The following is a 72,089-nucleotide window of genomic DNA, read 5'->3' on the forward strand; positions in this document are numbered from 1 at the left end:
TTTGTGTACAGATATAAAAACATTATAAGTAGAGTTGAGCGGACACCTGGATGTCCGTGTTCGGCGGGTTCGGCCAAACTTGAAAAAAAAGTCCGGGTCCGTGTCCCCGGACTTTTTTCGAACTTTACCCGGACACCGAACCCCATTGAAGTCAATGGGGACCCGAACTTTCAGGCACTAAAATGGCTCTAAAAAACAAATGGAAAGGGCTAGAGTGCTGCAAATGGCAGCAAAATGTAGTTAAGGGCATGGCAAGTGCTCTTAAAAAAAAAAAATTCCCCTTTACATTTGTAATTTTTAAATAGCAGATTAGAACAGCACTCTGTAGAAAAATATAGCTGAACGCTGCACACAACAGACTGATAAAATATATTTTTTTCTCCCTCATCCTCCTCCTCAGTGGGCTCAAGTGAGGGCAAAAAGATTGTTCACTGCACCACCCCCCACACAGCAAAATCGATGTAGATCGCTAACGGACGATTGTTCTGTCCTGTGTCTCCTAATCTCTCCCTGCCTACTCTCTCCAGCCTGTCCCTAAAATGCTCAAATATCTTTCCCTGCCTACACTCCGACCTGTCCCTGCATTCTTTTCAGCACAATGTTTGTGTACAGATATAAAAACATTATAAGTACTCCCCCCCCCTTTTTTTTATAAGTGATCACATACCTTTTGTTCTCAGCTGCATAAGGAGCTTAGAGAGCTGGGGGAGGAGAAACAGCGGTACATTGAACTTCCCAGTGAATGACTATGCTGGGGGGGGGGGTGTCAGCACAAGTCTGATCAGTGGAGGACAAGCAGACTATGCTCCCAGTACAGGCAGAAAACTGACCACGTTGAGATGGATTTGCTCTCATGCTTAGCATGGTCAGTAGAGCAGGGAGACTGGAAGGAACACCAGGTATTTCACACAAAAGAAGCATTACAATGAAGATGGAATACTTTTTAATACAAGTATCAGGCACATATCACAAATAGGAAAATGTTTTGGTAGCATAATCATATAAGGGAACCTGTGACTGTAATTTTCCTAAATTTAGAGTGCTAGAAAACAAAACAAAAGAGGTGCAAGAATCAGCAGATAGACAGATGAATTGGAATTAGTGCCGGTTCACACTGGTGCACTGCTGGAACCCTGCGAACCCACTGCGGGTTCCGGCATTGCACCCTAATCGCAGGCAGTTTACACTGCTGGGAGTGTCAATACAAAGTTAATGACACACCCAGATTAGTTCGCATATCGCAGTGCAAACTGTCAATTCAGACAGGAATCGGATCGCATAGGTGTGAACACCCATGTGACCCGATTCTGGTGTGAACTAAAAAAGGGTCCTGCACGATTTTGGCCTGAATGCGATGCGAATTCAGCCATACAATCCGTATCTGTACAGACATCGCATGTGATTTGCAGAGCAGTGCATTGCAAATCACATGCAATGTCTGACATCTCTATAGTGTGAACCGGCACTTAACATATGCAGCTCACCGGGTGGCGGGTGGTGGAAAAAACTCCATCTTGTGTCCTGGCTGACAGGCTTAACGTGGTTGTAAACCACTTTATCCTCTAAACCTTCTATAGCGTGTACTCACCCCAATCCAAAGCACCTAGTGTGATTTCTAGCTTTTGCTCCTCCCTTGGTTATCTGCATGAGTCACATTTATTCCAAAGGCCCCGCCCCCCCCCTTAGTACACAGAAGGTGTTTGAGAACCTCAGCTGTGCATGTTTCTCTCTGGAGCACAATCGAAGCATGGATCGGACTTCAGGCAAGAGAGATTAAGCGCCGGTTCACATTGTCCCGCGACGCTACTTCGGGTGGCGACCTCCGAGCGGCCGCCACGGACTTCATAACATTGAAGTCTATAGCGGTCGCCTCCTGGTCGCCCCAAAGAAGCCCCGGACCCTTTTTCTAGGTCGGAGCGACTTATTTCGCTCCTATTAGAACGGGTCCGCATCTTCCCTATGGGAGGCGACCTGCGGCGACCTGTGAGGCGACCAGGTCGCCTCACAGGTCGCCCTAGTGTGAACCGAGCCTTAAACACAAGTCTAAATCTACTCTTACAGAAAAAATGAAAAGGTGAACTAACACTTACCTCTCCCCACCCCCAAGTCCCTGTTGTACTTACCCCCGTAAGTAATGAGCTGCCAGTGCCCATGTAGCCAGTGTAGCAGTCCAGGGATCTGAAATCCCCATTCTTCTCCCTGTAGGGTTCCCGGTACAGATTAAAGTGACGCTCTGTGCCATCGCTGACCAATTACAATCTCTCTGAAACATTTTTTATAAAAAACTTTAACTTACACTTTAACCACTTGCCGACCAGCCGCTGTATATCAGATATACGGCGGCAGGTTCCCACGAATTGACGCAGGAGCAATCGTGGGCCAGCAGGGAAGCTGATCTGCGAGGCCAGCGGCCATGATTGCTGCCCGGGCACCTACGACCCCATCCCCGTGGAAACAGAACGGCGGTCTGCCATTGTAAACACGGCAGACCGTTGTCCTGTCAGCAATCAACACAGGGCTCCGGTGTTCCTACTATTCAGGAATCCCCCTCACAGTTATAAAACACCCCCTAGGGATACATTTAACCCTTTGATCGCTCCTGGGTTAACCCCTTCCCTGCCAGTGTCATTATTACAGTAACAGTGTATATTTTTAGCATTGATTACTGTAGTAATGTCACTGGTCCCCCCAAAAGTGTCAAAAATGTCAGTTAGGGGTCTGATATGTTCGCCGCAATGTCGCAGTCCCGCTAAAAATCACAGATCGCCGCCATTACTACTAAAAAAAACAAAAATGAAATAAAAATTACATAAAACTTTCCCCTAGTTTGTAGACACGATTACTTTTGCACAAACCAATCAATATACACCTATTAGGATTATTTTTTTACCAAATATATGTAGCAGAATACAAATTGGCCTAAAATGAGGAAAAAAATGTGATTTATCATTTTTTTTTATTGGGAATGCTGTATAGCAGAAAGTAAAAAGTATTGTTTTATTTATTTTTTTCAGAATTGTCGCTTTTTTTGTGTTAATAGCAGTGGTGTATTTTGATTTTGTGCTGCCCTAGGCAAGACTAAAATTGGGCGCCGCCCTCCTATGTAAATTTTACCCACCGCTTCCTGTTTAATGGATGTGACTCCCTCTAAAATTGAAGGACTACAAGTCCCAGCATAAACCCCTGAGATTTCACAAGAGTGGGGGTGAGAGGGGGGTAAAAGAGAGAGGGAATTAAAGAGAGGGGTGAGAGAGGGGGTGGGAGAGGGAGGGGGTGAGAGAGAGAGATAGGGGGTTGGGAGAGAGGGGGGTGAGAGAGAGAGAGGGGGGTGAGTGGGGGGGGTTGCGAGAGAGGGAGGGGGTGGGTGAAGGAGGGCTGGAAGAGAGAGAAGGGGTGGGAGATCCCGTAGCCCTGCCTACAGTCCCTCCTGTGCCCTCTTGTCTGTGGGTAGGTGTGTGGTATGCACCTACCTCTTGCCCGTCCTCATCTTCTGGGCCCTCGGTCAGCCTGTCTTCCTGTTGATGTCACAGCTGGGAGCGGAGAGAAGGGAGGAGAAGAATTGCAGGCTCTGGGAGGCGCCAAAGATGATGTGCCCGCTGCTTCACAGGTCAGGGTGGCAGTGGAGGTCTTCTCCTTCCTGGGCTCTCGGTTCTAGCCAGCTTCCGGGGCCACCTTCTCGCTGTGTGTGGACGCTCAGTAGCAGCAGCTGCTATCGGCACCGCATTGGCAGGTTTAGCTCCACTGCCCTGCACCCTGCTGCCACTGGACCGGTGGGACTCTCTATGACAAGGGACTCACCTTGGCAGCTGCTTTGGGCCTCACGAACACTAAGCGCAAGTTAAATCCTCCTCCGCTTTAAATTATGGGCAGGGCCAGGGAGTCGAGGCTGCGACATCACTGGTTGCTAGACACAAGGCAGCTCTAGTAACCAGTCGCCAGCAGAGTCTCAGGTGGAGGCAGGGGCGGCTTTTTTGCCATTCCCCTGCAAAATGCCGTCCTAGGCCTGGGCCTTGTCGGCCTAAGCCAGGATACAGCACTGGTTTATAGCGCAAAAAATAAAAATCACAGAGATGACCAAATACCACCAAAGAAAAGCTCTATTTGTGGGAAAAAAAGGACATCAATTTTATTTGGGTACAGCGTCGCACAACCGCGCAATTGTCAGTTAAAATTACGCAGTGCCGTATCGCAAAAAATGGCCTTGTCATTAAGGGGGGTAAATCCTTCCAGTCCAGAAGTGGTTAAATAGCAGAAATCCACAGTGATAACACATCCCATGGTATTGGAGTGTGACTCAATACCCCACATTGTATCTAGAATCACTATTACACCAAAAACATCATTGTGTTCCTACCAAAAGTCTAAAATCACTAAAATCGCACATACTGTAGAAGCCTGTGTGATTATATATGCCCACCTACAGGCCACCTTATATTATCCACATAGTAATGATACATATTACCCCAACATTCAATACAGTCTATATCTTGTATAGGACAGCCCAATATGCAAGGCCTGAATGTTCTCTTATTCCAGCCACGTTTCTCCAATTGTGAGCACAAAATGAACCTGTTACTGTAGAAATCTGCGATTCCTCATTAGTTCTTATAAAATGCAGGCTCTGGGGCTGTCACTCTGGATTCGCTAACTAGTGAGCCAATAACCTGGAACAAATATGCAGAAGAGGATTTTAGTCTTCACTGGCTACATGTTTTTTGCAAGCCAGGGGGGTGATTTACTAAAGCCATAGAGGCCATTCAGTTGGCGCTTTTCCTCTAAATATAAAGTAGGATAATTTTTTGGAAGTTCTGTTGCATTAAAGTAATAAATTTGTATGCCCTTGTGAGGCAAAGACTGCTGCTGATCATGTTATAAATTAAAGCGGTTGTAAACCACTGCACTTTTTTTTTTAACTTATCTGCAAGGCCAAGGAATAATGTGCTAGTATGCATCACATACTAGCACATTATCTTAAACTTACCTGAAGACGAACAGTTCCAGTGATGCGATGCCATCGCCCACCTATACCCGGTCTTCCTTCCAGGTTCGGGGCTCCCACACAGTGGCGTATTTAGGTTTTGTGCTGCCCTAGGCCTGACTAAACTTGTGCACCCCATAATTTAAATATGACCTACCCCTTCCTGTAAAGGCCACACCCCTTCCTGTTTATGACCCGCCCGGTCATCTGCAAACCACAGACCACAACCACAGTGTATCAGCGCAGCCTCATTAGTTCCCATAAGTTCAGCCTCATCAGTGCCCATCAGTGCAGCATATCAGTGCCCATCAGTGCAGCATATCAGTGCTGCCTTATCAGTGCAGCCTCATTAGTGCCCATCAGTGCAGTTTATCAGTACCCACCATTGCCGCCTCATCAGTGGCCATTAGAGCAGCATATTAGTGCCCATCAGTACAGCCTATTATTGCCCATCAGTGCAGCATATGAGTGCCCATCAGTGCCTGGGGGCAGAGGAGAGTAGGCGGAGCATTTGGCTGCAGTGCCACACTTATTAGCATTGTCGGCCGTCGGGCCAGTTGTATTAAGTGTGGTCGGCGGCCTGCGGTCTGTCAAAATGTCCTGACCGGCCGGTATTATCATACTGGTAGGTAGCAGCGGGATCGCTTTATGGGGGTACCAGACTGATTTGCCTCCCGGCCCAATTCACCACATAAGGCTGGCACTATACAAAAAGGGTAGTGCAAGCCTGCGGGGACCCTTTTCATGCCGGGAGGAGGCTGTTTTTTTTTTCGTGCAGGGTGCAGCTTTTTGCTGCCCCCCCCCCCCCCTGTAGTGCTGCCCTAGGCCTGGGTCTTGTTGGCCTAGGCCAAGATACAGCACTGCTCCCACATCTGGTGCTTAATCAATGCTTCCCAGTAGAGGGTGCAGGCATGCTCACCACCCCGGCTGTGCTGTGATTTGTTACAGCACAATCCCAGCCAATGATTGCTCACCGGGACCCTCTGATACGCTCGGTCAATCACGGAAGGGAGCCAGTGTTAGTTAGGGGTTTATTTTCTAAAGCTAGAGATTAGTCACACTTCTGCATAGAAATCAATCACCTTCCAGGTTTTATTGCCAAAGCTTAAAAGTCCCATTTAAAAAAAATAAATAAATTAACAAACATGTTATATTTACTGGCTCTGTGCAGTTGGTTTTGCACAGAGTGGCCCGGATCCTCCTCTTCTCGGGTCCCTCTTTGGCTCTCCTGGCTCCTCCCTCCTGTTGAGTGCCCCCACAGCAAGCAGCTTGCTATGGGGGCACTTGAGCCGAGTCACAGCTCCCTGTGTTCATTCAGAAACGGACCGGCTACCCGGACCCCCCCCCCCTCTCTCTCTCCTGATTGGCTGAAAGATTTCAAATGATATGAGCAGGAGCCAATCGCGCCACACTGCTGTCTCAGCCAACGAGACACTCCATCAACATCGCTGGATAAAGACGGGCTGAGGTATGTATTTTTTTTAACCTAATGCATAGAAAGCATTAAGTTAAAAAAAAACTTCTGCCTTTACAATCCCTTTAATTGAACAAGCTGAGGTTAGAAGCTGATTGGTTTCTATGCAGAAATGTGACTTGTTTTGCACTCTCTATCATTAATAAATAAACTCCTTAGTGTCAGATTTTCCACCGCACTATTACATTCCCACTATAAGTCGCTGATTACCGCCATTACTAGTATAAAGAAATAAAAATAAATAAAAATTCCAGTATCTATACCAGACGCTATAACTTTCACACAAACCAAATTATATACACCTATTGGAATTTTTTTTTTTACCAAAGACATGTAGCAGAATACATTTTGGCCTAATTTCATGAAGAAACTTTATTTTTTACATTTTTATTGGATATGTTTTATAGCAGAAAATAAAAATTATAATGTTTTTTCAAAATTTTACATTTATTTTGTTTATATCGCAAAAAATAAAAAACCCAGTGGTGATTAAATACCACCAAAACAAAGCTCTATTTGTGTGAAAAATAGAAGATAAAAATGTAATTGGTGTACAGTGTTGCATGACCGCGCAATTGTCAGTTAAATTAGCACAGTGGGTAAGCAGAAATCCAGTCAAAACTATTAATGTATACTTTCTTACTACTGCTATCTCTCATTAGGCAGAGTGAGTGGTCTTGTATCCACCCCCTTGTAGATTTTTGTAAGCCGTCTGTAATCGGTGGACCTGCTGGATTCCTCCCACAGCTCTGCTCTGCACAGGCTATGTACAGCATAGGGATAACGTCATTGCTGCTTATGCAAGGTAGTATCTGGGTTTGCAAAGTAGATTTATATTCTTTTTTGGGTGTGGGGTAGAAAGGTTTTGGGCATAGAGTTCAGCTTTAAATGCTTATTTTTGGGTTTAAAATGAAAAAGATGATATACTTACCTGCTTTGTGCAATGATTTTGTACAGAGATGTTCGGCACCTGTTCTGGAAGTGTGCTGCCTCCTTCTCCCTCCTCTGGGTACCTCCTTAACAAGCCATCAGGGGTATAAACAGATCCCTAGTTTCTCCGTTTTTAGACAGAGAAAGTGACTGAGGACAGAATAAACAGACCCCTAATTTCTCAGTTTTGAGACAGAGAAAGTGATTGAGGACAGAGATTCCCCGGTCCCTTTCTCTGCAGCAAGGCAGCAGAGGGAATCTGCGCAGCTGGGGCCACTGATAAGGGGGTCTACCAGTCCTCCTGTAGGGGGCCCGTGTGCCCCCCTATCACTAACGCCCCCCCCTCTCCTCCCCCTCACACAGCGCTGCTGGCTTCCCTGCCCTGTAAAAAAAAAAAAAACGAATTGTAAAAAAAATAATGATAATTAAACATAGTGATAAATAATTAAAAAAAATTGTAAAATAAAATAATTGTAAACATTTTTAATATTTAAAAAAAAAAAAGTTATACCATTAAAAAAAAAATGTAAAAAACAATTAAAAAAGGGTTAATTCACACAGGTTCTCTGTTATGTTTGTGTCCACTAATAATGATTTTAGTGTATCTTTAGTGGAAATATTGGCTTAATATATTCGGGGGGGGGGGGGTTTGGGGCCCTGCCAGGTAGGCTGTACGGGCCCTGTGATTTCTAACAGCAGCACCCTGTGTGCACACCTATGGTAGCAGCCATACCCCTCAGCACAAGTGTCCTCACACACACCTGTATTGCAGGGAGATAGAGGGGGCATATCAAAATAGGTCTGTTACTGAGAGCTGACTTTTATGGGCACTTGGGGGAACTGTGGTGCTTATTGGAAGGCAAAGTCATATTTAGACACACTGGGGTTGATATCCAAAACTGGAGAGTGCAAAACCTGGTGCAGCTCTGCAAAGAAGCCAATCAGCTTCCATTTTTTATTTGATTTTTTTTTCTTTTATTTTTAGATAAAGCTTAATTGAACAAGCTGAAGTTAGAAACTGATTGGCTACCATGCACAGCTGCACCAGACAAATCTCCCCACTGTACAACTGCTGTAACAGGAACATGGAGGTATAACTATAAAATCTGACTGCTAATCTATTTCTGAGATTTAATTTAGGATTTAACTTCTTCCGATCCGCGCTATAGCCGAAGTACGGCTACAGCGCGGACTCGAATTTCCGGGAGGCCGTCTTTAAACGGCCTCCAAGTAACAGGCTCTCCCGCGAGCGCACATCGGGGAAAATCTGTGTCGGCCGTGTCCCTTGGACACAGCCAATCACAGATCGTGGTAAATGGCCAATCACAGCGGCCATTTACCACGTGATCGGCCCATGCAATGAGAGATGATCTCATATGTAAACATATGAGATCATCTCTCATCGCCAGATCTCCTTCCTCACACAGAGACTGCATGTGAGGAAGGAGCAGAGCCGATCAGCCGTTCGGGGACACAGAGGAATGTAATCAGGGCACTGATCACCAGTGCCCTGATTACACAAGGTAAATAAAATACACTAAGTGCCCACCATAAGTGCCCACAGTGCCCGCCATCAGTGCCCCCCATCAGTGCCCACAATCAGTGCCCATAGTGCTGTCAGTCAGTGCCCATCAGTGCCTGCTCATCTAGGCACTGATGAGCACTGACTGGCAGCACTATGGGCACTGAGTGTGGGCACTGATGGTGCCGCCCATCAGTGCCACCCGTCAGTGTCCATCAGTGCCACCCGTCAGTGTCCATCAGTGCCACCCATCAGTGTCCAGCAGTGCCACCTCTCAGTGCCCATCAGTGCCGCCCGTCAGTGCCGCCTCTCAGTGCCCAGCAGTGCCACCTCTCAGTGCCCAGCAGTGCCACCTCTCAGTGCCCAGCAGTGCCACCTATCAGTGCTCATCAGTGCTGATACATTCTTTGAACTGAAAGGGAGTCCTGACTGGAAGTTAGGTTTAGTATATTATGCTGATTTACCCATATAGGACATATATAAGGTGCTTTTTGGTGAACTTACACTTTCAACTTTCTGGTACTTTGTGGCCTTTAAAAACTGGGTTTGACTTATATGGGTTTGGGCCTACATTCTTTGAACTGAAAGGGAGTCCTGACTGGAAGTTAGGTTTAGTATACTATGCTGATTTACCCATATGGGACATTCACAAGGTGCTTTTTGGAGAACTTACACTTTAAACTTTGTGGCCTTTAAAAACTGGGTTTGGTCTACATTCTTTGAACTGAAAGGGAGCCCTGGCTGGAAGTTAGGTTTAGCACTCTAAACCTGATTTACCCATATAGGACATATATAAGGTGCTTTTTGGTGAACTTACACTTTCAACTTTCTGGCACTTTGTGGCCTTTAAAAACTGGGTTTGACTTATATGGGTTTGGGCCTACATTCTTTGAACTGAAAGGGAGTCCTGGCTGGAAGTTAAGTTTAGCACCCTACGCTGATTTACTCATATAGGACATATATAAGGTGCTTTTTGGTGAACTTACACTTTCAACTTTCTGGCACTTTCTGGCATTTAAAAACTGGGTTTCACTTAAATGGGTTTGGGCCTACATTCTTTGAACTGAAAGGAAGTCCTGGCTGGAAGTTAGGTTTAGCACACTATGCTGATTTACCCATATGGGACATTCACAAGGTGCTTTTTGATGAACTTACACTTTAAACTTTGTGGCCTTTAAAAACTGTGTTTGGCCTACATTCTTTGAACTGAAAGGGAGCCCTGGCTGGAAGTTAGGTTTAGCACTCTAAACCTGATTTACCCATATAGGACATATATAAGGTGCTTTTTGGTTAACTTACACTTTCAACTTTCTGGCACTTTGTGGCCTTTAAAAACTGGGTTTGACTTATATGGGTTTGGGCCTACATTCTTTGAACTGAAAGGGAGTCCTGGCTGGAAGTTAAGTTTAGCACCCTACGCTGATTTACTCATATAGGACATATATAAGGTGCTTTTTGGTGAACTTACACTTTCAACTTTCTGGCACTTTCTGGCATTTAAAAACTGGGTTTCACTTAAATGGGTTTGGGCCTACATTCTTTGAACTGAAAGGAAGTCCTGGCTGGAAGTTAGGTTTAGCACACTATGCTGATTTACCCATATGGGACGTTCACAAGGTGCTTTTTGGTGAACTTACACTTTAAACTTTGTGGCCTTTAAAAACTGTGTTTGGCCTACATTCTTTGAACTGAAAGGGAGCCCTGGCTGGAAGTTAGGTTTAGCACTCTAGGCTGATTTACCCATATAGGACATATATAAGGTGCTTTTTGGTGAACTTACATTTCAAACTTTCTGGCACTTTGTGGCCTTTAAAACTGGGTTTGGCCTACATGAATTTGGCCTACATTCTTTGAACTGAAAGGGAGCCCTGGCTGGAAGTTAGGCACTATGCCGATTTAACCATATGGGACATTCACAAGGTGATTTTTGGTGAACTTACACTTTAAACTTTCTGGCACTTAATGGTCTTTAAAAACTGAAACACTGCATTATATCAGGATTATCTTCTCGTTTTCCTCGTTTACAAAAATGTATCAGCTTGTAGTCAGCTACTTGCCAAAAGCATGTCATTATAGCACTGGCTTATTGCTACTCACAGTTACATCGTTTATAATCCCCTTTTATTGGCTCCAGAAAGTAGACCAGTAAAACATATCTGATTCCCTTTAATATATCTAAAATATGGGAAGAGTAATAATAAACATGGAATAAATCTGTGTTCTCCAGATGGTAAGGTTATACATATGGTGCTTTATTGTGTGAGAAGAAAGGCAATGGTTGTGGAGCAGATAGGGCTTGGCAGTATGAGTCTTTCCTTGCAATGTTGTTACAGATATTGGAATATTGTAACTCTTCAAGAAGCACTTCTGTGTACTGTCGTGTGCAAACAATGGCCACATGGAGAACACTCATTGATTAATTGTAATCATCTGCAGGAACACAGATTTTTTTGTTAATTAAAGTGTGCTTTCCTAATTCATATGGACGCTCTCCATTGGTTGGAAGCTCTAGAGTTCCTGTGAACTTTCCATTCACTATAGAAACATTGACAGTTCTAATGTTATCCTCAGAACTCTTATTCTGTTCATTAGACAAACCTTTGCAGCTCTTATGCTATTCTATGGAGACTCGTTTTCTTGCTGAGTGACTTTTCACACACTTAATCAAATAGACTCAACAGAATAACATGGGAATTGGAGAGGTTTATTTCTCTGTTCTCTGAAAGCTCTCTAAATTATTACTACTTCCATCTGCCCTACTAATGATTGTCACTATTTTGTGTCATCCCAGGTTTGAAGTGATCTGACTTCAGGACAATTGACAGGACTTTTTTTTTTTTTTTTTTTGTATAGGAAATATACAGAAAAATATTTTTTTTTTGATAAATTAGTGTAATTAAGCAGAATTCCAGTTAGGTACAAATTAAAGTGTTTGTTACCCCAACACTTCATATTCCTGATATGTGCCTGAAAGGATGTCTCCTGTTCACTTTGTATTGCTTGCTTTGTGTGAAATCCCTGGTATTCCTGATAATCCCCATGCTTTCCTATTGAAACTGACCACACTATAGCAGGAGAGCACAACATGGTCAGTTCTCTAGATATGCTGGGAACTCAGTGTACTCTCCTCCAATGATCAGCCTTGTCCTGGCAAGCCCCTGCTACACAGCCATTCACCTCAGGGTGCTGCTGCTTCTCCTCCCTCAGCTCTCATGCAGCTGAGAACAGGGGGAATGGGATCACTTATAAAAAAGGGAAAAAAAGGTATTAATTGATAGTTTTTTGATATCTATACACAAATGATTTGCCTTTCATTTTTATTTTAAACTGCATGGGCTGTTTTACAAGGTGATCGTTTACAATCACTTTAATACACCAATGGATATATACATTTAGGTACTTATGCCAGTTGAATATTGAAAAATAAATTGTATATATTCTTTTTAAATAAATATATAACTGGTGTATTATATATATATATATATATATATATATATATATATATATATATATATATATATATATATATATATATATATATATTACACCAGTTATATATTTATTTAAAAAAATATATTAAATTTATTTTTCAATATTCAACCGGCATAAGTACCTAAATTTAACTTTTTAGGTGTCTCTTGTAAACTTCTGTACAGCAGCACTTAACCTGGAAGAGGGAGGGTTGGCACTTGGGGCCAATTAGGCGTCCAACATGTGATTACAAGAAACATACTGACAGAAGGAGAGAGCAGAGAACGTATCAGTCTGATGTTGCACCAAACCAAAAGGGTATTAGTGTAGGTGTCATATCCTCAAATAATGAACCAAGTTAAAGGAGTAAAAAAGAGCCTATGGACCTTTATGGCACCACGTGTGAGACTTAAAGAGGAGTTCCAGCTTTTTTTTTTTTTTTTAAATCACCCCCGTGATAGTCGCCAAATATGTATTGGAAATCGGCATATGCTGCATATGTCAATGTTTTCTGTGTCATTCAAATTATTAGTACTTACTGTAACCTTCTGATCCAGCAAGTGTCCATCCTGAGTGTGGGCATCTGAAGCCCCTAGGAGTCTCTTCCGGGATAAGGTGCTGCTGGCTACCCAGCAAGCACCTCCCAATCTCACGCATGTGCAGTGGGACTATCATGGTCGTAGCAATGGAGCCTAGCATTACGTCATTTCTGGTTTAGAAGTAACGCAGTGCTAGCCGCGGAGGATGCCCATTGGCTCCTGGGATTGCTTACACTGGTATCCCAGGAGCCATTGCGAAAGAGAATATGACGTACTTCGCCGCGGGCATGTTTGGACGGAAGTGGATCTTGTTTAGAAGAAAAGGTACTATATATTAAAAAAAAAAATGACACTATCCAAAAGGGAATGGCGGAGTGATCAGCAGAACATGCAGATTTAAATGCAAAGGGTGGAACTCCGCTTTAAGGCTGTTACATAGGGGCAGAAAATCAGTTGGTTCAACAGACACCGGCCGATATTCGGCCAGTGTGTATAGTAGCCTGTCCAACAGAAGGCGGCCTAATGTCCGGCATGCTGGAAAACCAATAGACGATCGGCTTATGCGTTCCAGTGGGCTGGGGGCAGTCCCCCTGTCAGAACACAATAGCTCAGCGGGGTGATCACTGTACTAACAATGTATAGTTAGTACAGTGAGCTCCTCAGTTTTTTTTTTTTTTTTTTCGTTTAGCCCGCTGGGTTGAATGAAAAAAAAAAACTACCTATGTGTACCAGGCTTTACAAAACACCATTATTAATCCTTAATTTATCCCAGAATAAAGTACAGAATAACAATGTATATATTTAGAGGATCAATATTGGTGGTTTTATATATTTTTATTCAATTGTAAAAATAAAGTCTGTTTTACTTTTTAGGAACTATTAATGGTGTTTTCTAAGTTTCACATGAGATGCCTTATAAGATAAACTCCCTTTTTAAACATGTTACATGTTTCACCCATTTTAAGAGCCGGTTCACACTACTCCGACTTGTCAGGTGACTTGGTTGCCTGACAAGTAGCTCCCGATGCTGTGCAATGGAACCGTTCTAATCAGAGCGACTCAAGTCGCTCCGACTTAGAAAAAGGTTCCTGCACTAGTTTTTGGCGAAGTCGGAGCGACTTGCATTGAATTCTATTATGAGAAGTGGCTTGCAAGCCACGATGAAGTCGCGCTGCGCGGGCGACTTCAAAGTCGCCCAAAGTCGGGGGAATTTTGAGTTGGATTAGTGTGAACCGGCCCTTAGGGTAGAAGATGTAACATGTTTTACCAATTTCAGCCTGTCTCTCCTGATACCCCCCTCCCTGTGACAGTGGGCAGGGCATCCTCTCCGCGCAGCCACTTTGACAACTTTAAAACTACGCAGCCGGGCCCACATGGCCGTGTCATTCATTCACAGTTTCCTGTGAATTAATGCCTACAAATACTATGTATAGTATTATAGTATAAATACTATAAAATAGTCAGCCAAGCTGGGTGACGGTTTGCAGTCCTCAATGAGCTGAGAGGGTGCGGATGAGCATCCTCACACTTGATTGATCTTCCTGCTCTGAGATAACTGCCTGACCGTGGGAGGTGTGGGGAAATAGCTTTGCTGAGAGTCTGCAGGAGCCTGAGATTGCACCCATGATTTGCTGATCACGAATGCAATGCTCTGCAGGCTCCTAAGAAAAAAAAATATTAAATGCACATTTTTCTTTCTTTTTTTTAAAAAAACAAGTAAGGTTTATTGTATTACAAAAACACTTTTGGCAAGATTTCATACTTTCATTTTCAAACAGAAGAATTTAGGGTCATAATTGTGTAAAATAATTCTACCTGCAAAAAAAACGTGCATTTTTTTTTTCTTTTTAAAAAGGTGACTATATCCTTTAAAAGTGTATGAGTTCTTTTTTCTTCTGACAATCTTTATTTCAAGGTGCCATAAAGACAAACATTTTAACCTTCTTAAAACAGAAGTTATCCACATGTCTCAATCCATCACATATCCCAAAAATACATGGATTATTTCTCATTTCTGGACAGTGGGCGGAGCCATGCAAATGATTCCTTTATGCCCGATGCATATTCACAACCACTGGTGTATTGTGCAAATATAGCCTAATATTAAAGAGCCATTTATGCCAAACTCCCTACAACTATTTCATTCTAATAGACCACCATCAGTGCATTGTATTAAAACTATGGCTTCTATAGAGTAAAGCTTGGGACCTAATGAGAAAGTATGATTATACTGTCTTGTTAGAATGGACTTAAAATGTGTAATGTGTTCTAGCAATTCATTGCTATCAACCTAATATGGGCAGTTGGCTACATAAATTTTTACAAACAGGATTACTACTAAAAATCCTTACTTTAAATATGGTTTAAAGCTGATAATATTAAAAGAAGGTACCCTAAAGAGTAGTTCCAATTTTGCTGAGGAAAAAAATCCCCTCTAGTTGATCTCTGTACATTGCAATGATTTTAACAAACTTTATTGCTGATTCCTACCTCTTTCTGCTATGAAGAAAAAACTGTTTGTTGAGTGCAGAGTGAATCTGAATGAGAGTGACTTTTTCATTATTATTCAGCTGATGCACTTGCAGTGTTCTAATAAGGAAAGTCGCAGGGTCTGCATCCCTTTAGAAGTAATAAATGCTTTGAGAGTATCTCACCAAAAAAAGGACATTTTTGTTGCAGAGGATGCCTACAATCTGACTTGTATTATAGGGGTGGATTTACTAAAATTGGGGCACTCAGAATCTGGTGCAGCTGTGCATGGTAATATTTTTTTTGTAATTTTTGTTAGTTTTCATAAAAGGACAATTCATAAAGTGAAATTTGCAAAATATATAAAACACAGGGCATAAAAGAACATATAAGAGGGATAAAACACTCTGCAGAGTGCAGACATTACATAAATCATAGGTACAAATATCATATAGTGTAAAGCCTAAGCACATAATACTGGCTAGAGAAGTACTTCTCAACTTGATAGAGTATAAAGGGGTCACAAAAATAGCACATACACCCTAAGGATAATAGAACGGATCAATTGAGAACTGTGCAAACCAAATGGGCAGAAATCAGGGTGGTTGGTCCCTGTATTCACAGTGGTACCAGATTTCCCCGACTTTGTTAAATTGAGGAATAGCATTATGTACAGTAATGGTAAGATATTCCATTCTCCTGATTTCAGCTATAAGTTGTAAAAATCATGGTTGAGGCGGTGGGGCAATAGACAGTCCACATAATGGGATGGCTCTCTTAGCAGCCAGGAGGATATATGAAATGAACTGTTTAACCGGCTTTGCTATACTAAAGACGGGGAGTCCCAGTAAATAATGGATAGGGTCAAGTGGAAGGGACAGGCCCACGACCTTTGGGAGAAATAACATCACGTCAGACCACAAAGGCTGGATACGGGGACGCAGCCAGAATATATGAAAGTGTGAGCCTACCTCTAGACAACAACGCCAACACAAGGCTGAGTGAGAGGGCTCCAAGCGATGTATGACTTCTGCGGTCCTATACCAAAACATTAATATTGTTAAGGCGGTCTCTCTCTCTGCACCACACATTTGGAGGATTTAAAAGTATAGGTCTAAATCTTTTCCTGTGGAGTTATAGGTCGCTGTAGGAGGGAAAACCATTTACGCATGTACAAGTGGGTGTCCTCTGTAACCGGGGTCGCTTCATGAAGGATACGGTATATGGAAGAGGCTAAGTGTAATTGATGCAGGCCTTCTGCACAGAGGCGTTCAAAATGTGTGGCTTTGTCTAAGCCAGGGATCCTCAAACTACGACCCTCCAGCTGTTGCGGACCTACACAATCCATTGTAAAACTCTGGCATTTACAGACATGACATGGGCATGATGGGAATTGTACTTCCTGAACAACTGGAGGGCCATAGTTTGAGGAGCCCTGGTCTAAGCCAATCAGCTTCTAAATTCAAGTTGTTCAATTGAGCTTTGACAATAAAACCTGGAAGCGGATTGGTTCCTATGCAGATTTGCACTAGATTGTGCACTCTTCAGTTCTAGTAAATAACCCTCTAAATAAAGCCTCGTACACACGCAACGAATTTCCGCCGACCGGTCGTCCGTCTTTTGTCCAGAGTGGTGTCTGTTGGTTGGAATGTGCTCTAGACTGCACACGAATTTTCCCGTATGACAGAATTCTACTTCAGAAGTGATGTCATGTGTTGGATCGCTTTCTTTGTGTTCTTTCATCTCTGAGCATGCCTAGTCTTGCTCATAAGATTTTTCCCCATCGAAATCTGTACTAATGAGACGAAAATCGGACGTGTTTTGACGGTCGACAAAAATTATATAGCCTGCACACCAGGATGTTTTCGGTTGAAAAATCGGAGTCGGCTGTCGGAAGCACCATACTAACAAGCTGAAAATCGGCAGATCGGTCGTCGGACAAAATTTCCCGGACAAATTTCTACTCGTGTGTACGAGGCTTTAATGTAGACTTCTGGGAAATTCAGCAAGCCAATCACTCAAGTAGAAAATGACACTTCTGGGGGCGTTCCACACACCAACTTTATAGATAAGGCCCTCAAGTTGCCATATTGCATCGATCTTTACAGAAAATTACAATGCTGCAGATTGAAAAAGAAATGCATTTGTTAATAACATTAAGGCTCGATTCACACATATGCGATGCGGGAACCCTGCAAATCCACTGCAGGTTCCCGCATTGCATTCAAATGGCAGGCAGTTCACACTGCCATATGCGAATCGCTGGGGGTGTCAATACAAAGTTAACGACGCCCCTAGATCAGTTCACATATCGCAGTGCGAACTGACAGTTCGGATATGAATCGGATCGCATAGGTGTGATCCACCATGCGATGCAATTCTACTGCGGACCCAAAAAAGGGTCCTGTGCGTGTTCAGTTAGAATCAAATGCAAATTCAGCCATACAATCTGTATGGCTGAATTCACATCGCACAGACATCGCATGTGATTTTCAGAGCAGTGCGCTCCGAATCACATGCAATGTCTGTCATCGCTATAGTGTGAACCGGGGCTTAATTAGAATATGGTTTGAGTAGCAATTTTATATGCAATATTATCATTTTGTAGTTGATATATTTTTTTCTAACAAAAGTGTAGTTACCCTTAAGGCCTCATGCACACTGGACGTTATAAAAAAGCCAGTAGCGTTAGCTGTAGAAAGCTGTAGCTGTAGAATGTAATGTGGGCACATAGTAATAGTGCCCGCAGCATGGGCTTGTGGCTGCAAAAGGGTTAAAGAATAGTTTAGATCCGCGCGTCTTTATTATAAAGGTTTGGTTAAGCGTCTTTTAGTCAGGCTAGTCAGGTTTTAAATTAAGGCGGGAAGCCTGTCACTAGTTTGGGCAGGAAGTTAGTCAGGTTTAAGCGGGAAAATCACATGACGTCAAGGCGGGGAAAATGTGAGGCGGATGTGAGGCGTCACGTGTCTGGGGCTATAAAAGAAGATGCCCGTCTCTCCTCAGTGTGTCCTGGATCAGCGCGGCTCCCTCCTCTCCCTCCCACCCTGTCGCAAAAACTTTTATGTGGTTTGTTACCCTTGTATCAAGGGGGGGCTTGTTAAATAACTTTTGCTGAGAGCTCGAGTTCTATGACTGAGTGGAATTCTTAAGAGCCGGTGCACACTATGGCGGATCCGACTAGGGGGCTACCTGTGAAATCGCGTGCAGCGCGACTTCGGCGCGACTTGCACGGACTTCATAAAATGAATGTCTATGCAAGTCGCTCCAGGTCGCCCCGAAGTAGTACAGGACCCTTTTTCTAAGTCGGAGCGACTTGTGTCGCTCCTATTAGAGCCTTTCCTGTACCACACAATGGACCACGACGGTCCGCGACTTGTCAGGCTGACAAGTCGCCTGACAAGTCGTATTGGTGTGAACGGGTTTTTTAAAAATAATTTATTATATATTTATTTATTTATGTTGAATAAAATAGTTATTTATTAATGGATTATACCAATAAAAGTGCCGCGGCCATTTCAACACCAAAAGTTGTTCGTTTCATTATTATTAGTATAAATTATTAAGTATAGTTTATTTGTGATGGAGAATGCAGCCTACATGAGTTTTTCAGCGGTTTTTAGCTGTAGCTTTTTTTAGCAAAACTATATTCCCATAAAAGCTTATGGCTCAAAAACGTTGATAAATGCTGATAAAAATGTTTTCAGGGTTTTTCAGCTTTTTATCGTTTTTCAGCTGGAAATTCCTCCTGTGAGTGAATAGGAGCTGTCATTGCTGATTTTGTTTTTTTTCAATAGCAGAGCACATATTTTTCTCCTTGTAGGTTCACTTAAAGCGGTTGTACACCCAAACAAAAAAAAAAAAAAACTGCAAGACAAAGGCATAATGTGCATCGCATACTAGCTCATTATGTATTACTTACCTTAGAACGAAGCCCCGACACGGACCCCCGGACATCGCTGCGGCTCCGGCGCTGTGATTGGCCGGAGCCGCGATGACGTCACTCCCGCTTTCCGGCAAGCTCCCGGCAAGCAAAACTGAAGGTCCCCACGGACCTTCAGAGCGCATGCGCTGCTCGCGTGAGCGGCTGCATGCACTGCAAATATCTCCTAAACCGTGCCGGTTTAGGAGATATTAATTGTACCTACAGGTAAGCCTTATTATAGACTTACCTGTAGGTAAAAGTGTCAAAAAGCGGAATACTACCCCTTTAAACTCAGCTACACATAATGTAACACTACACCCTACAAAAAAAAAAAAGAAAAATAGATGTAAAACAACAGCCCAACCCTTCAAACCATTACTATGCCCTAGGTTTGCAAATGCCATGGCTACTTTATGCTAAGACTTTGAGGCAGGATCCTTAAATCTATGCACAGTTTAAATATGCACAATCCTGTGGAAATTATCTCAACGCCTATTATCTATTTCTTATTGTAGAGAGTGATTGTTACATAAAAGCAAAAATGCTTTTGCTTTCAAGTAACAATGTGCAAACTCAACTATTTTCGTGTCTAAGGGAATGTTAGGATGACAGATTTATGTCAGCTGGTGGTTTTTGGTTTATTCTCCCTGAAGGTTTTAAAAACAGAACAGGTTCACCGGTAAAAAAAATCCCACACTTATGCGGCTTTACACTAGCCAAAAAATCGTATGAAAATCTGTCATTTGGTCTGTTCGTTCGTTTTTCGTCCAGTTAATGGGCACAAATAGAAAATCAGTTTTCAACTTTTCAGAGCTGAAAAAATCGAAGGAACAGTTTGGAAAATTCTGCCGAACGAACGATAAATTAAAAGGTTAATGTGTTTCTCGCCCGAACTGTGGCAAACTGAACGAAAAATGGATTCATTTATGTCCATTGAACGATCGTTTGAAATTCGGTCATTACATGATGGCACGATCGTTTGCTCTCACGGCCGATTTTTTGCTTTTCGAAAATGAGTTTGAATGATTTTTCGGCTAGTGTGTGGCCAGCATAAATCTTAAGGCCCGTACACACGTACCGATCGTCGGCATACAAACGTCGGCGGACGAAAGATCTGCCGATTGTACGCTTGTTAGCATGGTGCCCCCGACAGCCGTCAGCGCACATTCTGCCGACAAGAGTCTGTCTTGCAAGCATTAAAATTTTTGTATGCCGACACCAGAGCGGCCGATTGTTCGCCAGTCAGTACAGAATTTGGACGACAGACCGCAGATTTGGAAGACTGGGCATGCTCAGAAAAGAAAAAACACAGGGAAAGTTAACCATTACATGACATCATTTCTGCAGTCGGCTGTAATCGGCGGACAAAATTCTTGTGCTGTCTTTGCACTTTTCAACAGACACCGACAGCCCAGGGACAAAAGACGGCCGATCGTTCGCTGGCGATCGGTACGTGTGTACGGGGCTTTAGGCCTCATGCGCACTGGACCTTTTTCCAGCTGCTGTTGTTGGCGTCAGACATTTTTTTCTGCAGCCAGTAAACTCCCCAGCATGTTATCCTATGTGTCCATGCACACATAGGGTTTTATCAGCAGTTTTTGGCAGGGGCTTATTCTGGCTGGAATAAACCCCAGAACTAGTGGTTTTTTTTAACCACTTCTGGACCGGAAGGATTTGACCCCTTAATGACCAGGCCATTTTTTGCGATACGGCACTGCGTTATTTTAATGGACAATTGTGCAGTTGTGCGATGCTGTACCCAAATTAAATTGGTTTCCTTTCCCCACAAATAAAGCTTTCTTTTGGTGGTATTTGATCACCTGTGCGATTTTTATTTTTTGCGCTATAAACAAAACAAGTGCGACAATTCTGAAAAAAAAAAAAAAACAATAATTTTCATATTCTGCTATATAACATTACCCAAAAAAAAAAAATTATCAAAATGTTTTAACATTTCAGGCCAATTTTGTTTTCTGCTACGTATTTTTGGTAAAAAAAAAAAAAAAAAACGTAATAAGCATATTTAGATTGTTTTGCGCAAAAGTTATCGCGTCTACTAACTACGGGAAAGATTTATGTCATTTTTATTGTTTTTTTTTACTAGTAATGGCGGCGATCTGCTATTTTTAGCGGGACTGTGACATTGCGGCGGACAGATCGAACCCCTAACTGACATTTTTTACCCTTCTGGGGGGACCAGTGACATTACTACAGTAATCAGTGCTAATAAATATGCACTGTTACTGTAATAATGACACTGGCAGGGAAGGGGTTGATACTGTGGGTGATCAAAGGGTTAAATGTTAGTCTAGGGGAGTGATTCTAACTGTGGGGGGGGGGCGGGACTTGTGAAATGATCACAGAGACCTGAGTTCCTATATAGAAGGATCACAGGCACTCTGTGATCATTCCAGAGAGAAGAATGGTCAGCTGTGTTAACAACAGCTGACCGTTCTTCTCTCTCAGCGGGGAACGATTGCAGGTGTCAGGCGGCAATCGGAGCCACCTGCCCTGTGCATTGGAGTCCTCGCTGCCAAGTGGGGGTGGGAGCGCCGCCGGCAGCGAGCGACGTATACCTACGTCGGTTCACGCAGGAGGGGCTGCCTGTCGCAGTATAACTGTTTATAAAGGCATTTTACAGCAGTTTTTTAGCGTTTATCAGCGTTTTTGAGCCATAAGCTTTTATGGGAGTATAGTTTTTCTAAAAAAGCGCTACAGCTAAAAAACGCTACGGCAAAAACGCTGTAAAACCCACTCTGCAGCTACAGCTTTCCAGAGATGTATAGTAACTATGTAGAACTACTTCACTACTGTACTTAAGTACCGAAAGGCGGTATCTGCACTTTCCTGGAGTAGAATTTTTTTCTCCTACTTCCACTTTTACTTCACTACATTTTTTCGATGATTTCAATACTTCTACTCCGATATTTTTTTTTTTGTGCTGCATAGTTACTCGTTACTATTATAAAAATTACCACTGCCAGAACAGTAGATGGCAGGTTGCATAAAGCTCAAAACGTGTATTATCAGCGCATAAGAAAATAAATGCTACTGTATGTATAAATAAAAGCTGCATTTGAAATAATAAAAAACAATATGATGTTCAAACTTTTGACTTCTTTCTTTAATAACTACATAACACAGTACTTGTACTTTTACTTTCAGTACTTGAGTAGCAATTTTTTTTTCAAAACTACTGGTACTTTTACTTTCAGTACTTGAGTAGCAAAATTAAAAAAAAAAACTACTTGCAATACTTAAGTACAAAAAAATGTTGAATACTTTAGTACTTCTACTCAAGTCATTTTTTGATTGAGCACTTCAACTTCTACTTAAGTCACTTTTTGATCGAGCACTTGTACTTTTACTCAAGTATGGGTATTTCGAGTACTTTATACAACTCTGCAGCTTTCTATAGCTAACGCTACTGGCTTTTTTAGAACGTCCAGCGTGCCTGAGGCCTACCTCATAAACCCAGAAATACAGAAGCAGATCAAGATAAGTTTTACACCATCCCAAATAATGTTTAATGACAGTGATGAAAGTTGGTGGGGCCCTGTCTGGGCCAGATTACTTCATTCCATTGCGTCTACATTTACTTATCAGTCTGGACATTTTAAAAAGCAAGACAAGGAACCTTTTTTTCCCATCATAAAGTAGTTGGACAAATAACACAGGAAGTCTTTGTTTGCTGACTATGCAGTTTCCGTCATTAGCAGTAACAGGGGTCACATCTTAGAGTTTTAGGAACATGTTTCTGTGCAAGCGTCCCGAGTTTTTAACCAGTTTGGCACTGCCGGTGTGGTACTGACTCATGCTAACTTGCTCAGAGTTTGTAAGAGTGTAGTCAGGAGTTAAGAAAGTGGATCTAACTTGGAGTCGACATCTTGAAGTTTTCTATCTGACACTAATTCCTGCAAATTGAAATGAATGAATGAGGAATGTCAGGTATTCACTGTACATAATGCACTTTTGTCTAAAGGGTCAAACATGCTGAGCCATCCACACAAAGCTTTTAAGGTTGGACAAAATGTTTGCTTGTTTCCCATAAGCTTGGGGTCAGTGGGGAAATGGTTGAAGTACATTGTTTTATATCAAGTCCTATCAAATTCAGACTGTTGTTCCACAGCGGCATTCAAATTCATTGTGTAAAGATTTTTTTTCCCCCCCGTAAATTGATTTAAGCTCAGCTCTTTCAGTCTGAGCACTGGAAATCAGTTTATTCTGAGAAAATTTCTCTGCCTGTCTAAACCACTGAGACGCATCTAGACTTGTTATCGGCAACATTTTGAGCTAGCTCCGCTAATGAAAATAAATATGTCAAAGTTCTAAAACGGGAAATAAAATATTTATTGATCAAATAAAAATGCAAAACAAATCTAAAACTGCATAAAATCTTGACTCTAAAATAAGTTTTGTAGACTTAATTTAGGTAATAGTCGATAGGATATTCAGTGGGAAGTTTATGTGTACTCAGAAAATGTGCCTAAATATTTTCTGTGCCTTTGTATAAGGACTATAGGGTTATTTACTAAAACTGGAGGGTGCAAAATTTGGTGCGGTTCTGCATAGATGCCAATCAGCTTCCAGGTTTTATTGTCAAAGTCTAAATTAGCTGGATACACACTATACAGCTTTTGTTGTTAGATTTCCTTTAGATTTACCTTCAACTATGTAGTGCAAGGGCCTGCCTAATTGCATACAAATTGAAAGTGTTTAGGTTTGACCTCATATTATATGGTTTTGGTAAATCTAATGCCTCGTACACACGCAACGATTATCGGCCGACCGATCGTCCGACTTTTGTCCAGGGTTGTGTTTTGTTGGTTGGAATGTGCCTAGACTGCACACGAATTTTCTCGGCCAACAAAAATCTACTTCAGAAGTGATGTCATGTGCTGGTTAACTTTCCGTGTGTTTTTTCTTCTCTGAGCATGCTCAGTCTTGCTCATCAGATTTTTGTCTGCCGAAATCTGTACTGACTGACGGAAAATCGGCCGTTGTGTTGACGGCCAACAAAAATTTTATAGCCTGCACCCCAGATTTTATTTGGCCGAAAAGTCGGAGTCGGTTGTCAAAAGCATCATACTAACAAGCCGAAAATCAGCCGATCTGACGTTGGCCGAAAATTCCCGGCCAATAATCGATGCGTGTGTAGGAGGCATAAGGCCCCTTTCACACAGGCGGACCATTCAGATCCGCCTGTCTGTTTTTCAGGCGGATCTGAACGGTCACCCCATGCATCTCTATGGGGCATCGGATGTCAGTGGAGACATGTCCGCTGACATCCGATCCGATCCGTCAAATCTGGACGGATGAGAATAACGCACCTGAACTGGAAGTGACGAGCAGGGCCGGTACAGGCGCATTGACTCCTAGAAGCGATGACGTTCGGCTCCCAGGAGTCAGTGCAAGGAGGAAGTGACGGCACGGGCCGCGGCCGAAGAGGGAGGAAGGGGAAGGAAGGTAAGTATATTTTCTTTAATAACAAGGTAAGTAAATAAAAAAAAAAAATTGGAGCCAGCAAGCGACAGGAGCGGTTGGGTTTGGCGAGTGTTTTTTTTTTTGTGCGGGTCTGTGGCTGTTAGTCATTGTGATTGACATAGACATACATAGACATACATTGCTGGACAATGTGATTGACTATGGAGCTACATCGGGGGGGGGACATTTAAAAAATAAATAAACAAAGGATTGTGTTGTGTGTTTATTTACACTAGTCATTTATTTTTGCGAATGTGTAGGGGTATCTGGGGGCCTCCTTGTTAAAGGGGGGATTTCAGATTCTTATAAGTCAACCCCCCACCCCCACAACCACCAGGCCAGGGTTGTGGGGAAGAGGCCATTGTCCTCATCAACATTGGGACAAAGTGCTTTTCCAGGGCATCCCCTGGGGGGGGGGGGGGGTGGCAGGCTTGTTTTTCCCCCTAGTAAGAGTAGGTGGGGGCACCTTGCATTATTTTTTTTGTCTGCGGTCCCCCCAAAATACATACCAAACCAAAAGGGCCTGGTATTGAATTGGGGAGGGGGTACTGTACATTGTCTTTTTTTAATGTTGGCTCTTTTGTGTCTGCCGTCAGTGGGGAATCCCCTACTGATAGCAGGGATGAGTCATAGCTGGAACAGAGCTAAAAACAAATGAAAAACTGATGTAAACTGAAACTATTTTTGACTAAATCAAAAATCAAAAACTTGACTGAGCCCCGGTTCACACTTGTGCGATGCGGGAAGGCTGCGAATTTGCGGCCTGTTCCCGCATCGCAAACGCACCCCTGGCAGTTCACACTGCCATATGCGATACGCAGGGGGTGTCAATTAAATGTTAACGACACCCCCAGTTTGATCGCATATAGCAGTGCGATCTGACAGGGGTTGACGAATTCGCAGCCTGTTCCCGCATCGCAAACGCACCCCTGGCAGTTCACACTGCCATATGCGATACGCAGGGGGTGTCAATTGAATTTTAACGACACCCCCAGTTTGATCGCATATCGCAGTGCGATCTGACAGTTCGCACAGGATCGGATCGCACAAGTGTGAACCACTGTGCGATCCGATTCTGATGCGGCTGGAAAAAAGGGTCATGTGCGTGTTTGGTGCAGATACAATGCGAATTCAGCCATACAAAGTGTATGACTGAATTCGCATCCGCACCTCCGATCGCATGTAATGAAGGAGCAGTGCGCTCCGAATTACATGCAATCGGCACACTCGCAGGAATGTGAACCGGCCCTGAACAAAACTTTGACTAAAGAAAAGAAAAAACTTGACTGGACAAATGTGAAAGGAGCCTAACATGCCTAAAATATATTAAATACATATTTCTCTAGCGCTCATCGACAGACGTAGTCCTCGGTGATACACCACCTTCGGGTTATGTTACCTCCGCAGGAGCAGGACTAGACAGGAAATTAAAAAGCTCTGGCCACACCCTAGGGGCAGTCCCAGAGGGTATATCCTCTCTCTCTCTGCCTCAGCAAATCAGTTATTTTCTGTCTAGTTAGGAGTAAGGACCTAGACACCTTGCTGGGATCTTAGGTCCTGGCAAGAATTTTTTCTTAAAGGATTTTTTTAGACAGCTTTTTTCTCCAGTGTTCCTGTGAGATCTTCAAGCAAGAAAGCTGAACTGGGCGACGGGCTGGATGTTGAGATCCGGTGGTCACCCCAGTTCAGCCTACAAGCGCGTGCAGGCCATAGCTCCGCGCTGGGTCGGCCGCGACAAAGTCCCATTAAAGGACTGTCCACGCGAGTTAAACGTCTCGCCGAAACGCCAAAGACCATGAGTCACGGCGTCCGTATCGGTCGACAGCCCTCCCGCCCCGGTGGAGAGGGGTACTGTCAGGAGTTGGTGCCCGCCTGGTTCCGGTATGGTGAGTAGTATGTTCCCCCTTTTTCCCTGACGGGTTTTGTGGTGAACGCGGGCCCCTCTCTGTATGGTAAGAAAGAGTCCTTTCTATCCTATAACATGTCACAAATCCTCCTACTTTGAGTGTGATTTATGTGTGCAAAAGCCAGGAGGCTTGGCTTGGGAGCTAACAATCTATTGTATACATGTTTTAAAGATGTAATCTGTGGCATTCTGGGAATCTTATGGGTTAAGTATAAGCTACCTACCAGTCAGAAGCCACGGACATGTAGACTGCCTTCCAAATCAGATCTCCAGCTATTAGCAGGCCTCCCGAACGGCCACGCGGTCCGCCAGGGCCGGTACCGCCAACCACGCCATATCCCCATGCAGAGAGAGTGTTGTGTGCCCTGCAGCACACCGCTATTCAGTTTAGGCCGCCGCCATTTTTTTTGCTGGATCGCACGAGCCGCCATTTTGGCGTAGCCTCGTGTCTCCAGCATGGGGGCGGCCATGTTTGAGGTGATCCTACACCTCGTGGAGCTTGGGGGAGGCGCCGGAAGGCGTGCAGAGGGGCGGAGCCGCCTCCTTTCTTCCTGGGCAGCCAGCCAAAAGACTTCCTGTTTGTCAAGACAGCGCTGTAAGCTGTTGCAGCTTAACTCTGAGCATCAAGTGGTGAGCCTGGGGGTCTATCTCTCTCTCTCTCGATCGATAGGGATCCCTAAGCAGGTAACACTAAGGGGCTTTTTTTGTGGCGCTGGGGGTCAGAAAAAAAAAAAAAAAAAAAGTTTTTTTCTTTACTTTTGAATTATATTATCCAGGAAGTAACTGGAGTTATTATGGACCCTGCCACACATATTCCCCCACCTGTTTCCCTCGAGGGGGCCTCGGGACCCGCCGGTGCACAGAGTATAGAGTCATTTACAGCAATTTTGGAGTCTATGGTGGCTCGGGTGGAGGCAGCCTGTCAGGGACGGGGGTCAAGGAAGCGACCCCCGCCTACCCCTATACCATCTGACACCTCTGACTCAGATTCAGAGATGGTCACGGCAGTTGCAGGTTCCTCTGCAAGGGCTGTTATCCCAGGTAAAGCCCCCTCAGACAGTGAGGAGGACGCTTCTTCTCTTGCTATAATTCAGGAAGAAGCATTGGTGGACGCACTAGTTGTGGAACCCAGCCAAACCCGAAGCAAAGGAGTACACAGCCTGAAGGTGCGCCCCCACCCGGTTTCAGGGTGGGGGGACGTTTTCACCGGTATTCAGGACATTAGATCGAGCATCAACCACTACTACCGGTGCGATTCTTCCCTTCCAACATTTAAGTACCACAGGAAGCGGTAGTTACCGTTCCCTGAAAAGATCTTTTCCTTTACCTTTTCCTAAGATTAGTCCCGATACCTCACAGGAATCGGATCTGGTTGACCAGATAGGCCAAGTAGCCTCTAGTCGGGTGACTTCGGTCCCTGAGGTTCAACCAGAAAAGATCACCTTTCCTGATAACTATCAGGTATCTGATAAATGTGTGGGAACAGAAAACGACCAGACTTTCTCGGATGGTCGGGGCCAGATAGCTCTAGGGATGCCTGGTTCAGATCCAATCAGCGCCAGTGGTCCTAGAAATTCTAGGCTGGCCTCCTCAAGCCGGCCTGGCCGACTTGGACATGTTAGTCGCAGACGTTCCGTGGGAACTTCGTCTCAGGGAGTGTCTGTGGTCTCAAGGACCAATTTACCTTCGTGCTTTACAGTCGCTGGTTTTAATGGCCTGGCCATTGAGACCCAAGTACTGAAGGACAGAGGTTTGTCTACTTCAGTCATTCCTACCCTTATTAAAGCAAGGAAAGCGACTTCCAGCAAAGTCTATTATCACACATGGAAGACTTATATTGCGTGGTGCGAATCTTTAGGATTTCCTCCACGTACCTATTCGGTGACTCGAATATTGGCCTTTTTGCAACAAGGGGTTGAGCAGAAGCTAGCCTTGAGCACCATCAAGGGTCAAGTTTCAGCATTAGCAATCTTCTTTCAGAAGCCTTTAGCTACCAAATCCTTGGTGCGGAATTTCATCCAGGGGGTGCGGCACCTGGCTCCTCCAGTCCGCGCGCCCTTACCGCCCTGGGATCTTAATTTGGTTTTGTCGGTTCTACAGAAACCTCCCTTTGAAAACATCAGGGAGATTCCCTTGCTTACTCTATCCCAGAAGGTGGCCTTCTTGGTGGCTATTACTTCTGCTCGCAGGGTGTCAGAACTGGCTGCATTATCATGCCAGTCCCCATACCTAGTGATTCATAGGGATAAGGTAGTACTTCATCCTAAGCCATCCTTTCTTCCTAAGGTGGTTTCAGATTTTCATCTGAATGAAGATATTGTACTACCTTCCTTGTGTCCTCAGCCCAAGCATCATCGGGAACATGCGTTGCATTCCTTAGATGTGGTTCGGGCAATCAGGGTATACCTGAAAGCTATGGAATCATTCCGTAAGACGGATTCACTTTTTGTGATCACGGATGGCCCCAGAAAGGGTTTGCCTGCATCTGCCGCGACCATTGCCAAATGGATTAGACAAACGGTGGTACAGGCTTATTCTATTAAGGGTCAGAGTCCTCCGTTCCCTGTTAGGGCGCACTCCACTCGAGCGCTCAGTACTTCCTGGGCCTTTCGCCATCAGGCGTCAGTGGTCCAGGTATGTAAGGCGGCCACCTGGTCGTCGGTACATACCTTTACAAAATTCTATAAAATTGATGTGACGGCATCGGCGGATGCCTCATTTGGCCGCAAGGTTTTGCAGGCCGCAATTTGAGGAGACCGGTGGTCTACCTCGAGGGTTTTTTTCTGTTTGAAAAAAAAAAAAAAAAATTGTTTTCTCTTTTTTTGGTTGAGTCTCATCATTAACCGGTTGCCGACCGCCGCACGACTATATACTGCGGCGGTCAGCCCCGGCCAGGCAGAGTGACGTATCGGTACGTCACTCGCCTGTCACTGACTTGCGAGCCTATAGCGAGCGGGCGCGCGCCCGCCGAGGCGCGCGCCCGCCGCGGTTCGTTCACAGGCAAGTCAGTGCGTGTGACCGGCGGACTCGATGTCCGCCGGCCACACTACGATCGCTCCTGTGAAGGGAGAAAGACAGAGCAGCTTGTGTAAACAAGCTGCCTGTCAGTTCTCCCTGTGTAAAAGTAAAGATCTGACCGTTCTACTATGTAGAACGGTTGATCTTTGCTTTTACACCAATAGCAATGTCCCTACACAGTAGAAAGCACGCCCCTAGGACACACTTAACCCCTCCCTTCCCAATAAAGTTAACCCCTTCCCTGCCAGTGTCATTTTTGCAGTAACAGTGCATATGTATAGCACTGATTACTGCAGTAATGTCACTGGTAACCCCAAAAGTGTCAAAAATGTCAGTCAAGGGTCCGATCTGTCCGCCGCAATGTCGCAGTACCGAAAAAAAAATCGCAGATCGCCGCCATTACGCGTTAAAAAAAAAAACACCAAAAATGACAAAAATCTTTCTCTTTGTTAGTAAACGCGATAACTTTTGCGCAAACCAATCAAAATACGCTTTTTGCGATTTTTTTTACCAAACATAGGTAGCATAAAACAAATTGGCCGAAAAATGTTAAAAAATTTTGATTTTTACTTTTTTTTTTGGGGAATTTCATATAAAAAAATGTGAAAAATATTGTTATTTTTGCAAAATTTACGCTCTTTTTTTGTTTATAGCGCGTGATCAAAAAATCGCACAGGTGATCAAATACCACCAAAAGAAAGCTCTGTTTGTGGGAAAAAAAGGACGCCAAATTCGTTTAGGTACAGCGTCGCACGACCGCGCAATTGTCCGTTAAAGTCACGCAGTAAAAAATCGCAAAAAAACCCCTGGTCCTTTAGCAGCCAAATCCTCCGGGGCTTAAGTGGTTAAGGATGAGCATTGTAAACTTCTAGTTGGCACCGGTTGGGCCTTCTAGATTGGGATTTGATTTCCATTTTCCCACCCCTCAGTTGTGATACTGCTCTGGGACGTCCCGAAGGTGGTGTATCACCGAGGACTACGTCTGTCGATGAGCGCTAGAGAAAAATGGATTTTTGTAAAATCTTACCGTAAAATCCTTTTCTCTTAGCTCATCGACAGACGTAGTCCCCGCCCCTCTGTTTTGGAGTTGGGTTGGGTTAAATTCTCTAAGCACTGCTTTTTCACATAACTGATTTGCTGAGGCAGAGAGAGAGAGGATATACCCTCTGGGACTGCCCCTGGGGTGTGGCCAGAGCTTTTTAATTTCCTGTCTAGTCCTGCTCCTGCGGAGGTAACATAACCCGAAGGTGGTGTATCACCGAGGACTACGTCTGTCGATGAGCTAAGAGAAAAGGATTTTACGGTAAGATTTTACAAAAATCCATTTATAATCTTATGGGATTTTTTTTTTTTTTTCTTCAAATTAATGGTCTGGCAACAGGTTCTCTTTAGGCTCCATGTACACGGGATGTTAGAAAAAACATCCTGCAAAGCTAGCTCTGACGCCGGGAAAAAGCAGCTGTTAAACGTGCTTTCAGTAGCTTTTTCCATTTGCGTTATTGCACGTTTGGCCACGTTGCTTTTAGCAGCGTTTTTCTGCCTCCATTCAAAATCAATGGTTCCCTATGGGAGCCTATTGATTTGAATGGAAGTCGCACCGCAAGTCGGATCCGACTTGCGGCGCGGCCTGCACTGTGAGAATCTTGAGGGGGAACTCCACGCCAAAAATGGGAAAAAAACTGTGTGGGGGTCCCCCCCAGGTTCCAAACCAGGCCCTTCGAGTCCGGTATGGAATTTGAGGGTAGCCCCACGCCAAAAAAATGGTGTGGGGTCCCCCCCAAAATCCATACCAGACCCTTATCCGAGCATGCAGATTTGCGTTAAAAAAATAGTCCCTGAACGCAACTGCCTGCAAATGACTGTAAACGACCTGGTGTACATGGACAGATAAGATAACATGGAGCTGCGTTCAGGGGCTTCTGAAAAAAACGCCCAACTGCTCATAAACGGCTATTTCCAGCGTCCCGTGTGCATGGAGCCTTAAAGTGTTCCTAAACCCACAATAGTAAAATCAGTCTGTATATGCAGTAAAGCATGCTTGTTATACTTACTGTGGAACCATAGGGGTTAATCCTGCGCATTGTGTAAAAAGGCTGTTTGATGCTGTCGTCTTTAATCCTCCCCTTCTTCCACAGTCCCCAATCCATCTCCTGATAGCACAGAGCCTTGGGAGCACTCTGCACATGCTCAGTTTGGTGTGTTTTGCTAGGGTTTTTTTTTTTTTTGGAGGGTGCATGTGATTGACACAGGGCAAATCAGCACTGTCCATACAGAGGGTCAGGGGATCAGGACAGTCAGAGGGGAATTAAAAATCCTCCTTCAAGCTTTAATAAGACACTGACAGAAGTCACAAGACTGCTATATACTGCTGATGAGAAAAGATATTTAGAATCTTATATTTACTAAAATATTTTGCATTTCCATGTTCTGTGTACTGTGGGAGACCAGATATCGTGAATGCAGGGTCCTGGGTTTAGTAACACTTTAATTCTGCTGTCCTTAGACACAAGCCTATCTATGGTGATCAGTATTTACTCAAAGCATTAGAGAATCTGCACAGTGAAATAGTGGTGAGTCTTGGCAGCTTTCTCCTTTTTATTTTCGTGTTCATGTCAACTATAGGTATGTCTTCCTAATGCTCTTTTATGATCTGTTGTGCCTGTAAGCTGACAGTCAGTCTGTGTTTATAGTAAAATATGCCTGTCTGCATTCATTAAACTTGTTTTAATTTCTGTAAAGCTCACTGGCACTAGATAAGTGAAGAAGGGGACCACACATTGCTTTGGATAAATCCTCCGATTCGTCTTTCACATTCCAAGAGCAGCACCTGATTATTTTTAATATTTAGCAAATATATTTTAATAAGTGAACCTCATTTTCATGGAGGTCCTTTAAACATATGTTTCTAATGAAACTGAAAATAAATAAGGATGTCAATAACTGCTGACTTAATAAAGGCTTCCTTTTATGGCTTGGGGAAAAATAGTGATATACATATACAGTAGGATGGCTATCCTACAAAGCAGTCAACACATTTGTGGAAACAATGCCTTTTATTCCATAGCCTGGAGGTGTCACTGTTTCAGACGCTAGGTATGGAGAACATTAGACGGTGATCATCTGCTTGCTACGTACAGCAGTAACAATAGTGACATCTGCAGACTAAAATGTGCTGCGAAAAGGGATCAGGACCAGCACAAATTCTTTTCTTACCCTTAGTAGTTTATATTTTCCCATGGCTTCCTGCTAAATCCATGGACAAATGTAAATGACGTTTCTCAGTCTATTCTTATTCAGTATGCATGGGTGAAGTATATTAACAAGAAAAATGGAAATCCCTTATTTCACTTGGGCCTATTTGTGTAGTAATGTGGATGTCCAAAACCCTTCGCCCGCACCTATACCCACTCTTTTTATTGTTAAGTACTTGGTAGATGGAAGTTAGACTACAAAAATATTTCCATTGCACATTTCAGCGTAGAAATATGGGAGCTGCCATGCTGATCACAGTGCTTGTGCTGTGTAAATTGGCCCTTCGTATCCGCACAGGTGAAAAACTACAAGTCCCGTGAGGCATTGCAAGGCTGACAGTTACAAGCATGACTCCTACAGGCAGAGGCATGATGGGACTTGTAGTTCCGCAACAGCTGGAGGGCCACCAGTTTGACACCATTCTAAAGTAACTGGCTGTTTCTGCCTGGTGCTGCCCCCCCGTAAACTGACCATGTTTATCATGGCTGCTTAGCCCCTGACACCGTGGTCAGTTTACATTCCTCCATCATCCAGTTGTCTTTCCTCTCTACCCCTTCCTCCCTGCCTATTAGCTGTGTGTCAGTCCCGTCCCTCCCCTCCTGCTGCTTACTATGCTTTGTTAATGGAACCCCCGTGTTCCATTAAGTTATGTTCCCCACTGTGTGTGCTTTAAAAAAAAAAAAGTAGATATATACCTTATTTCAGACCACCAGTCGGCGCTCACGTGACCGCCCGCAGCTCTCCTCCTCTTATCCTCCCGGATGAAATCAGTGGGGTTTCTCAGCCCCGCCCACTGTAGTTCTCAGATTGGTGAAGACAGCGGTGGGCAGTCACGTGAGCGCTGAGAGGCGCTCTGAAAAAAAGGTATACTATATATCTACATATTTTTTATAAAGCACAGAAAGTGGAACACATAAGTTTATGGAACAAAATCGATTCCATTAAGTAAACAAAGAGGCTTTACAACCACTTTAGGGTTTTATATATATATATATATATATATATATATATATATATACTGTATATATATATATATTTATTTTTATTTTTTTAACATCAGCACCAGGGATGGTACTCACGATGAATAAAAAAATATCCCTTGTGCTGGTAGCTCATATTGCCATTAGCATGTTTACTCCTCTGCCCCCCCCCCCCCATGCATTGCAGCTGTGATAAACCAGTGCTGTTGGGGTTAATATGAGCTGTTGGCCCCCTTTCAAAGTGCCAACTATGTCTACCCCGCCCCCCACTTCAATGCTTTACTAATGGAGGAGGCAGACATTTTATTCACCCATCCCTCCTCCGTTCATGGAACGCTTTCCATTGCAAAAAAGCAATAGCACAGCTTTTTTGAATGAATCATCGAGGGTAAAAGGACAGGCATAGTTGCAATTCTTGACAAGTCCTTGTGTCAGGTCCAGTGGCTCATATTAACCCCAGGGGTATGGGTGGATCAGAGGAATGAAGATTTCTATGAAGTTAGCAGTCTCCAGAACAAATGATACTTTTCATTCAGTAAATATGTACCATCCCTGGTGCTGTTTTAACCTGTTGCCACACGTGTAACACATATGCCTGGTGACAAAATGGTGGGCCTAACATACCCACAGGTTGCAGTTATATGTCACTGGGTGGCCAATATTTTTGTGCTTACAGAGCACTCACTGCGCACCTCCAGGACCAAGACTAAGCTGTCAAAGACAACTTTCAGTCCCAAATAATGATTGATGGCAAGTGGGACTGACTTCCGATCATGAGACCACCATAACAGCCAATCTCAGTGGTCACATGATAGTCAATCCTTCCCACCCTGTTCAGAGCCTTTTAAAGGGACACCAGGGCGGGCAGGAAGGGGTTAACTAAATTTCAGCTTTAAAGCTCCAAAGCTATCACCCCCCTATCATTTGTTTGTTACTGTGTTAGTTAGTGACCCAAAAGTTAATTCAATTGGTAAAGTGATGACTAAAGTAGTAAAAGTAGGGAAGCAAGAGATTAGGATAATATTTTTAGCATGGTAACATTTTCAAAAAATGTATTTTTATGTGCAATGTAACACGTGTAACTAAAATGTTATAGTATCATCGTAATTTGTATTGGTCTTGGTTATGCCAAGGCATCTGTGTAGTGTGGCACCACTCCAGCACCATAATTTACACACATATAGCAATTAAGAAATAACCTGTGGGTTATTCCATCCACCTGAAAGCAAGCCTGTGGAAATAAGTAATGGTATAACCTAACGTATACAGTGCTTTCACTAAAAATCCCACCAGCATGCAGCTGTACTGTACATGCTGATATAAAACCATTTTACATTCATTAGTTAAAAATTGTTTGCTTTACAATTTAATTATTTCCTCTTCCTCTTTCCTCTGGTTGTGTGAGGTACTGGTGATGTACCCTGGCCTCAAAGATGCATCTTGGGAAGGCTATATTACCAATGCCATCCCCCTCAGATGATGTGCACTGTCACATGTTCCAGGAAGCAGACCCAGAGTTCCAGGAAGTAAAGGGAGATGGATTTGTCTGCCTTAGTGAAAATGGTCACAGTGAGAAGAATGGGTAAAAAAAGAAAAATAAGGTATGCAAAGAATAAAAAGGGACATACTAAAAGGAATGACACAATGGAAAACTCATAGACTTTAACAGAGCAGTGGAATGCCCATAGATAATAATTGAACAGAAGGGAATGCCCATAGAAAATAATAGAAAACAAACTATAAACACATTTGCAGCCAAATGTGAGAGACATAGCAATTAAATAGTACAAACAGCCCTCACCTATAACTGGCTTTTGCAGCAAGGATCACATGGAAGGGCGATGCATGAAAATAAAACCAAAGAAATTCCCAGCTCAACTTACCTCCCAGCCTGCAACCAACCAAATTAACCTGTCTAACAGTATACGTTAAACACAGGGGTTTAGTTTGCACAGATTTGCAAAGATATGAGCAAGCTATAGACCCCCCCGTCAAGGCACCGACATATTTTCTGTAGTCCTAACTCAAAATTTTGAGAGTCTCCAGAGTGGAAGCACATGCATTATAATGGATAAGCAGAGGGTAGGTAAGCCTGGAAGGAGCCCACCCCTCCCTAAAGGCACAGGGGTGCACTGGACACCCAACATATAGCACCATGGCAGCAAAGGTGTCCAGTGTGTCCCCGCACTAATATTTCAACAGTACAAACAAATGGCCACTGCCCCACCTATAACTAGCCTTTGAAGCAAGAAGCACGTGGAAGGGCTATGCATGCAAAACAAAACCAAAGAAATTCCCAACTCAACTCGTCAGCCAGTCTACTACCAACCAAATGATCCTGTCTAACAGTTTGCATTAAAAACAGGTTTTCATTTGCACACATTTTGCAAATACATGTGTATGCTACAGAGCCTCGTCAAGGCATCCCGATTTTTCTGTAGTCCTAACTTTAAAGTAAGAGTAGAGTAGTAGATTGTGAACCACGATAGATTAGTGTGCCGTTCAGGCTCATTCAGTAGGGGAGTAACACTAGTAGCTCCGCATCTGTTGCGGGTGTGCAGGCAAGGTATGGAGCTCATCCTAGCTCCTGTGACCAATGAGGGCAAAGGAGAAAGAAATCCCTAGTGCCACACATCCACGTGGAGCAGGATTAGAACCCCTGTCAGTTTTTATTGCTGTCTGTGCCCCTGTTAACCACTTGCCGACTGCCTAACGCCGATCTACGTTGGCAGTCAGCCCCTCACAGGCAAAGCGACGTAGGTCTACGTCGCTAGCCTGTGAGGGTCTAGGGAGCGAGCGCGCGTCGCCAGAGGCGCGCTCCCGCTCCCGCGCGGTCACGCACCCCCCTGCGCGTGTGACTGGCGGACCCGATGTCCGCCGGTCACTCTGCGATCGTCGGGGGAGAGGGAGAAAGTCAGGCGGCTTGTGTAAACAAGCTGCCTGTCATTCTCCCCTGTGTATGAAGGATGATCATACGGTTCTACTATGTAGAACCGTTGATCACTGTTCATACATCTGAAGCCACAGCCAATCACAGTAGAAAGCACGCCCCTAGGGACACACATAGCCCCTCCCTTTCAAAAAAAGTTAACCCCTTAACTGCCAGTGTATTTTTACAGTAACAGTGCATATGTATAGCACTGATTACTGTAGAAATGTCACTGGTAACCCCAAAAGTGTAAAAAATGTCAGTCAAGGGTCCGATCTGTCCGCCGCAATGTCGCAGTACCGCAAAAAAAATCGCAGATCGCCGCCATTACGCATTAAAAAAAAAACAACAAAAATGACAAAAATCTTTCCCTTTGTTAGTAAACGCGATAAATTTTGTGCAAACCAATCAAAATTCGCTTTTTGCGATTTTTTTTACCAAACATAGGTAGCATAAAACAAATTGGCTGAAAATGTTAAAAAATTATGATTTTTACATTTTTTTGGGGGGAATTTCATATAAAAAAATGTGAAAAATATTGCTATTTTTGCAAAATTTACGCTCTTTTTTTGTTTATAGCGCATGATCAAAAAATCGCACAGGTGATCAAATACCACCAAAAGAAAGCTCTGTTTGTGGGAATAAAGGACGTTTAGATACAGCGTCGCACGACCGCGCAATTGTCCGTTAAAGTCACGCAGTGTCGAATCGCAAAATACCCCCTGGTCAGGAAGGGGGTAAAATCTTCCGGGGCTTAAGTGGTTAAAGCGGAGTTCCGGGCACAAAATCAACCTTTTTTTTTTTGTGCCCATCTGCTTGGTCTCCTTCACCTGAAAAGGAATTGGATAGTTAGGTATATTTTTTTTTTTTACTCACCTTGTAATTGTAGATAGAAAATACTCACCTATTCTCTACTTCCTCCCTCTGTGCCGCGGCTCCGTCGTCACTTCCTGTCTCGCGATGATTCCTGGGAGCTGAACGTCATCGCTCCCAGGAATCAATGCGACGGTACCGGCCCCGCTCGTCACTTCCGGGGCGACGCCGCATTCCCTGCTAAACAGCTTCTGGGCATGCCCAGAAGCTGTGGAGGAATGCGGCGCCGCACCGGAAGTGACGAGAGGGGCCGGTGCAGGTGCATTCTGGGAGAAGAAGACATGGAAGAGGACGCAGAAGAGGAACGCGCCGGCTTCAGCTGCCCACAACAGAGATGGCAACGCTGGAGAAGAAAGTGAGTATTTCTTCTTGCAGGTAAGTGCGAACCGGGACAGATCAGAGGCTAGCCATTGTGGAACGTAATGGCCCTGACTGTCCCGGGGGTATGTTTATTGAAAAAAAGTTTTCGTGCCCGGAACTCCGCTTTAAGGAGATTCACCTTCTCTATTTGTGAAAGTAAAAGAAAATCCAACATTTTGGGTTGTCCTCAGAAAAGTAATAGAGTGGAAACCTTTCAATAGGGTCACTAGTTCTGGGGACCTGCGGGTCCCCAAGGAATTCCTTTAATTTCCAGGGGGTTTCCTCACGTCCTGTTTTGGCTATGAGACAGGAAGTGAAGGTAAATCTCCCCAATGGGACAAAGATGGCAAAAATACCCTCCCTTACTCTATCCAAAGTGAAAAAGAAAGTTTTGCTTATAGTTTTACTTTAATGTAACTTTACTGGAGAGATCCAGCATAAAAGTTCAATATGAGCAATGTCCTTTCTCTAATCCTAACTAGAAAAATGTAGTGGCCCAGGCATACCTCCGCGAGGTGACAATCTATAACGGCATTGCCCATGACTTGGAAGTCCTTTGATAACCCATCAGAAGCATGAACGACTGTGCTTACTGGTGATGCTGGAACATAATGAACCCATCTATCCCATAGTGGTAGGAAGACAGCCTTCTCCTTGCCTTCAGTGGCCAAACAGTACAACACGGTAATGAAAAGTTGGTAAGTATGAGCAGCTGCAAGAGGCAATAATAAAATGTTTTCCCTACATGATCAAAAGCAGGCTCACTGTAAAAGTAGAACATCCCGTGAAAGGTCTTGACTTGCCAGTACAGCTAAACATTTCTCTCCTCTGTGTACCTGACATGGCAAAAAGAGAAAATGGCTGCCATAAAAAAATCAATTTATAACTATCAAAGCTAGGCGCATGCAAGTGAAGTTATAAATGACACATGGACAATAAATAAGTTCTAAGGCATTCAAGCTTGCTAGGCAGTAAAAAGGACCTAATTAAAACCTTCTTCAAACATTATTATTATTTCTTTTTACACAATTGACAATAGGCCCCATATATCAAACTGTCTGAATAGTGTTTAAAGGAAATATAGAGCAGTCAGGATTCCTCCTTGCCGTGTCTGGGACAAGTTGGAAAATGAGAGACAGAATCTGTCTGGCCGCAGTGGTCAACCCAGAAGCCCTTCCTTTATAAATGTTTTAGGAACCGTTGTACATGATGTATTACATCATACAAAATGATTTGGGTTACTACACTGTCACTATGTAATAGTCCATTACAATTACCTTGACAAAAGTACTACTTTTCTGGGACAGATATGAAGGACTTACATATTTTTAGCTATTATTGCGTATGTTGACTTTTCGCTCTTTATCATTTACATGCACCATTAATTCCATCGTGCTGTTTAATGGCAACAAGGGAGTGAAGTATTTATGAATTCATTTTAACATGCCATAATGCTGTGATTTTGCTTTGTTGAAACACTATTTCCATTATGTTCTACAGAATATTTTGCCTCTATTAAACTTGCTGACATAGCTTTTGTGCAATACAAATGGGTTTATGTACCTTTTAACTGTGCTTAAGTCTAGACAAATTTATGCCTCTCACAAAGGTTAATCCTGAAAATTATTGTATATTAATTTCTGCCTAATGCTGGCATGGCAACTGGGTTTTTACACATTCTGAGCGATATGTACGGAGCAAGCCTGCGCAATGCAACACATTTCGTAGCGTTAAAAAGCATGGATGTGCTGTAAATGAATCCAAGTTTGATACAGTGTGTGGGACAATTTTTTGTGAATTTGTACGCCTCAAAGCTGTGATTTAGCACAGTAGGCTTAAATTGCATAGTTGCATTACATTTCACGAGAACCTTGGCCGCTATTTAAATATTCTTGAGATGTTAAAATAAAAATTGAGAGTGGGAGAGTGTAAACTGGAGAGAATTTCTAGTTTAACCAAATAATAAATGTAGTTCTATACAGTATATGTTAAAAAAATACCATAATTTGTCTTCTTTCAGCTGCATTCTGGACTTAGAGACCATTAGGAACCAATCAGGTGCTGTTGCAGCACACATGTGCACAGTAGCAATGCTAGCACCCTCCTAGATAGGTTAAAGGTAAGGTCAATGTAGTTATTGGCTCCCTGTAATTAGTTGAGCTGCTTGTGATTGTTTTGGTCTGTTCTGTGCTTCACTGGCTGCAGGGTTGACTGCTTCCCCCTGTCTGTCTGGAAGGGTTTTGGAAGATAGTGGGCAGTGGAAGTCAAATAAAGCCTGAATATTTATGCAGCCCTGGCCAATCCCTGGGAAGAAGTGCCCAGATTGTGATTGGGAGAGTGTATAAATACTCTGAGACTTGGAACAGAGGGGCTCTTTTTCTAGTGGAGGATATCCCGGCCTGGAGGGCTGCTGCCCTCCCGGGCAGACTTGCCATGTATCTGCTGTTCATCAAGTTCCCATCTAGGCTAGCTGGGGGGGGGGCTATTTTGCTGATAGTTGCTGGAGCTGACTGAGGGACTTTCATCTGGGAATCTAGTCTGGTACCACTGGAAAAGGTAGTTCACTTCTCCTGCGCTCAAGTTCAATAATGGGAAGAAAGAGAAAAATTTCCAACAAATTTGGATGGGTATGACTGAAGGTCTTGCTGCCACCTCAGGACCAAGGGTATCCGATGCAAACTGGAAAAAAGATAACAAAAAAGGGGGCGCACCGACCACTAAAAACATTTATTAAAATAGTAAATAGCATAAAATATACTCACAAAAATGGTGTGAAAATCTGATCAATATATCATTAAAACAGTCTCCAAGGTAGCCCGGCACTGCGTAAAGCTGGATGGCATGCAGCGAACTGCATGGAGCTGTTGTGGCTAGGCTGATGCGTTTCGAGGGCGGACCCCCTTCCTCAGAGCCAAAACCTACTGGAAAAGGTGTCTGGAACATATTGGAAGGAGGTGTCCAACTATCCAAGGACATTAGTGAGTACAGACTGGAGTGAGAGATCCCCGACACTGTGTTCTGCTGCTATCCCTTAGCTGCTGAAGTCACCATTGCTCAAAAGGGACATTGTGCCTGGTGTCTTGGTATAGCTCAGTCCACTAACTGCTTATGCAAGGAGTTTGCTTAGAATATTAAGAGGAATAGTAGTATCCAAGTTCTGCAATAAAGCATCAGAAAAGCATATCCCCTAGATCAGTGGTCTCCAAACTGCAGTCCGGGGGCCAGATATGGCCCTTTCCTTGCCCTTATCTGGTCCCTGGGACACTATTCCAGTGACTGACACCAATGATGGGGCACCATTCCTTCTACTGACACCATCAATGGGGCACTATTCATCTTACTGGTAACAATGGGGCAATATTCCTTCCATTATAACTAACTATGAGGCACTGATGCTGGGGCAATATCTACTCCCACTAGCCACAGTCCGGCCACCCTACATTCTGAAGGACAGTAAATTGGCCCCTTGCTTAGAAAGTGTGGAGATCACTGCCCTACACTGTTCTTTGAGCCAAAGGAGTGACTATGACTGTGTGCCAGGCTGTGGGTACAACTATGGGAAAATACTCTAGGGGCCTTAAACTGTGGGCTCCTATGGGAATGAGCGCTACACAGGAAAAAAGAGCAGAGTACACTGAGAGATGACCTCAATAGTGTACTGCTGACCCTTCTTCATTGTCCAACCTAAGATTGGGCTGGGCTGCTGATCAAAAGTGTTCAGTACAAAACTACCTGCACAGAAAAGCAAATCATTTTGTCAATTAAACAGTTACCAGATATGTATTTTAGCTGTATATTTAGTTCCATGCATGTATGTAGCTCAGTTTTAAAATGTATGTAACTGCCAACAAATTAGGAATTTCCCTTCCCTGGCAAATATGGCAACCATTTTATGTTGGAATATAGAATTCTCAGGATAATATAATTTACACCATGCTCCGGAAGCCTAAAGAATTATGAGGAATCATCCAGCTATCCAAAAAAAAAGTCAGCAACGTTGTCTTCTTTACACCCCAATTTTTTTTTTTTTTCCTGTGCCGCTATCTTGGATTTGAGAGGTGCTTGTCACTTCCTGATCACTCAGCTGCCCCCCCCCCCCCGCTACTGTATGTGGGAGATCTTCCAACTGGATGTGTGATATCTATCCAAGAGCATGCAGGTGGGGGGAAGGGCAAGGGTTAAGGCCAAACTGAAGTTCTGCTGTAAGAAACAGCTAGCAGGCAGGCTTTGATTGTGAAAGAGACATGGACTGTCTCTCCAGCAAAAACAATGCCCCTATTTGCCTGCTCGCTGTCTTCTCTGGGGCTTAAAACTGAGCTATGCATGTGCAACTCAGCTTATAGACCTGGAATGGTCTCTGAGTGTCGGAATGATGGCCTCTTCCGTATGCACAGAAGAGCCGTCATCCCCCACCGGCTAATAAAGAGGCATGAAGATCAGCACTCAGAAGAAGATACTGGCACTGGCGCAGGACCATTGGACATTAAGGTTGCATGAAGGCAAAAAACATTCTGTGTGCAGCAGCACCCCCAGCCCCCCCCCCCCCAATCCTTACCTGGGCTCCCTCTGGTCCAGCGATGTTCACAATAGTCTTGGCTGTCCTGGGACTCTCCCTCCTCATTGGCTGAGACAGCAGTGGGAGCCCAGCTGTCAATCGCAGCCAGTGAGCCAATGATAAGAGAGGAAGGGGGGGGGGGGCAGCTCCATGCTATGGCTCTATGTGTCTTATGGACGCATAGAGCATCAGCCTCGGAGTGAGCGAGCACGCAGCAGTGCCCACAGGGGAAGCGGCTTTCTCTGGGGGCAATGCTTGAGGGTGAGGAGCCAGGAGCGCTGGCAGGGGACCCGAAAAGAAGAGGATCAGAGCTGCTCTGTACAAAACCATTGCACAGATCAGGTAAGTATGACATGTTTGTTATTTAAAAACAAACAAAAAATGAAGCTTAAGACTCCATTCACACTAGTACGACTTGTCAGGCGACTTGTGTGCCCTCAAGTCACCCCAAGTCGCTTGTCATAACAAATGCAATGTAAATGAATGAGAGCCGTCTTAATATGCACTACTGAAGTCGCTCCGACTTCAGAAAAGGGTCCTGTACTACTTCAAGGCGACTTGTATCCGACTTGTCCAATAGACTTCAATGGGAATCGCCTCCAAGTCGGATCCTTATCTTATTTGAAGCGACTTGTGATCCGACTTTGCAGGAAGAAGAAGGAAAATTAGCCAGGCATTCCCCACATTGCAGCCATGCCTACAGTTCCTATATACCATTATCTCTGCCTGGTCTGTGTGAGTGGCACTGGTGGACACAGATAAGTGGCACTGGTGGGCAGTGGCACTGGTGGACACTGATACGTGGCACTGGTGGACACTGATTCGTGGCACTGGTGGACACTGATTTGTGGCACTGATACGTGGCACTGATATGTGGCACTTGTGGGCACTGATTCGTGGCACTGATACGTGGCACTGATATGTGGCACTGGTGGACACTGATTCGTGGCATTGATACGTGGCACTGATACGTGGCACTGGTGGACACTGATTCGTGGCACTGATACGTGGCACTGATATGTGGCACTGGTGGACACTGATTCGTGGCACTGATATGCGGCACTGGTGGACACTGATTCGTGGCACTGGTGGGCAGTGGCACTGGTGGACACTGATACGTGGCACTGGTGGGCAGTGGCACTGGTGGACACATACGTGGCACTGGTGGGCAGTGGCACTAGTGGATACTAATACGTGGCACTGGTGGGCAGTGGCACTGGTGGACACATACGTGGCACTGGTGGGCAGTGGCACTGGTGGATACTGATACGTGGCACTGGTGGACACATACGTGGCACTGGTGGGCAGTGGCACTGGTGGACACATACGAGGCACTGGTGGACACTTATACGTGGCACTGGTGGGCAGTGGCACTGGTGGACACATACGTGGCACTGGTGGATACTGATACCTGGCACTGGTGGGCAATGAGGAAATGAATAAAAAAAAACAGAAAAGGGGAATTAGGTCACAACACATCATATTCTGATTGGCCAAATACAAAGTCGTCTAACATATAAGTCGCTTTAAATAATTCACAAGTCACGCTGAAGTCGTGGTAAAGTCGCAGTAAAGTCGCGGTAAAGTCACGGTAAAAAGTCGATCCGTCATGGGGCGACTTATGGTCGCGGTAGTGTGAACCGAGTCTTAATACCACTTTAAACCTTTAGTTACACTTTAATTCATCTTCATGAGTACCGAAAAGTACAGAAAAGGGTAAAGGGTAATGTGTGAATTTACTATGAGTAAATTGTGAGTGAAGGTCAGTTTAAGGCTCCATTCATACTTGTACGACTCCAAAGTCATTTGACTCTAAAGCAACTTGGATGCAACTTTGGCTTTGACCAATGATAATGGACAACTGTTACAAGTATAACATTTTGGTGCGACTTTCATGCAACTTTTGAGAGTTTACATTGCAGTCTATGGTACTCAAGTTGCATAAAAGTTGGGCCAAAGTAGGGCAGGAACCTTTTTAAAGTTGCTGTGACTTTAAGTCGCATATATTTGAATGGTTATCATTGAAAAACATGAGGTGTGACTTGTCATGCGACTTTAGTGTCTAAAGTCGCATAGCTAGTCGCACAAGTGTGAATGGAGCCTTAATGCAATTTCAGTTTTACTTGCATGTCTACATGAACATCAGGAAGCAATGTTGCTAGTTAAAACAACAAGGAGTGGAGATATATGTATGGGCTATTTACAGTGCCTTGCGAAAGTATTCGGCCCCCTTGAACTTTGCGACCTTTTGCCACATTTCAGGCTTCAAACATAAAGATATAAAACTGTAATTTTTTGTGAAGAATCAACAACAAGTGGGACACAATCATAAAGTGAAACAAAATTTATTGGATATTTCAAACTTTTTTAACAAATAAAAAACTGAAAAATTGGGCGTGCAAAATTATTCAGCCCCCTTAAGTTAATACTTTGTAGCGCCACCTTTTGCTGCGATTACAGCTGTAAGTTGCTTGGGGTATGTCTCTATCAGTTTTGCACATCGAGAGACTGAAATTTTTGCCCATTCCTCCTTGCAAAACAGCTCGAGCTCAGTGAGGTTGGATGGAGAGCGTTTGTGAACAGCAGTTTTCAGTTCTTTCCACAGATACTCGATTGGATTCAGGTCTGGACTTTGACTTGGCCATTCTAACACCTGGATATGTTTATTTGTGAACCATTCCATTGTAGATTTTGCTTTATGTTTTGGATCATTGTCTTGTTGGAAGACAAATCTGCGTCCCAGTCTCAGGTCTTTTGCAGACTCCATCAGGTTTTCTTCCAGAATGGTCCTGTATTTGGCTCCATCCATCTTCCCATCAATTTTAACCATCTTCCCTGTCCCTGCTGAAGAAAAGCAGGCCCAAACCATGATGCTGCCACCACCATGTTTGACAGTGGGGATGGTGTGTTCAGGGTGATGAGCTGTGTTGCTTTTACGCCAAACATAACGTTTTGCATTGTTGCCAAAAAGTTTGATTTTGGTTTCATCTGACCAGAGCACCTTCTTCCACATGTTTGGTGTCTCCCAGGTGGCTTGTGGCAAAATTTAAACAACACTTTTTATGTTTATCTTTAAGAAATGGCTTTCTTCTTGCCACCATAAAGGCCAGATTTGTGCAGTCTGTGCGGACTGATTGTTGTCCTATGGACAGAGTCTCCCACCTCAGCTGTAGATCTCTGCAGTTCATCCAGAGTGATCATGGGCCTCTTGGCTGCATCTCTGATCAGTCTTCTCCTTGTATGAGCTGAAAGTTTAGAGGGACGGTCAGGTCTTTGTAGATTTGCAGTGGTCTGATACTCCTTCCATTTCAATATTATCGCTTGCACAGTGCTCCTTGGGATGTTTAAAGCTTGGGAAATCTTTTTGTATCCAAATCCGGCTTTAAACTTCTCCACAACAGTATCTCGGATCTGCCTGGTGTGTTCCTTGTTCTTCATGATGCTCTCTGTGCTTTAAACGGACCTCTGAGACTATCACAGTGCAGGTGCATTTATTCGGAGACTTGATTACACACAGGTGGATTCTATTTATCATCATTAGTCATTTAGGTCAACATTGGATCATTCAGAGATCCTCACTGAACTTCTGGAGAGAGTTTGCTGCACTGAAAGTAAAGGGGCTGAATAATTTTGCAGGCCCAATTTTTCAGTTTTTTATTTGTTAACAAAGTTTGAAATATCGTTCCACTTCATGATTGTGTCCCACTTGTTGTTGATTCTTCACATAAAATTACAGTTTTATATCTTTATGTTTGAAGCCTGAAATGTGGCAAAAGGTCGCAAAGTTCAAGGGGGCCGAATACTTTCGCAAGGCACTGTATATGCTTCATAATATCAAAGTTCTGGTAAGCACATTTTTATGCTATTCTGCTGATCACCGTGGTGGAAGTTAGGAGTGGTAGTTAATCTCACCCCTTTACCATCTTGGGACTCCATTCTGGACCTGTATCACAAGAGAAGCACTCTTTTTCACATTTGGGACTTGTTCAAAAGAGAGGCACTAATCATTATATTATTCACATTTGTGTTATTTATATGCTACATTTTGTGATCACCTTTGTGGTATTTATATGTATGAATGTTTTTTGCTCTTTTGATATTTCACAGTATCATTGGTCTCTCTTTATATTAATTTAGACACTGTCACTATTGTAATTTCACAGTTCTTTTCAGGTTAGCGCAGCTTTTCTTGTTTTTTTTTTTTTTTTTAGTTAAAACAACTGATCGTATAATTATAGTAAAAGCAAACCCTCCCACATACTGTAGCACTTGCTTGAAAAAATGTAATCAGCAGCCTCTAACCTGCTGCAAGCAACTCTGACCATTCATGGCTTGAATTTTGGTGAATTTGTACTGAATCAATCAAATGTTTAAGCTGTGGGTGGCCCTGACGGCACCACCCGCTCAACAAACTTTAGTGGAAAAACTGAATGAGCTGGGTAGAAAAGTGTTAGCCAAACAGTGACTGCATCTTATTAACCACTTTAAGACCAGAAGAATTTGCCCCCTTAATGTCCAGGCCCTATTTTGCGATTCGGCATTGTGTTAACTTAACAGACAATTGCACGGTCGTGCGACGCTGTACCCAAATACAATTATTTTCCTTTTTTACCCACAAATAGAGCTTGAAGCGCAATAAGCGTATTTTGATTGGTTTGCGCAAAAGTTATCGCGTCTACTAACTATGGGAAAGATTTATGTCATTTTTTTTTTTTTTTTTTTTACTAGTAATGTTGTCGATCTGCGATTTTGCATTGCAACATTACGGCGGACAGATCGGATCCCTAACTGACATTTTTGACACTTTTGGGGGTACCAGTAACATTACTACAGTAATCAGTGCTATAAATATGCACTGTTACTGTAATAATGACACTGGCAGGGAAGGGGTTAACAGTATAGGTGATCAAGGGGTTAAATGTGAGCCTAGGAGAGTGATTCTAACTGTGGGGGGCGTGGCTTCTGAAATAACCATAGAGACATGTGATCCTATATAGAAGGATCACAGGAGCTCTGTGATCATTTTAGGGAGAAGAACGGTCAGCTGTGTTTACAACAGCCGACCGTCCTTCTCTCTCAGTGGGGAGCGATCGTGGGTGTCAGACAGCAGTCGGAGCCGCCTGACCCATGCATCTGCTTCTGCACTGCTGAGCGATGGGAGGGAGAAGGGCCTTAGTTAGGGATGTGACTAAGAACCTGATGGTCACTCTGACAGAGTTCCAGCATTTCTATGTGGAGAGAGAAGAACCTTATAGAAGAACAACCATCTCTGCAGCACTCCACCAATCAGGCCTGTATGGAAGAGTCAACAAACAAAGCACACAAAAATTCTCCTGCGCTCGGGTGTTATGTAATAAAGAATGAATAATCGTATGTGGTCTTTATATGCACCGCTTTAGGTCTTGCCACCCCCTCAGGATCAAGAGTATCCAAAAAATACTGAAAAACAACTACAACAAAGGGGTGCACCGACCTTGTGCATTACCACTAATTAGGTTTATTAAAATCAGAAAGCAACATACATTGTACTCACAAACAAATGGTGATTGCACACATGTAACACAATGGAACCGGTTGTCTCCAAAGTAGCCAAGGTACCCCTATGCTGGATGACGTGCTGGCGTCTGCAGATGTCTGGCTAGGCTGATGCGTTTCGAGGGAGGACCCTCTTCCTCAGAGACAAAAAGTGCTACTGAGTACAATGTGAGTACAATGTATGTTACTTTCGGGTTTTAATAAAGCTTTTCAGTGGTAATGCACAAGGCCGGTGCACCTTTTCTTGTTGTTGTTTTTCACTGTATGGTAGAGTGACCAGACGGAAGTCACTCCTCAGTAAAAGGCACATGACAGCCCATCTGGAGTTTGCCAAAAGGCACCTGAAGGACTCTCAGATCATGAGAGACAAAATTCTCTGGTCTGATGAAACAAAGATTGAACTTTTTGGCCTGAATACCAAATGTTATGTTTGGAGGAAACCAGGCACCGCTCATCACCTGGCCAATACCATCCCTACAGTAAAGCATGGTGGTGGCGGTATCATGCTGTGGTGATGTTTTTCAGCAGCAGGAACTGGGAGACTAGTCAGGATCGAGGGAAAGATGAATGCAGCAAAGTACAGAGACATCCTTGATGAAAACCTGCTCCAGAGCACTCTGGACCTTAGGACTGGGGCGAAGGTTCATCTTCCAACAGGACAAAGACCCTAAGCACACAGCCAAAATAACAAAGAAGTGGCTATGGAACAACTCTGTGAATGTCCTTGAGTGGCCCAGCCAGAGCCCAGACCTGGACCCGATTGAACATCTCTAGAGAGATCTGAAAATGGCTGTGCACAGACGCTTCCCATCCAACCTGATGGAGCTTGAGAAGTCCTGCAAAGAAGAATGGGAGAAACTGCATAAAAGCTTGCCAAGGTTGAAGCATCATACTCAAGAAGACTTGAGGCTGTAATTGGTGCCAAAGATGCTTCAACAAAGTATTGAGCAAAGGCTGTAAATACTTATGTACATGGGATTGTTTTCCTTTTTATTTTAAATAAATGTGCAAAGATTTCAAACAAACTTCTTTTGCACTGTCATTATGGGGTATTGTTTGTAGAATTTTGAGGAAAATAATGAATTGATTCCATTTTGGAATAAGGCTGTAACATAACAAAATGTGGAAAAAGCGAAGCGCTGTGAATACTTTCCGGATGCACTGTAAATGGCAATTAACCCTTGTAGCACAGGCACAGCTCCACTGCAAGGGATCATTTTTTATTTGCCTGGAGTTGGGCTTTAAATTCTTGCAATATTTTATTTTTTTCTCTGCAATAATTTCACTTTAATAACGAGTTTACAAATGCAGGACTCTTTGTTTCCATCAATCTTACCATAAGTACATGTGGCCTTTGTAGGGCTACATGTATTTAAAGATCTTGGAGATCTCAATGCTGATCCTCAAGGTTGTCTTCATATATCTAATGCTGGAGATAATTGTACGGTTATACCATTGAAAGTTTATACAGTCACACAGGAAATGATGGGAAGCAGACTATAGATTTTGAAATAACAGGAAGAAATGACTGTCTGGCATGTAGACAAAGCTATGAAACAGCTTGGGGTCCAACAAGGGTCATAAATACACAGTGCATTTTCTGCCACTTTCACAGCCAAAATCGCTGCTTTGCACAAAACACAAAGGAGTAATTATAAACTCCAGTACAGCAGAGAAGAAGAGAAATTATCAAAGATATTCATTTAGATAATCCTCTAGACTCTATTAAACAGCGAGAGTCTGCTACATTTCGCTTTATTAAAGGCACAGCCTGCTGAAGATTAATTTATTTGCTGAAGTCTATACATTATAGAAGACAATTCCATATGGTATGTTCTTCTGATTTGTGAATAAAGAAACCTTTTAAGATATATTAGAAGTCATGATTTTATGTATTATAGCAGTAAGGAATCTAAGGGGCTTACTTTGGCCAATTTGCGTCGATAACTACTTTCTTCAGCCTGGTCTAAATGTAACCTGTACTGGGAGAAGTATGGGGATGGGGCATTTGTGATCTCTCTCTAAAAAATGCTAATTGCTTGGTTGTCATTCAGAACCAGTAGTTTTAATATTATACAAGCCACTGGCCCGAAACAAATTTGCTGATCAGGCATTCTAATTTCACTCTGATGTGTTCTGCATATATTGAATTCTGTATTGTATTGAAGCCTGGCAATTCACATCATAATGTAGCACTGCCCCCTTAAGGACTGCTGGATTTTTAAATTTTTGGGTCCCCCTGGGTTACCGTTAGCAACATCAACATTTACAGTCTATCACTTTCCTTCTTGGCTCAGTCAAGAATCAATCCAGAGGTATGTTGTTGTTGTTTTTATTTTATAAATTTGGGATGGGAGAAGGGATTAGTGGGATACTCCAGATTAAAAATGCACAAAGTTCTGAGGACATCTATCTGTTGATACAGCTAGGCTTTGATCCGCCTTGCCACTAGGTGGATTTAAGATTAAGTCTCTTTCCAGATGACTTGATGAATTAAAGTTATCTTCAGGACACTCTCCTAGTATCCTCTTTCTTGACCACTGACACCTGTCCACTGACTATCCTACTCTGGGGTGTCCCCCCTCAGGTCAGGCCCCTTTACACGACCCCCAGTACTCACGATACTGTTTTTCTAGGGTCTCCAGTGTCTCCCCCTCAGTAAGTTTTCCTGGACCTCTAGGTTCAGCTCCGTTCCTCTGGCCCTCAGGATGACCTTCTGATGCCACGTGCCACTGCTACAGAGGAGGAGGCAGCCACCACCCTCCCTCCGGGACTCTGCTCACCAGCCAAAGACCCCGCAGCACAAATTCTCCTGGCTTTTATACAGTATACCAGAATGCACCGAGACAGCCTGTCTCTGTCAATCACCAGGACTGTATCAAAGCCTATGTATTCATTTATCAGGTTTCCTCCCACTGTCCAACGTGCCTCCCTATTGGACCAGTGTGAAACACTCTCTAGACTCAATGAATCACATACTGAGCACACTGAGCAGACCTCACTAACAGATCCTGCTCTCTGCTAGACAGAAAGCAATATAGATTTGCCTGCTGCTCCTCTGATGGGCAGACAGTGCCAAAAACTATACTCTCTCACATGCACCTACCTAGGTGGGTGCTACAATAAGAAGTAGGTTAATGAAGTTTAAAGTTCAAAAAATAACCTTTATTGGCTAGTTAAAAATCCAAACTCTCTGCAACCTAAAGTGTTACTAAGCCCACAACAGTAAAATCAGTCTGTATATGCAGTAAAGCATACTCACTGTGGAACCTAAGGGGTTAATCCTCCACATTGTGTAAAAAGGCTGATTGATTCTGTCTTCTCTGTTCCTCCCCTTATTCAAAACTCTCCAAATCATCTCCTGATAGAACAGAGCTTTGGGGGCAAGCTGCACATGCTCAGTTTGGTGTGTATTGCTAGAGAGGTTTTTTTTTTTTTCTTGGAAGGGTGCATGTGATCAGCACAGGGTCCATCAGCACTGCCCAGACAGAGGGTCAGGGATCCTGCAGCCTCAAAGAAAAGTCATAGAAGAATGAATACTCTTACAAGCTTTAACCGGACATTAGTAGAAGTCACAAGACTGATACAGTATATACTGCTGATGAGAAAAGGTATTTAGCAGTTTATATTTACTAAAATAATTGCATTTCCATGTTCTGTGTACTGTGGGAGACCAAATATAGTGAATGCAGGGTCCTGGGTTTAGTAACACTTTAAGTTAGATAATAAAGTATATCACTTGAACACCAACCTTTCTACATTCAAGGTAAAGTTTAGTAAAGTTTTTTTTTAATAAGCACAAGGGACAGTACTTACTGAATGAAAAGTGTCCCTTGTGCTGGTGGTTGATAACGTCATTCAAATCTTGAGTCACTAATCTTCTGGTGCTGAAGTTGTAAATGTGAGCCGAGGGACCTTTCATAGGCACTCATCAAGAGTGATATGTCCTCCATTTATATAGCACTTTTCATTACTAGCACCTAGAGTACAGCTTCTATGAATGAAGAAGGGCAGAAAGGCAGGTTACGGTATAGTTAGCATTCTTGATTAGTGCCTAAAATCGGTCTAGCAGCTCCTATTAACCACCGCAGAGGTAATCTTCCAGTCCACACGGCAGGTGCCAGCACTTCCACTCTCCTCCCCTTCATGCTGTGACCTGGAAAGGGACGTGTATGACGTCACTTCCGGGTCACCCTGTCACTCCTCTGTCCAGTCCAGGAGATCTATTGCAATGCGATGTGCATTGCAATACATTCAGTAGAGTCCAGAGGAGACATTGGGGGATCTTTTAGACCCTGCATGTCTCATTAAAGAGAACCTGCCACCTAAAAATCATCACACAGGGGACTGTTTGTCTCCTATGTAATGTAAAAAAAAAAGTTAAACAACATTTTTTTTTTCTTTCAAAAAAATAAAGTTACACTCAAGCACATAACCCCCCCCCCAAAAAAATAAATAAAAATAAATACATTTTAGGTCCCCCTACTTCACGTATATGCATGTACGAACATAAACGTAGGTGTCAGGGGCACCTACGGGTAAAAAACGTTGTTTGCGATACACATGTTACATATCGCATGCCGGAGTGAGAGCAATAATTCTAGCACCAGACTTCATTCGTAACGCTAAACTGATGGTTTATAGGGGGCCTTTGAAGCGTCAACCTATAGAAAATATAGGATACAGAAGTTTGTTCCCATTTCACGGATGCGCACAGGTTTAACCTTTTGACATTTTGGGTATCTATTTACTGGGTGCCTCGTCTTTTATATTTTACCAAAAATGTGGGTAGTTTATTGCTTTTTTCTGCCCTAAAGCTCACTTTAGTGTGTTTTTTTTACTAAAATGTTGTGCTTCCTAGACATTTGTGGTAATACCAAGTGTATTACAAAATTTGAACTACCACTATTTTATTCTTTGGGTGTCTGTTTTAAGAAAATATATAATGTTTGGTGGTTTTGTGTAATCTTCGGGACCAAAAATGATTTTTTAAACGTGTGCCAAAAATGGCTCTGGTAGTGAAAGGGTTAATCAATGGCTAACATGGTACACTAAACTACTACTGCTAATAAGTGGGTTAACAATTGCAGTCTCATATTTCTTCACTTCAAAAGGGGAGGGATGAATAATGTTTTCTTGGCAGACATCAAACCTGTTAATCCCAAATTGGTTTGTGCACCCAACAAATACTTCACTTCAATGTAAACATTGTATGTATTTTTTTTATCATATATTGTACATTAAACGTTTTTAAAGTAAATTTTGTAACCAGATTTTTAACTAGTGTAATTATTCTCACCACAAACACCATACCTCCCAATACTAAGAAAGAGGAACCCTATTCTTGTACAAAGTGTATGGTCGAAGGACACACCCCACTTGCATGGACTAGAGCTTTTCTCACCACTACCTTTTTATTTACTGTATACTAGCTTTCCAAAATATAACAAATGCAATAGTTTAGGGACTCCTGAATGAAAGGTTTAGGGGTGTATTCATTAAAAAAAAATGTATGCAGAGCTATTCTTCCTGTGAAACTATTTGTACATAGATTTTGTGTGAATAGAGGCAATTTTCTCCCCAGGTTGAATATTATTCAAGTGTTTTTTTTCATACAGAACAGAGTGGATAAGGAAAATACATGATGGCCTCTAGATGAAGCTGACAATTAGAGTAAATAAGTATTTCCTATAATTAAAGTGGCTCTAAACATTTTTTAACCTAAAGTGTTACTAAACCCACAACAGTATAATCAGTCTGTATATGCAGTAAATCATGCTTGTTATGCTCAATGTGGAACCTAAGGGGTTAATCCTCCGCAGTGTCGATATTGGATCGTGTCTTCTCTGATCCTCCCCTCCTTCCACTGATTCCTAATAATTTCCTGATAACACCGAGTCTATGGAGTCAGACTGCACATGCTCAGTTTGGTGTGTACTGCTGGAGAGTTTTTTTTTTTTTCTTGGGAGTGTGCATGTGATCAGCACAGGGCCAATGAGCACTGTCCAGACAGAGGGTCAGTTGCAGTCTCTTAGGTCAGTCATAAAACTCCTCTTACTAGCTATAACCAGTGCTTTGCTGGACACTGATTGAAGTCACAGGACTGCTATATACTGTTAAAGAGAAAAGATATATTTACTAAAATAATTGCATTTCCATGTTCTGTGTACTGTGGGAGACCAGATATAGTGAATGCAGGGTCCAGGGTTTAGTAAAAATGTAATGCATTCCTTGCATTAAGGTAAAAAATGTTTAGACATCAGCATCCCCCCCTCACCCCCCATTTTACTTACCTGAGCCCTCATTTGATCCAGCACGTGCGCATCTGCATCTCTTCTCTCCCCTCACTTCCGGGTCTCACTGGCTTTGCTGGGGCACTGGAAGCCAGTGCTGTCAAGTAAAAACTGAGGGAGTGGGAGGCAGGGCAGAGTCCCGATGTGTGTCAATGGACGCAGCAACTGGGCTTGGGAGTAAGCATGCATGGGTGCCCCCATGGGAAGTGGCTTCCCATGGGGGCACTGGACGGAGACTAGGGGCCAGGAGCGCCGGCAGGGGCACTCTGTGTAATGCCATTGCACAGAGCAGTTAAGCACAACATGTTTGTTATTATTATTATTTTTTTTTTTTCCAATTTAACTTTACAATCTCTTTAAGACCAGTGCTAGTGGCCGTAATGCAGTGTTTTCCAGATTTACTCTATACTGTATGATGCATAATTCAACCTAAAGAGAAAATAGCCTAATGGCAGTCATTTTTGCCCCATTTTTTGAACAACAAATGTACATACAGTTTCAAAGACAAATAGCCCTGTGAGTTTTTTTTTTTTTTTTTAAAAAGAAATACACCCTTTAGTGTTGTGTACCAAATGATATAGTTACATAGTGTATTTTTCAAATAGAGGTCAATCCCAAAAGAAGGACAATCCCTCCAAAAAGGCACAGTCAAAGTTATGCATTATTATTATTAATTAATTATTCACTGATTGCTGAGAAAATACAGAAGGGGGGCCATTACTGTCCTGACAGTTGGAAGGAAGGGAAAATTTCAAACATTGCTTGCAACAGTCATTCAATGGAGGGTTCAAGTGATAATGAACATTTAGATGTGTTAAAAGTGCCTTTTATATTTCACAGAAGGTTTTACGCATTTTAGAAAATCTGTGTGTCTGTGTCCCTTTATAGGAATGGGAACCATATATTTCTCCATGTATGTGGTACATTCGAATGTTGGCGGGATCAGGTAGAGTTACAGTAAGTCCCTGGGGTGATGTAACCAGGACGAGTAGAGGTTGAACTCTCACCTCCTGCCATTTTCAGTCAGACAAGTTTCTATGAGTGCCCAAGCCTGCTGTGCGCATGATGTATAGAGTAACTGCACCCACTGCAAGGATCTTTAGCTTCCAGGCCAGAGATAGGCTTTATTTCACCAAACCTGAATGAGCATATAAATGAATGTTAGAAAATGTTAGAATTGCTTATCTCTATTTCTATTCCAGGTGACTCAGAAAATTATGGAGGCAAAACATCAGCATGACAGCCTGGTACCTGACTATCCATAAGGAGAAATTGCAAAAATGGCAGCCTACATAATTCCTCTATGCCAGGTGTACTTTAACTCTGCAGCTTTAATTGGTAAGTAAGTAAAAATATTTGAATTATGTACAAAATGTTGTAGTTGCAGATTTCTACCAAAGAAATCTATAGGCATACCCCACTTATAAGTACACAATGGGACCAGAGCATGTATGTAAAAGGAAAATGTACTTAAAGTAAGGCAATACCTTTTTTAATTTCTCAATGCATGTAAATACACTAGCTCTATTGGAAATCTTGGTCAGTTGGACATGGCAGACCACCCCTTTTTTTAACATTGGCGTCTAGGGGAAATCTTGGTCAGTTGGACATGGCAGACCACCCCTTTTTTTAACATTGGCGTCTAGGGGAAATCTTGGTCAGTTGGACATGGCACGCCACCGCTTTTTTTAACATTGGCGTCTAGGGGAAATCTTGGTCAGTTGGACATGGCACACCACCGCTTTTTTTAACATTGGCGTCTAGGGGAAATCTTGGTCAGTTGGACATGGCACACCACCCCTTTTTTTAACATTGGCGTCTAGGGGAAATCTTGGTCAGTTGGACATGGCACACCACCGCTTTTTTTAACATTGGCGTCTAGGGGAAATCTTGGTCAGCTTGACTTGGCTCTGTCCCTGGTTTTTAACATTAGCGTCTAAGGGAAATATTAGACAGCTTGACATGGCTCTTCTCCTGAACCATAAGTAACAGGGACACCAAACTTGGGGAGCCACAAGAGGGAACCAAGGACTATGAGATGGTAGATTACCTAGGCAAGCTGGCCGACCCCAAAATCAGAAATTTTGTAGTCCTGGGTACCCTCTCAAAGCTCTCCAAGTTTGGTGTCCCTGTCACTTATGTTTCGGGAGCAGTGCCAAGTCAAGCTGACCAAGATTTCCTATAGATGCCAATGTTAAAGATGGGGAGCTGTGCCATGTCAAACTGACCAATCTTTCCCATAGACACCAATGTGTCATTACTCGCGAGTGTACATAAAGTGAGGGTACGTAAAGTGGGGTATGCCAGTAATGTGTTTGGAAAATGTGCATTTTTAGTCTACTTAGTAATAAACATACCTTGAAACTTTCAAGATTTTCTGGGCCTGAGGTTTGTTTTGGTAGGTACATATTCAACAGAAAGTGGGTGGTGCTAAAAAAAGATGATGATGTGTAGGTGCTATACTATATGTAAAGGTGAAGGGTAAACATGGTAGTAGACACGTGTGTCCGCTGCAACTGAATTGCAGTTGAAGGAGTGGTAATATTAGTATACTATAGGTATAGATAGTATTAGAATACTATAATACCTATCAGTGTTTTATTTGACTTGTCATTTTGTAGAACTGCAAGTCCCATCCTGTCTTGTTAGTTTCCAGTTGAGAAGATCAGCTGATACTTTTTACAGAGCCAGGAAGGCCATGGCAATCTGGCTGTACACTGATTGAATTCCAACTGGTTCCTTGTGTTTCTTTGAGGTTGGCCCTCAAAGGAGCCGGGTAGAAAATTGTCAGCTGGACAGTGGCTGCATCTGACAGTCTGAAACTCATTTTATTTGGTGAATTAACCACTTCAGTTCCGGAAGATTTACCCCCCTACATGACCAGGCCATTTTATGCGATACGGCACTGCGTTACGTTTTTCCCACAAATAGAGCTTATTCTTGGTGGTATTTGATCACCGCTGCGTTTTTTTATTTTTTGCGCTATAAACAAAAAAAGAGCCACAATTTTGAAAAAAAAAACAATATTTTTTCATTTCTGCTATAAAACATACCCAATAAAAATGTAAAATATCAAATTTCTTTATACATTTAGGCCAATATGTATTCTGCTACATATTTTTTAAAAACTCCCAATAGGCATATATTGATTAGTTTGTGCAAAACTTATATCGTCTACACAAACTATTTTTTTTTTTTTACTAGTATTGGTGGCGATCAGTGACTTATAGCGGGACTGCGATATTGCAGCACACAAATCAGACACCTAACTAACACTTTTGACACTTTTTGGGGACCAGTGACACTAATACAGTGATCAGTGCTAACACATATGCACTGTCACTGTACTAATGACACTTGCAGGGAAGGGGTTAACATCATGGGCGATCAAAGGGTTAAATAAGTTATGCTTACTTACTGTGGGGGATGTGCTTTGAGTAAGGGAAGGCAAAGATCCGTGTTCCTGCTTGGCAGAAACACAGGATCAGTACCTTCCCTTCTGACAGAATGGTGTCTGACTTGTTATGGAAGAGGTGTTAGCCTTTGATTCTGATTCTTTCGATAAATGTAAACACTTTGGTATATCTGGACCTATTTTTCTTCCTCTGGGGCCTTGAGATCCTTGATTTCTGTTTCTGTTTCCCCTCCCTATTCACCTCAACGTTGACCATTTGTGGTTGAGTGATGGACATTGATACACTGCTTCTTTTGTTTTCCTGTATTTATTTATTTTTTATATACTCTCCTAGAGTTTCATTTGCAAGTTTTCCAGGCCTTTTGGAATCTTCTTGGGTTTCTTATCTTTTTCTGGCTCTTTGCCCTCTAAATTTTATTCTATATTCCCTCTATTCTTCCCTTAGGCCTATGGGTCTGCTCTTCTTCTAACTCTTATTACTCTTCTATGCTATTATACAACAGATAACACGACAGGTCAGATAAGGCATTTTCTTTTTTCTTATGAACACATACACTGTACTAGTATTATATTTGGCTTGTTTGGCCATCTCTTCATTTATATTCCAGTATTCTAGCCTGATGTTTTTGTGACTCTTTATGCTATTTTGTTTATATGACTACGTTGAGTTGTGACGTGATTTGCACCCTCTGATGCCTTTTCTGACCAACTTTTATTGTTGCTACCTGTTTGCTGTATGGTCTTTGTCACCTTTTCTGAAACATAAACATACATATTTGCCTCTAATCAAATTTGATTTTAGTGAATTGATGTGTGGCTCAACATATTTTTTTTAATTCAAAAGTCAGCTCTTTTTGATTTTTTTCAGAGCTTTGGCAAATATTAACCAGGTTCTTCGGGGTAAAACAAAAAAACAACCTAAATTGATTTTTGAAAAAGACCAATATTTATTAAAGAAAATGAAAACTATTGTTGGCATGTTTAGATGATTCAATAGGCTTTTTAATTGCTAGAGTTTCTGTTATGTGGTATAGAAAAGGAAAAGAAAAGCCAAGGACCTTGTCTAGGTCTGTATAGATGCTTGTTATGATGCATATATCAGCTATTCATGATGTTTATATTAAAATTGCACTACTTGTAAAGAAATAGGATGTTCTGTCAGTATAATTGTGCCTGCCTGTCCCATTGAAGTGTGACCTTGATGCAGTTTAAGTTAGGTGCGCTATGCACAGTATACTGTCGATTAGCACTTATGCATTGTGAGCTATGTTGGGGTTTATTGCCCTGACATTAAAATGGAAGCAAAGAGGAAAATAATAAATGAATTTCAGCTTGTCTACTGGATCATGCTGTTTCTATGACAACCTGGAGCTGGTGAGATGCTGTACTACCTCCTATTTCTCCCTCTTGTGTGCAAAATAGAGAATTCACCCTACTTCCCCTTCTTTGTGTTTACCTTCTTCAGCTTCGAGACTAGATGTTATTATGGTCATTTTCATTCATAGCTTTTACATACATAAATCATACAAATACATAAAAGGAAAAGGTGACTTAAGATGTGTAAATGAAATATAAAAAGTAAGGAGGATTGGAAGTCTCTTGGGGTGCATAAACAGGAAAATGAATCAGAATCAGGTTGTTTAGAAGTGGTGGTGCTGTGGTTCTATGCAAGCCACACAAACATTCCTGTCTTTTCAACTCCATATTTATGTTGGGTATTGCAAAACTGCCAACCACCTCTGTTTTGGAGGCCCAAGTGGTCAGCTGTCTCTGGTTTGAAGGATCGTTTTCATCTGTAGGGGTTTTATGCCTGAAAGCGTCCCTGGTCTCAAACATTAACTACAAAGTTTATTTATTTTTATTATTTTATTTTATTTATTTATATATTTATTTATCCAACATTTAAAAAAAGAGTAGTCACATTGTAAAAACATATAATGATACATTTTACAAAGTATTCTATGGTGTGATTGGGCAGTTCTCTTCACGACAAGGGATACACAACTTGACAGCAAAATGTTATTAGAGGCTCTTTTTAAAGCTTAGCTCCACCATGTTAACAACCAATCTCTAACTAACTGCTGGAATGAAAAAAAAATGATTAAAAAAAACATTTTACTTACCTGAAGCCATAGACAATGTCACACTTACACCTAGCGTAGGTGGTCAGGCACTTTAGTGCCCATTCACACTACCGCGACTTGTCAGGCTACCGGTCAGCCTGACAAGTCGCTGTCCATGCAGTGCTACGGGAACCATTCTAATAGGAGCGACTCCAGTCCTGTACTACTTCGGGGCGACATTGGATGCATTGACATTTATTATATGAAGTCCGTGCAAGTCGCGCCAAAGTCACAGGTCGCCCCCCCAAGTCATGCCGCAGTAGTGTGAACCGGCACTTAGCTGGCTTCTGTATTCTTTGCCTATTGCAGCCCCCTTTCCCAAAGGGCAAGCATGCCTACTGGTACTTGGTTGCCCCCAGGTCTTATACATAATGCTATAGTGTCTGGTCACCACACTGGAGCAGGGGAGAACTGAGCAAAGCAAACAGGTTGGCAGACAGGTACAAGGCAGGCAAGGTTCAGAATAGCTGGGGTAAAATCTGTAGTCAAAAGGCAGGCAGAATTCAGAGAATAGTCAAAATTCTAATCCGAGGTCATTACCAGGTGAATCCAAACAGCAGAGGAAGGCTGACAAACAAGGAGCTTGAAGCATATGTTAAACACACTATCGCAAGCATAAGACTGCAGGCTTGGCTGGCTTAAATCAGGTTTGGTCTCCACCTAGAGGCTGGCTACATCAATCACCTTGCAGGTGGACAGGCAAACAGGAAGAATTCATCACAGCCAAAACCACAATGCTGGAATGTGACCAGCAGCTATCATGGAACAGGAGCACTACATGCTCCTGATAGTCACATTACAATCCTTCTCTCTTCTGCTTACTTCTTTAGCCATTCTTTGGGTCTCCTCATCACTTTCTGCATGGTGTGGATATCTCCTGTGGTTTAAGGCAACATTTCCAGGTCTTCTCAGAGGCTCCAAAGGCAGGAGAGCACACAAGTACAACAAGGGGACCAGTGCCCAAGAAGATAACAAGCAAGGGAAAATGCCTGGTCCAGAGGGCAGGAAATTAGCTTGGTTCATAGACGAGACTGTGACTTTGTTCTTTTACACCTCTTCCTAAGCAGGATGGCATAGGAAGATGAGTTGGAATCAAGACTCCAAGAGAAATAAGGCATTTGATGCAAAATGCACTATTTAAATTCTATTTTTACTTGGAGTTGGGCTTTAATTAATAGAAAATACATTGTTTCTTTTTTAGTGACAGAGACCCTTTGTCCCTTTTTGTATGAATAAATGTCATTCCAGTTAGTGTTTATGTAACTTGTAATATGGAATGGTAGTAGAGCTTATTTTTACAAATACATTGTAAGTGGAATATAGTGTTGATGCCTATAGGAGACATAAGGCCTCCTTTTCCAATATACACAAAAAAAGAAAATACATTTGGTTGCTAAATATTTTTTTATTACTGAGAAAGCTGTACAGGTTTCAGCGACTGGCAGTTTTTTTTTTTCTCTCTGTACAAATATAAAGTTCACACAGTTCGTTCTCCCAAGTTGTGTTTAACCACTTGCCGACCGCATACTGTATATTTATGTTGGCAGAGTGGCTCTCCCAGGCAAAACCACGTATGCATATGTGATTTGCCTGGGAGGAGCTAGGGGGTGAGTGCGTGCCTCTGGTGGCGCGCTCGCGCTCCTGCCACCGCTCATCAGCTGGGAAGCCGTTATGTGTGCCAGGCGGCTCTGATTGTCACCTGACACTCTCAATCGTTCCCCGCTAAGAGAGAAGGACGGTCGGCTGTTGTAAACACAGCTGACCATCCTTCTCTCTGGGATGATCACAGAGCTCATGTGATCCTGCTATATAGGGTCACATGTCTCTATGGACATTTCAGAAGCCCAAACCCCATACAGTTAGAATCACTTCCCTAGGGTCACATTTAACCCCTTCATCGCCTATACTGTTAACCCCTTCCCTGCCAATGGCATTATTACAGTAACAGTGCATATTTTTAGCACTGATTACTGTAGTAATGTCACTGGTACCCCCAAAAGTGTCAAAAATGTCAGTTAGGGGTCTGATCTGTCCGCTGCAATGTCGCAGTCCCACTAAAAATCGCAGATCGCCGCCATTACTAGTAAGAAAAAAAAAACAATAAAAATGACATAAATCTTTCCCGTAGTTAGTAGACGCGATAACTTTTGCGTAAACCAATCAAAATGCGCTTATTGCAATTTTTTTTACCAAAAGTATTTTTGCAGAAAACAAATTGGCCTAAAATGTTAAAACATTTTGATTTTTAAACATTTTATTTGAGAATGTCATATAGCAGAATGTAAAAAATATTGTTTTTTTTTTTTTTTTTTCAAAATTGTCGCCATTTTTTTGTTTATAGTGCAAAAAATAAAAATTGCACGGGTGATCAAATACCACCATAAGAAAGCTCTATTTGTGGGGAAAAAAAGATGTCAATCTTATTTGGGTACAGCGTCGCACGAACGTGCAATTGTCCGTTAAATTAACGCAGTGCCGAATTGCAAAATAGGGCCTGGTCTTTAAGGGGGGAAATCTTCCGGTCTTAAAGTGGTTAAAGTAGAACCACAAATTTGTTGGAAAATTTCCCAGCCCACCTAGCTCCCCAATTAATCTTACCTAGAACCACCCTCCCCCAAACACACACACCCTGGGGCATTCATGTCTCATGGCAGTGGTAGCTTTTTACAAGTATCCTCCAGAGCTGGCAGTACCAGCACAGTAAATGTCATAGATTCAGTAGAGACACCAAGTATAGGGCTCCATTCAAATCTAGGAGTGTCCAGAAGTGATTTCTGCACCTGGGGTGTATGCACTACAGAAGCCTTCCTCCTTAATGAGGTAAGTATGCATTGTGGTGGTGGCTGGGCTTCACGTTGCAAAACCTTTCCTTTATCTGCTGCATGTTTCTGCACTGGAGAGTTTCCATTGGACTTCCAGCAGTAACCTGGCTTCTTCTAAGAACTCTAGTCCTAAAGAATGTACAAGAAGCAAATCAGAGCATATGCAAGTGGTGAATATTTTTGTGGCAATACAGCTTTCTTCATGAGCTGAGACTATGTTATTTCAATGGGTAAAGCTTAGCAGGAATGAATGAGGCTTAGTGGGGACAATAAACTGACACATTTACCAAATGTTCTGCGACTTTTTAATTGAAGTATGGTTTTAAAATGATGGCCAGGGTCTAAGGTAGAGAAGCCATGGAATGTGTTATGCAGCCAATTATATTGTGAATACATTATTTGTTACCATAGGGTCATTATGTACAATTAAAAAAAAAAAAAAGTATAAATGCTTTGCAGTTTGTGTATGGCTTTTTTTTGGCCACACAATGTACGCCTATAAAAATGAAGTAGAAAGGGCATATATCTCTTTCTCCCGCCATTCTTGCCAGGTCTTTAGGACTACTACAGCAGCAGTTGCTGTTGTGTAAAACAGAACTACTGAACAGTGTTCTGAACACTGTTCAGATGCTTTTTTTGTAAATACATTGTAACAGCATTATTGTTACATTGTATTGACATTAACCTTTGGGCTGCATATACTGTAATATCAGTTAAAGCAACCCAATCAATTAAATTTTTTTTTTTTTTTTAGATCAAATATGTTACTATTTTACCTCTTATTAACCCTTAGTAAACTCTTATCAACCCTAATTTACTGCTTATTTCTCTTCACCTTTTAGCTATTATTTTTCTGTTAATGTGTTCCTTAATTCTGATTTTTGTAAAATGTAAACTCTTTTCTTTGTCTTAATTATTTTTGTTCATTAAGTTTTGTTTATGTCGCATTACAAATGGGCAAAATTTAAAGAAAGTTTTATTTGTTAAAAACTTTGCAACGTTTTGTTCCAGATTTGGAATGTTAGTGTCATTATACACAGGGCAAATGTTAGAATAAAATGTATACAGTATTTATCTACAGTAAACACTACAGGCATACCCCGCTTTATGTACCCTCACTTTACGTACACTCGCGAGTAAAGACATATTGGCGTCTATGGGAAATTTCAGTCCGCTTGACATGGCACTGCTGCCGATTTTTAACATTGGCGTCTACGAGAAATCTTGGTCAGCTTGACATGGCACTGCTCCCGAACCATAAATGATTGGGACACCAAATTTGGCGAGCACCGAGAGGGGGTCCAGGACTACAACATATCTGATTTTTAAGTCACCATGTGGTAGTCCTGGGTCCCATTAATGTGCTCCCCAAGTTTGGTGTCCCTGTCACTTATGGTTCAGGAGCAATGCCATGTCAAGCTGACCAAGGTTTCCCATAAATCTTGTGTATTTACATGCATTGAGAGGTGAAATAGGGTATTGCTTCACTTTAAAGCGGTGTTCCATCCTCACCCCCTCCCCGTCCCCCTCCAAAAATTAAAAGTCAGCAGCTACACATACTGTAGCTGCTGACTTTTAATATTAGGACACTTACCTGTCCTGGAGTCCAGCAATGTCGGCACCGCACCTGATGTTTCCATCGGCTGTCGGGTGCTGCCGCCGCCACTCCCGGTGAGGGAACTGTAAGAATATTTAATAATAAATATCTTGCGCTCGTACTTATGTCAGAATATTTATACTGCTCTGAATATAGCAGTGTATTTATTTATGGTTAATAAGCAAAGATCTGTGAAAAAGGAGAGTCTTCACCTATTGCCATAAATCAATGTCGTGAATTCTTTTTAATTGATTAATTTCTTTTTAAAAGCATATACCAATCTTAGTGAGTACAGTCTACAGTGTGGAATATATATAAAAATATTTATTCGCCAGACATGTAAACACAATATATGATCAAACAGGAAGTGACACAAAAAGATAACTTCTACAGAAAAATACTAACTTCAAATAATCAATGCAATGTGATGTTTAGCTCAATAATGAAAGTGAAACTGAAACAAAATGAAAGCAAGATTACCATTTCTTCCCAGGTATAGTATAAGCCATAAATTAATGTTCTATATAAACAGACTACAATGGTCTGCGAATCACAGGGCCCAAAGTCATTCCACTGCAGAAGGAATGAGAATAAGCCGTGCAAAACGGAAGACTTAAAATTGCAAATAATGCACTTAATCTGATATTAATAAAAATGTATAAAAACAAAAATCAGCTTTTTAGAGAAAAATCTACTATGGTTTATATGGCTGGGATTGTAATCTCATTACCCTTAAATATGCAATATAAAACATATAAGGTAAGAATAAACAATTGTTGAATAAAATCAAATAATACAGCAAGGCATAATTACCACACTTAAGATGGTGTTACCAGAGTCCTAAGATGGATGCCAGTGAGGGAGGAGTTTCCTCCAAGTTTCAGATGAATGATGTGGATCAGGGAGTATGTCTGCATGAGTCTATTGAAAAATGTAATAGCGTGTGTGGTGTAAGTGTGAGGTGTGTTGTCAGTAGTGTAAAGTGTGCCTCTCTCATCTGGGTTGGTCTTTTATATGGTAAGAACAAAGAGCTATAAAAATTACCATAAGTAAAACCCAGAGGGATGAAACATTATCCCTATTGGTCGGGATATTCTATACCTAAACTGATGAGGTCAGAGACACACCCCTTTTTATAATTAACCCCATATTTGGTCTAATAAAATTAAGGATGATTTCTCTATATGTGAGATTAATCATATAACACAACATAAAACTTTCTCCAGACTCCCAGTACATACATAAATGTCCACCTGTATTTCCATTATTCATCTTGGCAAGTAATGCCATTTCAATAATTATATTATTTAACACAATATAATATTTTTATATTGGAATATCTCAAATTATCTCAAGACTGCACCTGGTATTTCGTCTCCAGAGGGCAGTATTGTACCGTTCATTAGATTTTGTATTTAATATAATTAAAACAATTTGTTATCTGATGACCTATTGACCTGTCGGCTAGTGAAAAGCAATTACTTATTTGGATTGTGACATAGGGCTGTCAGACATAGTCTAGGTTTGGGAATATTTACGACACCTTGAGCACTAAACCAGTCCAAAGCAATCCTTATATAAACACTCCTACCACATGCCTTAACATGAAGTAATTTGTTTTTAAGACGCACAAGTCCTTACACATCATAGAAAAGTATACTTATATATATATATATATTATATATCTAATATTATATAAGTATCAAGTTCACACTTCTATATTAATAAGAATACAATGTATTATCGTTAATATACATCTTACATATGATGATGTTTTCTATAAAAACTTATATGGTTCATCTTTAAATGTCTGCTAGAATATACTGGGGTATTGTCCATTGTTCTATACTTATAGACAGACTGAGATATCCCCCCTTAACATAGCGTCAGACTGACTAAGTTTTATCTGATCGAGATGTCAAAAGAAATCCTATTTATGACAAAAGAAAATAGAAATGTCTGCTGAAAGTATAGGACCCTATTGTTGAAATTCTATGCTCTCTTGTAAGCTTGTACGAGACATTTTGTTTAACAAGTATATATGAACTTTGTTTCACCTTAAAAACAAGATGGACGCCATCCTGTTCAGAATCTCTTATATGCATAATATGAAATATACATGGCTTTTAAAATCATTTTTCTTTTTACCTATTATTATTTTAATCAACCCCCAATAACCCCGACATATCCCCCCCATTTCTTCCCAGTAGACAAGTGAGCAACTTAGGCCTATCTGGAAAGAAAGCTTTTTAAGGAGTAGCAAAAGAAAAAAAAATGTCTTGTTCTCTTTTTTTTTAAGAGAATAGTTCATATTGGGAATTGTTCATAACTCTTAAGTACAGCGGTAAAAAAAAAAATTTGAGAAAAAAAAATCAGTTCAAAATGTCAGTTCGTAGCGACTTTGCTGGTGTTAGCTATGTCACAAAATGTTCCTTGTTAGTCTCTTTGACTTCTGATCTCCTAGTAAAGAAACTCAAATGTTCCTTGAAATCTGCATCTCCAGCTTGCAAAGTCTTGATGGAGACAGAAATTAACTGCTGCAATGGCATTAGCAACTACCATTCAAAGCGCAGTAAAACAATGTTGGCAATCAGGAATCAGAGAAATCTGTTTGAACGTTCAACCTTGGATGTTGGTTGGATAATGAATGGTTTCAGCATGGTCTAGAGTGTCATACACCTAGACTGAGGTTTTGCTCACATGCGCAATGCACCATTCTCACATCTCCTTCAACTGAAAACAGGAGGTAGTGCGATTTCTCTCAATGGATTTCCTGGGATCAAATGCACAAAGATCTGTAGAAACAAATCTTCCTCTCCGTCAACAAGAATCTGGGGCGTCTCGCAGCTTGATTCCTGAAGAGGGACCCAATTCAATGAGGTGTTCCATCCAGAGCTGGGCTTTAAGGAGAGATGACCCATCCGATCGCTGTGTCTTTGGCAAACATCATCGTCTGTACCAATCAACGACCTGGCATGGAAGGTTAAGCTCTTCCTATTGGATGAAACATATAGTATGAATATACATTCTTATCAATTGACATTTCAATGCGATGTTGGTACCCTAAGCTTCCTCAGAGTTCTCCTTTAACTCACTGTGTGATCAGTCCTTTTATGACACCAGGGAAGGTGAGACTATATATGCGACCTTTCCTAGGGCGACTGACTTCTGGGGCTTATTAACCTGGTGATGTATTCATCGCCATGGATACTACACATTGGACAATTGTACATTGATACAATATTTTGTTAAAATTTACCTACTACTTAGGAAAAAAAAATATATATATATCTCCCCCTATGGGGCATCAATGCAATTTATTGTAGGCAACAAACTACCTTGCATTGAGGATTCCTTCTTGGTTACCGTATACAACCTTTAACCTCTTGACTTCATTATGTCATTAGGGTTTGATCCTCCTTGGTATCACCGTCATTGGCGATTTTTCAAAATGTGCCCGCTTTGAGCGACCTGTTTGAGTCAGAGGGATGAAGTGACCACTGAAAAATAGGAGGGTAGTTAGTATCTACAACCAAGACCCCCCCCCCTGGCAGGGATTTCAGGATCCTCAATGCTGTGACCCGGAATAAAATGGTGTTAGCACCTCTGTATCCTATGCCTCTACTCAGTGTATCCCTTCTGATTCCTTACCACTTGGGCATTTAAGGATTTTATAGCCTTTGGCTGGCCACAGGATTTGTTCCTAAAGATGGATTTATTTTAGTTCTGGGCTGCAGTGCCCAGAGTGAACCAAGTGATCAGCCGATCCAACTTGGCTTCTACTCTGCTGAAAACTTTACAGAGTTGAATTATTGGCTCCGCCTCCTGCGGTGCCTATATCTCTCGGGTTCAGACATATGGGACAGATCCCCATTAGAACCAGTTACTCGGTTCTGGCGTGAGGTCTGGGCCTTAATGTCACTTTAACTTCCCGAGGATTTTGGGGAACCCTAGGATGGGGCAAATCCCTATTTATTTGTGGGTGTCCCCCCCCCCTTGTTAATGGGATGTCCGGTGTCCTCTTTAAGGTATCCGGTGTCCCCTTGGGGCCTAGGTGGCATAACTTGCTCCTTTGCCAAACATATTATTTTTATGTGCATGGGCAATGCCTCAAAGCACAGGGATATAAATTCCTGATGGTTGTACTCAGCTCCTTCATTGAAGGGTGTTAAGCACTTTTGAGTACAGCAAAAAAAAAAAATAATTCAATGGGGCTTTGGTGCTGTGTACATTTTAAATTGTAGATCACAGCTCTAGCAGCAGTGAAGTTTTATATGGGCTGCATTTTAAATGACATCCTGCAGGCACAACACAGAAAGTTGTTTTCATAGACCTCAAGATTATCAATAATGTCTAAGGACCTTTTTTATTAGCAAAAATCAGCACAGTACTCTTTTTAAAACTTTTTAAATTCTGGAGGTGTATGGTGTCTTTTTAGGGGTGCTAGTCTTTTTGCAGTGACCTGATATGACTCATACTTATTTATGCATGGCTGCCCAATTTCTGCCCTCCTATTTTAGGAATATGGCTGGGGTAGGATGTGGACTCTTTGCCTGACTATCCCCCCTTTGTCTGGGTCATAACCATCAGACTGGGAATCATATCTGGGTCTATGAATAATTACATCATATTTAAAATGCAGGACTAATTAACATTACCCTTATTGCATGGACACCATGACACTTATGGAACTCTCCTATGTATTTACTGATGAGTTCCTGTCATTACAATGAACTGTTACATTTTTATTTTATATATTTATTTATTTTTTTTCAAAATTTTCCACTGCTGGTTACTCGGCAACTTTTTGCTAGAAAACATTTTTCCTTGCTCAAAACTTCCTAATTATTGCATTAATCATTTACATTTCACTTTCACATGATTACTTTCATTACAGCTTGCTTGATAAAACTTCTGCCACAATTCTACTTTATTTTGCAGTTTCACGCTACATTCTCTTAACGTATGTGTCCCAATAGAGGTTACTTTCACCTGCTCAAGGAGGTTCCTAATCTCATTCTCTCATTTATATGGAGTGGAGATTGAAACTTTACTAAACTCCTTTTTTTGCTGAGCCTTCTGGTGCAGTTCCTCATAAAGATACAGTAAGATTAGCCATGACCAAAAAGTATGTGATCACACTTCCTGATGTCTTTTGGTGTTAGATAAGCTTATTGGTGAGTTCATACATACAGGTTGTCCTCTACCCATGTCAGATGCCCTTTATTGGCCCGACTTTTGAGGATTTTGATATATGACTCTAACCAGCATTTACATATTCCACCATTTCAGACTCAGAGAGGTGCTTCCACACATTTATGATCTATGCCAAATCTACTAGGGTTGTGGCATTACCACTAGGGACTGACACCTTGCCAGAGTTGGCAGCATGAACATTACCTGCTGTTGACATTTTTAATGCATTTCTATCACATTCACAATTAAAAAAAAAAATTCCAAAAAAAAATTTTTTTTTTTTTTTTAAGTTATTGATTATGTCACCTGATCAATATTATGATTGGCATATGTAAGAAATCAATAATTATCTCAGCAGTGCCTCCATTATATGTAAGAATATTTAATAATAAATATCTTGCGCTCGTACTTATGTCAGAATATTTATACTGCTCTGAATATAGCAGTGTATTTATTTATGGTTAATAAGCAAAGATCTGTGAAAAAGGAGAGTCTTCACCTATTGCCATAAATCAATGTCGTGAATTCTTTTTAATTGATTAATTTCTTTTTAAAAGCATATACCAATCTTAGTGAGTACAGTCTACAGTGTGGAATATATATAAAAATATTTATTCGCCAGACATGTAAACACAATATATGATCAAACAGGAAGTGACACAAAAAGATAACTTCTACAGAAAAATACTAACTTCAAATAATCAATGCAATGTGATGTTTAGCTCAATAATGAAAGTGAAACTGAAACAAAATGAAAGCAAGATTACCATTTCTTCCCAGGTATAGTATAAGCCATAAATTAATGTTCTATATAAACAGACTACAATGGTCTGCGAATCACAGGGCCCAAAGTCATTCCACTGCAGAAGGAATGAGAATAAGCCGTGCAAAACGGAAGACTTAAAATTGCAAATAATGCACTTAATCTGATATTAATAAAAATGTATAAAAACAAAAATCAGCTTTTTAGAGAAAAATCTACTATGGTTTATATGGCTGGGATTGTAATCTCATTACCCTTAAATATGCAATATAAAACATATAAGGTAAGAATAAACAATTGTTGAATAAAATCAAATAATACAGCAAGGCATAATTACCACACTTAAGATGGTGTTACCAGAGTCCTAAGATGGATGCCAGTGAGGGAGGAGTTTCCTCCAAGTTTCAGATGAATGATGTGGATCAGGGAGTATGTCTGCATGAGTCTATTGAAAAATGTAATAGCGTGTGTGGTGTAAGTGTGAGGTGTGTTGTCAGTAGTGTAAAGTGTGCCTCTCTCATCTGGGTTGGTCTTTTATATGGTAAGAACAAAGAGCTATAAAAATTACCATAAGTAAAACCCAGAGGGATGAAACATTATCCCTATTGGTCGGGATATTCTATACCTAAACTGATGAGGTCAGAGACACACCCCTTTTTATAATTAACCCCATATTTGGTCTAATAAAATTAAGGATGATTTCTCTATATGTGAGATTAATCATATAACACAACATAAAACTTTCTCCAGACTCCCAGTACATACATAAATGTCCACCTGTATTTCCATTATTCATCTTGGCAAGTAATGCCATTTCAATAATTATATTATTTAACACAATATAATATTTTTATATTGGAATATCTCAAATTATCTCAAGACTGCACCTGGTATTTCGTCTCCAGAGGGCAGTATTGTACCGTTCATTAGATTTTGTATTTAATATAATTAAAACAATTTGTTATCTGATGACCTATTGACCTGTCGGCTAGTGAAAAGCAATTACTTATTTGGATTGTGACATAGGGCTGTCAGACATAGTCTAGGTTTGGGAATATTTACGACACCTTGAGCACTAAACCAGTCCAAAGCAATCCTTATATAAACACTCCTACCACATGCCTTAACATGAAGTAATTTGTTTTTAAGACGCACAAGTCCTTACACATCATAGAAAAGTATACTTATATATATATATATATTATATATCTAATATTATATAAGTATCAAGTTCACACTTCTATATTAATAAGAATACAATGTATTATCGTTAATATACATCTTACATATGATGATGTTTTCTATAAAAACTTATATGGTTCATCTTTAAATGTCTGCTAGAATATACTGGGGTATTGTCCATTGTTCTATACTTATAGACAGACTGAGATATCCCCCCTTAACATAGCGTCAGACTGACTAAGTTTTATCTGATCGAGATGTCAAAAGAAATCCTATTTATGACAAAAGAAAATAGAAATGTCTGCTGAAAGTATAGGACCCTATTGTTGAAATTCTATGCTCTCTTGTAAGCTTGTACGAGACATTTTGTTTAACAAGTATATATGAACTTTGTTTCACCTTAAAAACAAGATGGACGCCATCCTGTTCAGAATCTCTTATATGCATAATATGAAATATACATGGCTTTTAAAATCATTTTTCTTTTTACCTATTATTATT

This window comes from Pelophylax lessonae (assembly GCF_965119305.1).
Source record: "Pelophylax lessonae genome assembly, chromosome: 5".
Lineage (NCBI taxonomy): Eukaryota > Metazoa > Chordata > Amphibia > Anura > Ranidae > Pelophylax > Pelophylax lessonae.